Below are 60,948 nucleotides of genomic sequence, written 5' to 3' on the forward strand. Positions count from 1 at the left end.
ACCTAAAAGATCAGCCCAAAGTGAAAGCATGGGTTGCTCTGTCTTTTATGAGCATGCATCCTGTCCTGGACATGAGCTCACAGTCTTAGGAATTCCCCAGTTTACCCCTGTAATCAATATCAAGAAGGGTTCAATATTGTAAAGATATCAATTATCCTAAATTGTTCTATTGAATCCTTGCAATTCCATAAACATCCTTGAAAGGGTTGTTTAAGGATCCTGACAAACTGAGTCCAAGTCTGGAGAAGAAGAATAAGATGGAGAATTATTTCTGCTACATTTCAAGACTTGTTAAAAAGTGATTGTAATTAATACAGAATGGTATTATTGCAAAGAAAGATTAGTGGATCAATAAGAGAATTGACTCCTGTAGAGACACTTGCTTTATGATAAAGAGGACCCTTCAGAATAGTGGGGGGAAATATATTTTTAATAATTGATTCTGGGATAATTTGGGATAATAATGAAATCAGTTGCCTATGTCACATCACAGAAGAGATGATAACAGATAACAGAAGAGGATTTTTATGGCTTCAGGGTGAGAATGTTTTCTTAAACAAGGTGCAAATGTACAAATCATGAAGGGAAAGTGATACATTCGATTACATTAATATTAATAAGTTCTGTTCATTGAAAGACATGAACAAGAGATTGAAGAGAAAAAGCACAAACTGGAAGAATAATAACAATAGCTCACCTTATGATAATGCTTAGTATATGCCAAGCACTATTTTCAGTATTAAAATATATTAACTCATTATTGATAAAATATATTAACTCATGTAATCTTCATAACAACTTTATGAGTAGGTTCTATTATTATCTCCATTTCATAGTTTAGGAAACTAAGAACAAAAAATTTTAAAATGGAGATTAAAAATCTGTGACATTCTGAGTGGCTAAGTGGAATTCAAACACAAATAATCTATGAACATTATGCTATACTGACTATTATAGAGGATATTTTAACACATATAATTCACAAAGGATTAATGTCCAGATGTAAGGAATGTAAAAAAATCAATTAGAGAAAAATACAGAAGGAAAAAAAATGGCAAAAAGCTCAAATTGTTATTTCACAGAAGAGGGAACACAAATAGCCCTAAAACACATGAAAATATGCTCAACCCCTTTAGCTATCAGGAAAAATGCAAAATAAAACCAAAGGTGATTATGTTTTTTTATACACTAAATGTTGGCCAAAAATAAATGTGTTTGAGGATGTGCTGCAGCAGGACTTTCATACCCTGCTGGTTTAAATTCAATTACTCACTCACTCATCAACAAAAATTATTGGGTACCTAGTATTCTAGACACTGAGGATATAACACTGGAGCAAGACAGAATCCCTGTTCTTAGAGAACTCACACCCTAGTTGGGGGAGGTAGACATTAAAAGAAAGAAATAAAATATGTTAAAGGTGATAAATGTTAGATAGAAAATTAAAGCAGGATAGGATGTAGGAGTGACTGCAGCAGGGTGTGGTGTTTTAAATAGTGCAGTCAGGAAGGCTTCACCCAGAAGTTACCATCTGAACAAAGACCTGAGGAAGTGCAAAGCAAGCTCTGGAAAAGTGTGGGTAAAGGTAGGTAATAGAGGGGTGATGAAGGGGAGGGATGGTCTTCCTAGTCAGAGGCCTCAAGAAGGAGCATGTTCACTGGTTGCCAGAAATGACTAGTCACTGTAGTACAAGTGGAGTGATCAGGGGGACTTTGGTAGGAGAAGCCAGCCCAAAAGATAACTTGGGAGCAAGAATATGCTGAGCCTGGCAAGTCACTGCAAAGACTGAGCAAACTGAGGAGCAGGCTGAAGGGTTTATAGTAAAGAAGTCATGTGATTGGACTTAATCACAGTCATTAAATCTGTTGGGTTGAGAATAGACTGAGGGGTTGATGGTGGAAGAGGAGACCAGGGGGCTGTTGTAGTAGCCCACGTAGGAGATGATGATGGCTAAGGTGATGAGAAGGGGTCAAATTTTTGATATATTTGGAAGACAAAGTCAACAGGATTTGATGACAGATTGGATGTGGAGCATAAAAGAAAACAGGAACCAAAGAACAACTAAGGTTTTACACCGGAACCCCTGAAAGGATGGAGTTGCCATTTAGTGTGATGGGGAAGATTGCAGGAGAAGCAGGTTTCTTTTTTTTTTTCCAAGGTTGATGTCCTCAGGTTTATTGAAAATATTACAGCATAGCAGAAAGACTCAAACGGCTCCACATGGTGCTTTGAAATTCATTCCAACTGTGGACTGAGTGACCTGCAGGCTGAAGAGTCTCCAAAGTCCAAGAGCTTCAGCATTTCCTTAGTGTCCTTAGGATCTACTTCAATGATCTCTTGATCCAGGGCTGAAACCTCAGGAACATGATTATCCCTCCCCTCTCTCTCCTCCTCCTGCAGCTTGGTGGAGACACCTCTCACAGGGCCTCTTGGAATCCGCTTCATCAGACTTGTGACATAGCCTGCTCTCTTGTTATGGAGCTTTCTGCTGGGAATGATGTCAGTCTCCTCACACACGTGCTTGCTCGTGTGGCAGTCATTGCCCAGGTGTGTACTTCTCAATGATGACCCGGGCTGCCTTTCTCGCAGTTTTGGTGTGAACGCGGCCCATGTTGGCAGGTCATGGGTGAAGAGAGAAGCAGGTTTTGATGGATGATGAAATGTCCAGCTTGGGACATGTTAAGTTTGGAATTTATATTGGACATCCAAGTAGAGAGGGCAAGAAACAATGGGACAGACAAATTCAGGACAGATGTCCAGGCTAGAGATGTAAATTTTTGTCTGTGCCATATAGATCATATTTAAACCCATAAGATTGGAAAAGATTAACATGGGAGTGAACGCATACAGACAAAAGTAGAGATCTATAGACAGTTTTCAAGGAAAGCTGGAGTTTTAATATAACTTGCCCTATTTTAAAAATATTGGCAACTGTGGCAGTTTGAAGCTATTTAAGAATAACATGCTCTTAAATTGTTCTTAAATTTAATCCACTCCTGTAGGTATGAACCTCTTGTAAGTAGGACCTTTTGATGAGGTCACTTCAGTTAAGGTGTAGCCCAGAATGGGTCTTTATCCTATTACTTCATAAGTGAAGTAAAATTCAGACAGAGAGAGAAAGTCACAGAAAGAGGAAGCTGAACATCAGAAGGACCAGAAAGAGAAGAAAAGAGACCAGGAGACGCTGTCATGTGCAATGCCATGCAACAAACAAGCTAAGTACTGAAACTCTCCAGCAGCCAGCTGTACAACGCCACAGTCTTTGGGAAGAAAGCATCATCTTGATGATGCCTTTCCTTTTAGCTTCAAAAATGTAAGCAAATAAATTCCCATTGTTTAACCCAATCCATTTCATGGTATTTGCTTATGGAGCTTAGGACACTAAAATAGCAACTAAACATTTTGTCAGTATTGTGTAAACAAAATAAAATATGTCCGCAGACTGAATTTGGCCCACATTCTGCCAGTTTGCAACCTCTGATCTAAGTCTTACAAAGGAAGGCCAATGGAAATCATGGTGCAATTAAATAGAACAATTTAGGGCCTAATGTTAAAGAAAAATTGCTGATGAAATTATGCAACACTGACATACATTTCCAGAGGAGGTTATGGAAATACTCTGCTGAGACTAAAAACCATAGCTGACTATAGTATTTCTTATGTGACTGATGTGCAGCCCTGTTTGGGGGCAGAAGGATGGACTAGATGACCTTTCTGGGTTGTTTCACGAACTCTTTCAGCCTTTCTAATAAATACAGTTTTCTTAATGCTTCCCTTCTCTGTTACTGTCTGATCAAATGATACCCACAGGGATTTGATGCTTTCTCTAGAAGCTCTGGCTTCAGAAAAAAATATAAAAGGCACTACTATATTTAGGTCCAATTAGGGGTAGAGAATCTTCCACAACATCCAATTGTGTGCCCTTCTTTTATTAGGAGAGGTAATATAATGTAGTGATTAATAGCATGAACTTAGAAGCCAGACCATTTTAGTTCAAATCGCTAAGGTATGTGGCCTCTTTATACTTAGTTTTCCTTACCTGTAAAATGGGAATAAGATAAAATCCCTATTCTTAAGGAGTTCACACTGTAGGTGTGGGAGACAATAAAATATAAAATAAATTGCACATAGAATATGTCAGATAGTGGATTCTATCCCCCCCCCACCCCTTTGAATCTGGGCTTGTCCATAGGATTTGGTTTGGCCAATACAAGGAGGCAGAAGTTATTGTGTTTGGGTTCTGAGCCTGGGCCTCAAGAGCTCTTGTGGGTTTCCCTTAACTTTCTTGTACTTCTGCAATGCCATGAGAAGGATGTCCTCAGGAGACGATGAAAGATAAGTGGAGTAGAGCTGAGTTTAATCTTGATTACTCAATCCCTAGCTGGCTAATGATGCACAAGTGAGCCCAGCTGAGACCAGCAGCGCTGCCCTGCCCAGCTAGTTAGGCACTGGGTAGATGTGTGATGGGTAGATGAGTGAGAATTAGCAAATGGCTATTGTTTAAGCCACCGAGTCTTGGGTGTTTCATTATACAGTGATAGGTGACTGGCACAAACAACTAATATTTATCAAGGTTTAATATAGGTCTTTTTACACAAGCTCATTTACTATAACAGTCTGGGGCATACTTGTTAGTGAGAATTTGATTAATGGAAATTTGACATAGTATAATAAAACACTAATAGAGCCTCATTTTATGTCATAATTTGAAATAAAGTAAATTTCAATATTCCTCTCCCTGTAGGAATCTTATCAAGAATCATGAAATTTCAAAGTTGACTGGTTGCGTGCATTGTAAATTCTGCAACTTTGGCTTGAAAATAGAAATACTTTATTTTCTTTGGATTAACCTTAAATTATTGCTCTTTAAAGTGAGGTCTCTAGTAAATCCATTTTGTAAAATGCTAATTTGGATTATTATTACTATCTCCACTTGACAGTTGAGGAAATTAAGATGTAGAGGCTTAGGTGACACAGCTAGTAAGTGGCTCTTGCCTTCTAGCACAAATGGGCAATGCCAGACGTTAGAGGAATCAGATGGGTTTTCCACCCCACTGCATCCAGTTCAAGAGTTAGAGTCACTACAGGTGACTCAAATAAGTTCTTTGCTCAGGTTCAGGCTGAAAGAGTCAGCAAGGTTTACCAGGTCACATGTCTACTGTTTTTTGTATTGAGACTTTTGGATTTCTAGTGATTTGTGACCTTGGCTTGCAATTCTCTAAGGTCCTTGATTTTTCCAACCCTGGATTTACACTCTAGAAATGCAGTTGCTCTCTGATCCATGCACCCATGCCTTTTAAGTATTTCCTACTTTTCCTTTGTGGTCTTGGATTAAATTTGTTTATTCCCCAGCTCAGTCTTCATCAGTGCTCTGGAGCAATGTTCTCACTTTTGCCTTTGGGCTCACACAAACTGGGCCTGATGGAAATTAGGCCATTCCCACCCCCTCAATCGATTTTCAAGGCTCTGCAGTAAATTTCTGGTCCTTTATTGCCCTCTCGTGGTGTCTTGATTTACTGCTTCATCTGGATGGCATGCTTAACCCTCTGCATGGTGGAAGCAGCTGTCTCCACCAACAGTCTTGATGTGGTTAAATGGTCTGCATTTCCTGATTGGTTCAACTTCCTTCATGATACTACATTACGTGTTCTAAGTATGCTCAGACATTTAAATTAAAGGTCTAAGGCAAATAAGTGAAAATTAATTTAGAGAGCGTAAAGAAAGATCTACTCTAATATTTTGACCTCCAGCTGAACCTTATTCTGACAGATATTTTTCCCCTTAAAGAGAGGTCAAGCAATCAATCAACAAACATTTACTGAGCACCTAGCAAGTGCCAGATGCTGTTTAAGATGCTGGAGAACCAGCTGAAAGAAAAATGTCAAGCTCCTGCTTCATATTTCAAAAATTACTCTGTTATTAACACTATTTTAAAAACATTTTTTTTTACATGACTTATGTTAAGAGAAAAACTTCATGTTGCTTTTTCTAAAACCCCAAATGAATAGACATCACTTTTTTAAAGTGCTGGCTAGCTGAACTGTAATAAGATCAGTGAAATAATAGATAATGGTTTAAATAATAGAAGATTCAAGATATACCAGATTTTCTGTAACAAAAGTACATTTAGTACATACAATTTTAGACACAAAAAGCAAATCAACTATCACAAAAGGGCTATTAATGATAAATTATTGCAGCTAAAATGGGATTTTGCAAGAAAACTTTCGCAAAGAACCTTTTTATGATCTGGCTTAAAAAGATACTTCACTTCAAATAGGCTAATATTTATTTTTTTGGTGTATACAAGACTAGCTTTGGGCTTGGTATTCTCAAAGCACTTGTGATAATAGTATTTTCAATTTCTTAAAGTTTCTCAATGGCCATTTTTGGAGTGGGTAGCCTCTAATTTCAACTATAAAATTAACCAAGGCTGAATCAGAGTTCTGGCGTTTATCATCTTATCTTTTTACACAGGCGCAAATCCTTTGGGCAAAGTCACTAACTTTCAGTAGCTTACATTCACAGGGGACCTAGTTAATAAGAATACAAACTCATAAATTAAAAAAGGCGGGGAAGCATGATGCCCAGGTGAAACCTAGTCAGACCCGGTCAAGCCCTTCTCTCTGTCTCACCCTTGGGCTTCTAAGGATACTATTCAAAAGACTGCTTTACGTAACACCTGCTGTGGTCTGGGCGCCGCTGTTACGCCGCCGTACAGTCACCTACTGATCCCGGGCCCTGGAAATCTGCTTGTGGCCAGTGACAGTGGGGAGCCACTGCTGTCCTTCCCAGCGCAGGGCAGCATGGACACTGTTTCCTCACCGCGGATGAAGGCTCCATCCCGAGGGCAAGCGACCTCCCTGCAGGAGCCAACTGATTGAGACGTTAAGTCTTCTAAAAGTCAGGACCTCTCAAGGAGCTTTTCTTTACTTATTTGGAAATGGGAGGAGGCCAGGACAAGCTTTGAATCTACTGGCGACCTATTCTTCTATCCCCTATCAAGCCCCTCCCAGGAAGACTAAGACAATGGAGGAGGGCGGATCCAGGTTTTATGGGGACTGAAGCGTGTCTAATTGGGCGTGGGGTGGGGAGATGATCTTTAAGGGAAGAACCCAAAATTCGGGGTACAAATTATATATGAAAGTGAATATTTATTGTATTTTTTCTCTGTTCATTTTTAAACAGTTTTATTCACACATCATAGAATCCAACCTAATTGTATAGGCATGCCTTTGCTACCATACTGTATCTGAAGACATTTCCTTTTCTTCCACACAGAATCCATACCCCTTTCCCAATCCCCCCCACCTGCTGACATTCATTTTTGGCATAATGCCTTTGTTACATGAAGCAGTTACTGATGACACTAGACCCTACCTTACATTGGTTGTACTTTTTCCTATATACTATTTTCAACAGCCTGCAATACTGACATTCATTTGTTCTCCCTCATGTAAAAACATTTCTTAATTTGCATATTTAATCACCCTCATTGTACACTCTAGGCTTTCCTACATTATACCATGTCAGTCTTTATCCTCTATCTTTCCTTCTGGTTTCATATGTGCCCCCAGCCCTTCTCCCTCTATCATACATTCAGCTTCATTCAGTGTCCTTATATTTTTGTGCTATAATCAGGTAGTATTGTCTATCCATTTCTGAATTTTTACAAATCAGTCCTGTTGCACGATCTGTTGAATATTTCTTTTGATTGAGAATAAATTACAAATTTTAAAAAGCTGACAAATATCATAAATGTCACAAAAATCCAACAGAACAACACAATATATTACAATACACTTATTAACTGCCTAACATACTTCTTCAATACTTTTTGCTGTATTTATGGCTATATACTCTTTGAGCACATTGGCACTTGTAAGAGATTTTATAATATCATATAATATAAGGATAATTTCATCTTTTCTTTAGCCTGGTTTGACAGACATTTTCTTTTCCTTTTTTTATAATTTAGAAATTACTTTCAGCGTCATCATTCATTATTGGTAATATTGTTGAGAAGCTTAGAACTGTAAAATCTGGGAAATCCTCTGAGTCTCTTTCATGTATGCACTAGGAAAGTTGGAAGGAATTTTCACAGTCTAGCTTCTGGTTCTGTACTTTTCGGTTTGTCTTTCACTACCCACATACTTCCAGAGCTGGGCACCATAAGGCGTGTTCATATTGTGGAGCGACGTCTGGCTGCATCTCCTGGTAAGTAGTCTTGGTGGATGGCAGGAGTATTCCTTGAAGTCGCTCTTATGCTGAGACAGCTAACATTAGCTTAACTTTACATGAAAGTAAACTGTAATCCACATAAATATATCCCATTAACACCAAATACATCTCCAATTCTTCCTTAATTGGGTCTCATTTAGCCTGCAACCACTTCAACATACCTGACAGCAGGAAGAACAGGAAGGAGGGGAAGTCAGAGTGAAAAAAAATAGCAGTCTTAGCTGATGGCAGCTCAAAAATCTTACTTTTGCAAATTTTGGAAAAATGTGCCACACATCACTAGGGTTCCTTCTAAGGCCTGGAAGTAGTTCCTGCAAGTGAGGGACTTGAGGCTGAGCTTCATTTGATTTGTAGTGAATAACTCTCTGCCCTTTCCTATTGATGAGGAAAAATTCCTTTGCCCAGGTTATTAAAAGAATTCTTGTCTTCTCATCTCCGCTGACTCTTTTACATTTATTTGCTCCTCGACCCTTTTATCAAGACTCTTTTCCATCTTTCTACCAATGATCTGTTTGCTAAGACCATCAGCAAACTCTAAACCTGACTCTCTTCAGGACTCACCTCACTGGGCCTCCCACTGCATTTTACCCAGTTGGGCATTTCCTCCTGCTGGAAACAATTCCTTTGGCTTTTGTAAAATAACCCTGTACCCCTAACCATGTCCCCTAGTCCCCCTCCCACCTCTCTTTTGCCCTCTCTTCTGCACACTCCCCCTCCTTGATCTGCTCCTAAATGTTGACATTCCTCAAGGTTCCATCCTTCCACAAACTTCTCACATCCCCAAAGTGAGGGCATCCATGCCGGTGATGTCTGTTAATTCCTGTGTGCAGCTGGTTCCCACGTCTAGATGCTCAGCCTGGAACTTTGTAATAATCTATTTGTAGTCTTTTCCACTGGACTCCTTAAGGGGAAACCATTTATTATTCTGGTTTGTATCCCTGGTACCTAGCAGATGCTTAATGAATGTTTGAATGAAGGCATATATTAATGACTGTTGCTGATGAGAGTCAGGTTGCAAATATTCTATTGAATGCTCCAACCATGTATGAAGTACTTTATATTGAGTGGAAAATACAGCAGCTCCTACTCGAAAGTGACTTTTGCCATCTGCATTTATCTACTCATCACAGAAGGAAAGTCCTAAGCATGAGAAGAAATGTAAACAAAACCAAAAGACCAGCAGATCAACTTCATTTCAAATGGAGGTCAGAGTAAATACTGCCAAATATTCACTAAAAACACAAATAAACCACCCTCTATAGTCTAATATTCTGGGTGGTTCTGAAAAATTTGCTTTAGTGGTTTGGTGTATAAAGAAAAAGAAATGTAGAACTTCTTTAAATATTTTTTTCTGTTCATTTACAAATGTCCATTTAATTACAGATGATGATAGCTTCAAATTTTTTAGACTAAAATACCTAAAATTGGATGGCATTTCTTTGTTGTGCAACTAATAAAATAGAGCATTTCACCTGTTTTTTTAGAAGAACAACAAAATTTTATTGTAACCACGTTTATAAAAATAGTAATTCATACATCAAAAACTGGGTTTTCCTTGGTTTTAATACATTAAAATGACATAATCTCATTTATCTCATGCATCACTTTTGGAGATAGTGCAACTGGAAGTATTTTTGCCATTACAGTGGGCATTTCTAAAAAGCAACTTTTACATATGAACGCTCCTGCACTTTCGAAGTAAAAAGAAAAGGGACAGGCACCATAGTTCTCTAAGAATGGCTGTATTTCACACATGTAGAAAAAACAATAAAAATAGCCTTCAAGAGTTTCAATAAAGGTAACAGATTTCACTTTCTTCAATTTGCTTGCTGATGTCTTAGATCACTTGATTAGAAGTTTGTTTTCATTGCTGCTTTGCTAACTGCTGTTGATATGTTGTAGGCTATATGCTTTAAACTTCTGTAATGAGCATTACAAGCTATTTCGTGTAATTTAATTTTGTTCTGAATATTCTTCAAAGGATTTTATAAATAATATGATATTTTAAATCAGTCTTCAGTTCACATGTTGTACCATATTGTTGCATTCTCCAACTTTATCTACAAATGATCTAATTCCAGGTAAATTTCAAGAGAGATCCAAGGACTGGCACTTTTTAAATAAAGCCAACAACTGCAGGAAAGAAGCCCCTGAACAAGAGAAAGAATCCATAAATTTCAAAGATGATGCCTATCAAAGACCAACCAATTAGAACTACAGATACACCACCCAGGAAAAATCTTTTAGCTTTTATTTTATGTTTTTGGAAGAAGAACCTGAATGCTCTTTCTAAATCAATTACAATGGCCAAGCCAGCCACAAATAAAACATTTCCAGTAGCCACTAGTGCTTTGTCAAAAAAGGGAATCATTCCAAAGAACAGGAAAAACACTCCAAGTCCTGTTAACCCTATTCCAATTTTCTGGGTGACCATTAAGGAGATTGTGGCTGCAGCAATGAAGACAACTGTGGTAGCAGAAATGGTGACAGCAACTCAAGACACCATTTCATCTGTTTTGGACCTATTTTTCCCTTGAAGTCTGATTCCATACACAAGTTTTGTCTAAACACAAATGTTTGAATGAAGAGGAAAATGATTTACTCTAAGAAATCATTGTCCCTGAATGATACTTGTGCTGGTTTGAAACTGTCATGTATCCCAGCAAAGCCATGCTCTTTTAATCCAATCCTGTGGGTACAGACTTAGTGTGAATGGGATCTTTTGATGAGGTTCTTTGTGTGGAAATGGGACCCACCCAGTTGTGGGTGGGACCTTTTGAATAAGATTATTTCCATGGAGACGTGCTACACCCATTCAATGTCGGGCTTAATTAGTTCACTGGAGTCCTTAAAAGAGCTGACACAGATCGCAGATGCCTAGATGCAGACATTTGGAGATGCTGGGAGAGCCGACATAGAAAGTCACTGAAGTCAGAAGCTGAAAGAAATACAATCCGAGAGCAAGGGACCAGAAGATGCCAGCCACGTGCCTTCCCAGCTGACAGAAATCCCGGACGTGATCAGCCACTCTTAAATGAGGATATCCTCTTGTTGATGCCTTAATTTGGACATTTCTATGGCCTTAGAACAATCAACTTGTAACTTAATAAACCTCTTTTGCAAAAACCAATCCATTTCTGGTACATTGCATTCTGGCAGCTTTAACAAACTGAAACAATGAGGAAGGGTCTGAGAGTAGCTGTGGGAGTGATGAGTTAATTTAGCCTTTTGGGCTGGCTCTCTAAGTGTGGTCCCTAACCGACAGCATCAGTGTCACTCCGGGACTTGTTAGAAGTACAGATTTCCAGTCCCCATCCCAGACCCACTGAATCAGAAGCACTAGGGGTAGGGCCCAGCTACCTGTGTTTTAACAAGTCCCCCTAGGTTTTCAGATGTGCTCTCAAGCCTAACAACCAGAGATTTAGAGGATGGTGGAAATGTTCTGCTAAAAACATAATTTCTAAATTATGGGAGAATTAGATATCAATAGCTGAAAGAATGAAAGAGGACCCTTACCTTATACTCTGTACAAACATTAACTCCAAGTGGATCAAAGACCTAAAAATAAGAGATAGTACCATAAAACTTCTAGAAGAAAATATAGGGAAACATCTTTAAGACCTAATAATAGGAGTAGCTTCCTAAACTTTACACCTAAAGCACAAGCAACAAAAGAAAAAAATTGATAAATGGGAGTTCTTCAAAATCAAATGCTTTTGTGCCCCAAAAGACTGTTTCGCGGATGCAAGGGTACTTCACTGGTAAAATTTCGCCTGCCATGCGGGAGACCCAGTTTTGATTCCTGGTCCATGCACTTCCCAAACAAACAAACAAACAGAAAAACCAACCAAACAAAATTTCAACAAATAGTGCTGCAATAAGGGGATAATCATATGGAAAAAGAATGAAATGTGACCCCCACCATATAGCATACAAAAAAAAAAAAAAGCCTTGTCAAAAAGGTGAAGAGGCAGCCAACTCAAGGGGAGAAAATATTTGAAAATCATGTATCGAGATAAAGGTTTGATTTCCTGTATACATAAATCATACAACTTAACAACAAAAGAACAAACAACCCAATTATAAAATGGGCTAAAGACATTAATAGACATTGTTCCGAAGAGCAAATACAGATGGCTAAAAAGCACATGAAGAGATGCTCATTTACATTAGCTATAAGGGAAATACAAATCAGGACTACAATGAGACATCACCTCATACCTATAAAGGTGCCTGCTATTAAACAGACAGGAAACTACAAATGTTGGAGAGGATATGGAGAAACTGGAATACTTATGCATTGCTAGTGGGAATGTATAATGGTGCAGTCGCTATGGAAGACAGTTTGGTGGTTCCTTAGGAAACTAAGTATAGAGTTGCCCTATAACCCGACAATAGCACTACTCAGCATATACCTGGAAGTGCTGAAAACAGTGATACAAACAGACATTTGCACACCTATGTTCACAGCAGCTTTATTCACAATTACCAAAAGATAGAAACAATCCAATTGCCCATCAACAGGCGAGTGGATTAACAAAACGTGGTATATGCATAGAATGGAACATTATGCATCAGTTAAGATGAAATGAAGTCTGGAAGCATATGACAACATGGATGAACCTTGAGAACATACGCTGAGTGAAATAAGGCAGACACAAAAGGATAGATGCTGCATGATTTTGCTCTTACGACCTCAGTAAAGGTAAACTCAGAGGCTTATAATGAAGAATATAGGTACCTAGAGATACACAGAAGCAGGAGAAGGGTGAACACTTAACTAATGAGGTCAAACTTAAATGTAATGGCTTTGTACATAATATTTCCCTATTAAAGGTGAACATGATTGATAGGGGTTGTATAGAGCCATGTATCCCACTGATTAACACTACAAATATAAAAAAGTTCTTGTGTGAACTACTTCAAAGGTATGAATTAAGAGTCAATAATAGAGGGGTATGGGGAAAACTACTATTGCATGTTATGGTCTGTGTGTTAGATTCAGTTGTCAACTTGGCCAGGTGGGCATACCTAGTCTTGTTGCTGCAGACATAAGCCAACGGTATGTGAACCTCATCTGTTGCCAGTTACATCTGCAGTCAGCTAGGAGGCGTGTCTGCTGCAATGAGTGACGTTTGACTTAATTGGCTGGTGCTTAAATGAGAGAGCGCAAAGTAGCACAGCCTAAGCAGCTGGGCATTCCTCATCTCGGCACTTGCAGCTCAGCCCAGGCCTTTGGAGATGCAGAAAGAAGTCACCCCAGGGAAAGTTGTTGGAACTCAGGGGCCTGGAGAGAAGGCCAGCAGAGACAAACCTGTGCCTTGCAGGTAAGAAAGAACCTCAGTGGAAAGTTAGTTGCCTTTCCTCTGAAGAACTAACAAAATAAATCCCCTTTTATTAAAAGCCAATCCATCTCTGGTGTGTTGCATTCTGGCAGCTAGCAAACTAGAACAGTCTGTATTTAACAGAAGACATCAACAATACCACAGCAATACCAGGGGTAAATAATTGTGTGTGTGTGTGTGTGGGGGGAAGGACAAGAGTTAAGGGGAGGTTTGGATTTTCTGTTTGGTGAGGTTGTGTTTGTCAGTTATTTTTCTTTTTAGAGCAATGAAAATTGTCTACAACTGAGAGTGCTGATGATTGTACAACTAAGTGAGGACAATGTGAGACATGGATTTTTGACTTTGGACATTATCCATGCTGCACAACGGATGGAGGTGGCTCAAGGATACATTGACTGAGAAGTAGATGGCAAACTGTGGTGTATGTATGCAATCGAATATTGTATGGCTATAGAAAGGAATGAAGTGAGCATGCAATGAGGTGAATGAACCTTGGGGATATTATATAGTGCAAAATAAGTCAGGAACAAAAGAACAACTGTTTTGTATGGTCTCTTTTAGAAAATACCTATAAGAAAGTTGGGGCCCAGATTGTAAACTCTTATAGCAGTCACATTTAATCTGGAGCTGTAAATGTTATTTCTAGATTTTAAGATGGTATCTCCCTGGAACTGTGGCTGCCTGTGTAATGCTTAAGATTCAGAGTTCTGAATCTCTGAACTCCAATTAAGATTGGAGTTGTGCAGCGCTGAAAGTCAGCATTGCTACGTACAGCAGCTATTGAAGAAACTGAAAAAGAGATGAGTCTTCAATTAGAGATAAAAACAAAGCCCGTCTGCTCAGGACTAAGGTGAATCAGAACACAGGGTGAGGATGACATTGTATTTTAGATCTTCACCTACTGTATGAGACCAAAGGAAGAGAGGTTTATTTTGTCCAAAACCTAAATTTTCTGTAGTACATAATCTAACTCAAACTTTCTGGATAGCTCATTTAAACAACCCAAACACATGGAGTCCAGAATGGGAACAAGGGTTTGTAATTCAATATAGTCTAATGTAATACCTGGATACATTTCAAAGCATGTTGGGCAGATAATTAAAAAGTATTGGCAAAATCCCTTGAGGGACTGGAGAAAAAAATATGGAACTATTAAACTTTATCATCAAATGTTTCAAACATTAGGGACTTCCGAGTCAATAGGCCAAGTTCTTGATCATGAGGCTTACTCTTGTGAAGCTTATTTATGTAGTGGAGAAATTAAGCCTACCTATCATTATGCCTAAGAGTTATTTCCAGAAAACCTCTTTTGTTGCTCAGATATGGTCTCTCTCTCATTCTAAGTCCAACTCTGCCAGGAAAACCATTACCCTTCCCCTTACATGGGACACGATACCCAGAGGTAAAATTCTCCCTGGCGACGTGGAACATGACTCCCACAGATGAGCCTGGCCCTGGCACCATAGGATCAACGATGCCTTCCTGACCAAAGGGGGAAAAGAAATGTAACAAAATAAGGTATTAGTGGCTGTGCTGGTTTGAAAGGAAGTATGCCCCCTAAGAAAAGCCATGTTTTAATATAAATCCCATTTCATAAAGGTAGAATAATCTCTATTCAATACTGTATATTTGAAACTGTAATGAGATCATCTCCCTGGATGATGTGATTTAGTCAAGAGTGGTTGTTAAACTGGATTAATGGATGACATGTCTCCACCCATTTGGGTGGGTCTTGATTGGTTTATTGGAGTCCTATAAAAAGAGGAAATATTTTGGAGAATGAGAGATTCAGAGAGAGCAGAGAATGCTGCAGCACCACGAAGCAGAGAGTCTACCAACCAGCGACCTTTGGAGATGAAGAAGGAAAACACCTCCCAGGGAGCTTCACGAAACCGGAAGCCAGGAGAGAAAGCTAGCAGATGATGCTGTGTTCACCATGTGCCCTTCCAGCTGAGAGAGAAGCTCCAACTACGTTCGCCATGTGCCTTCTCACTTGAGAGAGAAACCCTGAACTTCATCGGCCTTCTTGAACCAAGGTATCTTTCCCTGGATGCCTTTGATTGGAACCCAAGCAAAACCATTCCTGTTAACACTAAAGAACATCCAGGGCTCTATCTGAGATTCTACAAAATTTTTATTCACTAACGTTTACTTTTCAGAAACCTAAAACCTTCAGATTGTTCCCAGGCCGGATCAATCCTGAAACCCAGAGAGGCCAGCCTCTCCAAGAACATCAAGCAGTTCCATCTCCCTATCCCATATAACTGACGTCCTTTCCAACATAAAAAAGTTAGAATGGGCACAACCCAAATATCCCTAAAGACTGGGAGAAGGATCAAAGAGAAGGAGGAGTTATAACAAAGAAGTTAGGATTTAACAAATGAGTATGACTGCTAAATCATTATATTGATATTTCTTTTAGTCTCCAGTGTCTTGGAGCAGCTAGAAGAAAAAACCTGAAATTGTGGAACTGTAACCCATATGAAACTTTCAAATCTGTTCTATAACGACTTGTTAAAATGTATTTGCAACTTATTGCTTTATTGTATATATGCTATATTTCACAATAAAAAATGTTTAAAAAACAAAAACATAATTATTGAAATTTCTCTTTAAAGTGTTATATTTTAGCCAGTAAATGCATAGGTTATATACTTTATGAACTAAATCAATTCATCTAGCTTTTTTCCTCTTGGTCAAATGTTTAGAGGACTCAAACAGTCTACCCTACTTGAGTGCTAAATAGAATGCATTTAAAGATGGATGTAGAATGGACCGTTATATAAGGAGGGAGATCTTGTTGTTTGTACAGGTTTGTGTGATGCCCTGATATACCCCAGAGTAATTTGGGCAGAGAATAAAAAAGCTATTTGCAAAATCCCCTTGGAGGGCTGGGGAGAAAGGAAGACATATTAAACTTCCCCATTTGGGGAATTCCTGATATTCTTGCAAGCAGTGGGGACAACCAATTCAATAGGCTGAGCCTTTGATCTTGGGGTTGCCCCTATGAAACTTATTCATGCAAAGGAGAAGCTAAGCCTACTGATAATTATGCCTAAGAGTCACCCCCAGAGAACCTCTTTTGTTGCTCAGATACGGCCTCTCTCTCTAAGCCAACTCAGCAGGTGAACTCACTGCCCTCCACTTACATGGGACATGACACCTAGGAGTATAAATTTTCCTGGCAACATGGGACAGTACTACTGGGATGAGCCAGGATCCAGCATGTGGGATTGAGAAAGCCTCCTTGACCAAAAGGGGAAAGAGAAATGAGACAAAATAAAGTTTCAGTTGTTGAGAGATTTCAAACAGAGTTGAGAGGTTATCCTGGAGGTTATTCTTACATATGATATAGATATTCCTTTTTAGTTTATGATGCATTGGAGTGGCTGGAGGGAAGTACCTGAAACTGTTGAACTGTGTTCCAGTAGCCTGATTCTTGAAGAGGATTGTGTAACTATATAGTTTTTGCAATGTGACCTTGTGATGGTAAAACCTTGTGTCTGATGCTCTCTTTATCCAGAGCATGGACAGATGAGTGAAAAGTAAGGACAATAAATAAGTAAATAGTGGTGGGGGGGAAGAGGAAAAAAATTGGGTAGATTGAAATACTAGTGATCAATGACAGGGAGGGATAAGGGGTATGGGATGTATGAGTTTTTTCTTTTCTAGTTTGCTAGCTGCCAGAATGCAATATACCAGGAACAGAATGGCTTTTTAAAAGAGAGATTTAATAAGTTGCTAGTTTACAGTTCTAAGGCTACAAAAATGTCCCAATTAAAACAAGTCTGTTAAAATGTCCAATCAAAGGCATCCAGGGAAAGACTTTGGTTCAAGAAGGCCCATGAAGCTTGGGTTTCTCTCTCAAATGAGAAGGCACATGGCGAACACAGTCAGGGTTTCTCTCGGCTAGAAGGGCACATGGCAAACATGGCATCATCTGCTAGCTTTGTCTCCTGGCTTCCTGTTTCATGAAGCTCCCCAGAAGGCATTTTCCTTCTTCATCTCCAAAGGTTGCTGGCTGGTGGACTCTTTGCTTCTCGTGGCTATGTCGTTCTTCTCTGCTCTCTCTGAAATCTCCTTCCTTCTCCAAAATGTTGCCTCTTTTATAGGATTCCAGTATACTAATCAAGACCCACCTAGAATGGGTGGAGACACGTCTCCACCTAATCCAGTTTAACAACCACTCTTGATTGAGTCACATCTCTAGGGAGATAATCTAATTAAAGTTTCAAACATACAGTATTGAATAAGGATTAGAAGAAATAGCCGCCTTTACAAAATGGGATTAGGATTAAACATGGCTTTTCTAGGGTACATACATCCTTTCAAACTGGCACACTTTTAATTTCTTTTTCTGAAGTGATGTAAATACTCTAAAAATGATCATGGTGATGAATACACAACTATATGATGATATTGTGAGCCACTGATTGTGTACTTTGGATGGGCTGTATGTGTGTGAAGATATCTCAGTAAAATATTTAAAAAATGAGATGGGTGTAGAAGGGAAAATTCTCAAACCTCCTTACCATTCAAATTATAGTTTATTAGCCAGAGAAACATAGTAGGTTGTCTTTCTGCTAAAATTAAACAAGCGATTGCCAAATCTTTGCATCATTTGTACATAGATATTATTGTCATTTAACTGGTATTCCAAACAAAACAAAAGTTTTGGTAGCAATTTTATTTTATTGTTTGCCTTTAACTGAGGAAAGTTATTTTAACTTTCCATTTTTTCCCAACTGTTCCTTCTATGCTCATACTTGGAGTGTTAATAGCATATCAAACTAATTACACTCCTGATGGTCTAATTCTATTCACTGTCATTTTTGGCAGTAAGATTCTGAGTTTGGCAGACTCTCACACTGACACAGGCATGTTAAATTAGGCGAGAAGAATCTCAGAATGTTGGGTTTTTATAACCAGGCAGAATAAATCCAAAAATATCACCAAGAATAATATAGGACATTTAAGAATTCTGCTTGGCTTAATGTTCACTCCAGGTCACTCCTGGCCAATGAAAGCTTGTTTTGATGAAGTTACCCTCATCACTCAGGTTTTATTGATGATGGTATTTGCCTTCAGTGTGTATATTAATGTTACACATGTCCTGACAGAACCTCAACTTGAACTGATTTCAGCAGAGAGAGAATTCATTGCCTCTGATAAGTGAAAACACTGGCTTCCAGTAACCTTCCACAGCTGGCTCCCAGTATGCAAATAAAGTTGTGGTAGACCACCTCTAGTGGCTCCCAACAAATCCCTCCTCCAGGTGTTCATGCGTGGTATAATCCCCTTCCCTTGAGTATGGATCAGAAAAATAGGGCAAAAATGATGAAAGGTCACATCTGAGGTTAGGTCGTAAAAAGACTTTCTATCTGGCTTGCCATTTGTTTTTCCCCCATAGAGCCCTTGCTCTTGGGGAACCAAGCTGCCATGTTCTAAGTAGCCTGATGGAGAGGCCAGGTGGCAAAGATCTGATGTCTCTGGCCAACAGCCATGTGGAAGTGGGTCCTCTGAGACCAGCCAACAGCTACAAGACTGCAGTTCTTCTCCCACTGGAGCCTTGAACTGACTTTACTCCTGGTCGATATCTTAACTGCAGCAAGCTGAGAGACTCTGAGTCAGGGCAACCCAGCTAAATGGCCCCTGAGTTCCTGATGCATAGAGATTATGAGATAATAAATGTGCATTGCTTTAAGCTGCTAAATTTTGGGGGTAATTTTTTTACTTAACAGTAGACTACAAATGCAGATGTCATCCACCCTTGAATTCTCTCTCCAGTTCCCAGCAATGCTTTCCTTTGGGCGGCCTCCAAGGCTAGGCAGAGTCTCCTCATAAGGGAGGAAAATGGTGGCTGGTCACTGAAGGCTCAGAGCCTCATTCCTCCAGGGAAAGAGTGACCTTCTCCTTTGCAATAGATAAAGAAAAATTCCAGGGATGGAGTCTTGTGAAATGGATTTGGGTCACTTCCTTCAGGAACATTTAGCAATAATTTTTCCTTGTGCTACTTCTTCTGATGGTTTGGAAATGCATGAGTAATTATAGCTGGAGAGTTCAAGGTCAGTCTATCTAGCTTCCCCATTTTTGAGTCCCTCCCTGAGTTCTGGCTTAGACTCTCTTAGTTCCACCTGCTTATTCCTCACCATTGATGAAACATGACTAAAATCTATGTGGTGGTCTACAGACTACTTAAATGAGGGAGTGGTAGGTGACTCCATGAGATGCTCTGATAAAGAATCTTTGTTTATTATAACATTGAAGTGTTCATGGTTTTTATTTTTATTTATACCATACAAGCATGCACCATGTATCAAGAGTATGTACTGCAGGAGTTCTGTTCCAAATTGGTGTCACTGTTGGAACATTCCTCCTTAGTGGAGCCCTTCACTGACCACCCTCCAATCAGGAGTGCTAGAATGTCACAGACAAGGGCCAGGGCTTTGTATTTAGAGACCTGGGGTTGAGTCCTGGCTTGACCATTTACAAGGTGGGTTGCCTTGGTTTCTCTGAGCCTCATTTTCATTTTGTATAATGGGCTTTTATAATATAATTTTATAATATTAAATGACATAAAACTGTAAAAATTATTTACATAAATCATTAATATATATACTAGCATAGTATATGCTTCATAAATTGTCAATAGAAATTATGCTTTAATGTCCCTCTCAATGTAGAAACCAATCTGAACATCTTAGATAGTGATCTAATTAGTTCACCTTCTTCTGAAATCCACAGTTCAGAAAAGGCCAAATTTTCATTAGGCCTTTTTTTGGTAGTCACATCATACTGTTGACTCGAATTGATCTTATACTCAACAAACCATGACAGTTCTTTTTTACATAAATTGCTGACAAACCAGTTCTCTTCCATTTTGTACTTGAACCATTTGATTTTTGTACTTAAAGCGCTGGGCTTCACACTGATGCCTATTGTATTCTGTTTTGTTGCTTGTGGACACATTCATTTTATCTGTCTGGTATTTTTTAATCTTTTCCTGTGTCCAATGTATTAATTGGATATGCACTATGTTAGATCAAGAATTTGACCATTTGATGAGGGGGCTGTCATTTTGTCACTCAAGACATTGAAAGAACCCAGTCTAGAGACCTGGGACATACCAGTAGAGTCCTCTTTTGACCACTTAAACAATCTGTTTTTTTTTTTATTTCCAACTATGCTTAGATGACCCTGGTTTTTCTAATCTTCAGCCTACACAGCTTCATATTTTTCATCTTGATGCCATAAGCTTTTTTCAACCATTTTGTTAAAATTTATAGCTTATATCTGACCTACATTATTATAACTTTATCAACAAAGAATATGAAAGGTCTTTTCAAGTTTGTATCTTCAGCTGTTTCTTGGTTTGTGAGAAGTCTAGAGGGCCTGGTTTCTTTACTACTTGTGAATGATGTTATTCCTGGTATACAAAAGTTTCTCCTGCTCCCCATTTCTGCCAACATTTGGTATTATTAAAAGTAGTTTTTATCAATTTTCTGAGGGCAAAATGGCATCTTATTGTGTTAAATTGAAATCCCTATTACTAGTGAAGTTGAGCATGTTTTCATATTTATTGATAATTTTGGTTTTCTTTTCTAAGTCTTCCCTGTTTGTATTCTTTGTTCATTTTTCTGAATCTTGATTTTTTAAAAAATGTAATAACATATCTTGCAGATATTTCTATGTATGTGCATATATAGAGTGTTTGTGTCCTTTTTTGAACAGTTGCAGAAATGTTCCATTTTATGGGTATACCATAATTTATTTAACCATGTTCTTCTGATATTTACTTCATTTCACGTTTTTATGTCCTGTTACAAACACTACTACAATGAACATCAATCTTCTTGATATAATTTACTTAGTATATCCATGGACTAATACCTTTCTAGGGGAGAAACTTTGTAGATTGCAAAGTCTGTACATTTTCTATTTAGATAGTGTTAAATAATCTTCCAGAAATGTTGCACCAATTTGCACTTTTTCTCCCAACAACGTGAGTCTCTCTTCCATTTCTACCGTGTATCAGGAAAGCACTATTTGTACTCACCAACTGATTAGGCCATTTGGATAAAACACCCATAAATTGTCATCACTTCTATCTTCCCCTTATCACCCAAGGGTTCTTCATAGTGAGATTACCTTCAAGAACCTAGTTTTCCACAGAGTTCTGGAAATTTTATTTTTGTTTAACGAGTGTTCATATTTCCTCCATTTTCCTTCTCCCCACTACCTGCAAAGGAAAAGAATATTTTCTTACCCCATTGATGTTGGGTTGGCCATATGATTTGTTTTGGACAATAGAATGTGAGTGAGATCTGAGTAGATATTTTAATGTGATGGTTTAGCTTGACCTCTTGTGCCTCTACCACTCACCATGAGAAAAGCATGCTTCCAGGTAGCTCTTGTTTCAAATATGAGACACATGAAGCTGACCTGGACCTAACCAGCAGCCTGTCTACAGAACTATAAGTGAGAAATAAATGCTTTTCTGGTATATCACTGAGGACCTAGGTTTAGTTTATCACATAGCATTATTACAATAATAGCCAACTAATACAGGCTCTATAAGTACTGTAGTTTAAAAATTCTTTCTTATTCATATAAACATATCTAATTTTACATAATGCATATTTATGATTATTATTTTTTTAGTGCTGTCTTGGGTTTCCCTTATTAGTTGGCTACTCCCTCCCATTTTTTCTTGCCCTCTACTCACAGAAGACTTCTTTCCTTTCCAAAGAACGTAATCCATATTAACAACCTAGTATGTACCCATTTATATTTTCTCACATACTTATATACTCATATGCAATAATGTGAACACATACATGCAGGAGTGACATTCAAAGTATTTAGCAACCAGTATGGCACAGTACCAAGTATCAGAACTAACGCTGACTGAAACAGAAAATGTGGCATTACTGGTGAATTCTGGCTAAATGTTAACTGTATACACATGCACACATATATACATATGTGCAAACACACTACACAGAGGTTTCTGGCATTATTCTTTTTAAAATGGAATAATATTTTGAACATTTTTGCATTATTATTACAATGATCAAATTTTATACATTATCTCATCCCTTAAATTTCAATTGGGTATGGCAGTTATACATTTTTCCTTACTGCTGTATAAAGTTATATTCAATAGGCCAGATGTATAATTTGTTCAACAAGTACCCTATTAATGGACTTTTTGTTACCTCTGTTTCTGTTGTCTTGAACAATGCTACAATTCACTTCTTTGTACATGTATCACTACAACCTGTGCTTTTATTTCTAGGGCACTGAGTTCCAAGACTGGAACAGGTAGACTGAATGGTTAAGTGGTAAATTTTGCTAGGTAGTGTCAGGTAGCTTTTCCCAAATTTGTGACAATTTACATTTATACCCTCAAGGTATAAGAAATCTCCCCCCACCCATCCAGCAATAAGTGGCCTTCTAATTTTTTGCCAACTGAACAGGTATAAAATAATAATAATCCATATTTCCCGGACTACTAGTGAACTTGACACTTTACATTGTGTTGGTCACTTGGATTTCTCTTCATATAGTTGACTGATTTCTTTATTATGTTGTCTCCTTGTCAATATGTAAGACATTTTCGCATGTGGCAGATATTAACCCTATGACTACATGCAAATTATTTTTTCTTAATCTAATATTTGTCCATTAATTTGGTTTAGGTTATCTCTTGCCATACCAAATGTCATCATAGCCATAAGAACCTGCCTCCCTTCCTACCTCTTTCTCCCCTTTCTTCATCTCTCTCTGTCACTCTTGATTCTTGATCTCTACCTCCTCTTACCTGCTCCTCACCCCTTACCTCTCCAGCTCCCCTGAGGACAATAATTTTCAGTGCGGAAAACATTGCCTTTTTCCTGCTTGTGTTGCTTATAAAACTAAGAGAGAGTCTAGAGATGGTGGTGGTGGTGGTGGGGGGCAGCCCACGGAGGGTTTAAAACCCTGATTTGGGGATGTTTTTCTTTTTATATGGTTTCTCCAGCCCCACCCTCAGAGACTCGGTAGGTTCTTTAGGTCTGGAGAGGAGTGCAGTGTGCAAGTGGAGACGTATCTAAAAATCTCCCCAGGTTATTCCAGTACACAATCAAGGCTGGCAATCTGTGAACTAGTGCTAGACCAAGGGAGCGGGATAAATGCCCACCAGCTGGGGTAGTTTGCTGTATTAATTTGGCTTTGGGCGACTGGATAAGCCTGGTTGTTGCAATCCCAGATTGCCTTCAAAAACCACCTGGCTCAACACAAGACAGCATGAGAATTCATACAGAGCAGAAGCAATGGCCAAGTAGGTCCACAAGCCTGACTTTCCATTTCAAATGGCAGGACAGAAACGTGTGTGCAGTGTGGCTGCACTGTGGCAAATGAACACAGGAGGGCAATGTGGCACCATGTGGCTTAGAAGCTCTGACTGATGAGCCCTTGACCCAAACTCCTGCCCAGGCTCCCGGGGCTGCTGAGCAGGGAAGGACCCACCTTCCCCCCTTCTACCACCTGCCTAGCTTCTGTTCCACAGAAATTGGCTCTCAGCTTATTGAAGTTCATCCAACATTTATTGACCACGAATTAGCTTATGTTAAGCAGTGTCCTAAGTTATTTCATTTAATTTTTGTAGCCATCCAAGGTAGACACATTACTTCCATTCTACCAAAGAGAAAATTGCAGCTTAGGGAAGTTAATTAATTTCCTAGTGGGTTGGTAGAATCAGGAGTTAGACCCAAACCTGTTTGAGTCCAAGTCAAGAGTGTTCCTTCCATTCGACACCTGTTCCTTTATACAGGTGACATAGAATTGTTGCTAATTATTTAAAATGTTATGTTATCAGGTGTTTATGCATATTAGTTATTTATTTTCCAAATTTTTAAAGCCAAAAACGCCAATAAGAATAACTGAATTAAAGATTCAAGTCCATGGTCTGTTTGCATTTTAACAAGAGATTGAAGAAGCAAAGAATGAACGGCTGATGGTGAAACAGCCACCATGGCATTGCCACACTGAAAGCCTACGGACCAAATCCAGGATTTTATTTGGTTTACACGGTGGTGTTTAAAAATCTAAATTTCAGTGGTTTTAGATGGGATTTTTGCTCTATAGTTTATCATAGTCCCCACCACATTCTGTTTTCTTTACAACTTTATGTTTCCCTCATCTCTGCTACCTGCCTGGTATCTACCAATGGCAGCACCAGGCTGATGGGTCATAACTACTGCAAGATGAGAATGGCCTTTGGACCTTAAACTCCACCTCACCCAACCCACCCCATCCTATCTCTTTCCTCATTACTTCTCTCCCTGGTGTATCAACACACCGGCTGTTGTAGCTGGAGGCTCAGGCACCTGTGATGGGTGCGTTAGTGAGTCTAATTTGCTGCTTCTAGTACCCAGAGCAGCTCCAGGGTTGCCAGGGCTAAATTTAACTTGCAGCTGCTTTATCAGATGCTCAAGGTATTTTCAGCCCTAGAAGTCCTGATGGCTGTGCTGGAAATTGCTGAGGGCTGCTGTCCAGGGCTCACACCCAATGTTTTGGATTGAAATTAGCATCCAGGTTGTTTCAAGGTCTTGGGTTTTAAAATTCTGTACCCTTCCCTTTTTATTCCTTAGTTTGGGGAGAAGGCAAGGAGTGGCAGGGTGTAAGGCAACACAAAGTAGATGTTGGGGACCCCCTGAATATGATCAGTTATTTCTCTATTCTCTACAATCAGTCATCACTAAGGAATGTGGATGTCTTGAGCTGGAGACTATCCTCTCCAGCTGAGGCCAAGAGGGGTGAGCCATGTGGCCAGGACCACCCTCTGATCGGTGGCTGAGAGGAGGGGACTGTCTGCATTGCATGGAGACGGACTGCCAGCTGGTTCGTTCCCTCCTAACTTGATGACCCCTGAGTCACTGTCCGGGGAGCTGCTGGGTCTTGTTCTGAGCTCTACCCTTCTTCATGTGTCACCAGTGTCCTTTCCTGACCTGAGCATCCATTGTGGACAGGCCTATGTTCCTGGAGGCATTGACCCATGGCTATCTGAGAGTTCCCAGCCTGTGTGTGCTGTGGGGTTGATTTCCTCAGGCTAAGGGAGCAGAAAAATTTGTATGCCTAATCACAGTCTCTTATCAGTGGCAAGTTGAAGAGGAAAGTGGGCCCAGAAATGAGGGAGGTGTGGCAGTGAAGGGGTTGGAAGGAAAGGGAGGATGCAGCAGTTAGGTCCTGAGGGCTTCAGTGTGGAGGAGGGTCTGCTCATGCATTCCCTGGCTATTCTGAGCTGATCCTAGTGAAGCAGGGTCCTCCGTCTCTTCCTAAATCCTAGGCAGAAGTTCTTGTCTGGCACTCAGTGAATGCTTAGTAGGTGCCCACTGGATGGCACCTCCAGCTCACAGTTGGCACACTTTAAGAGCTTAGGGGTCCTCTATTTGGATCTACTTATATTATCCAGGCAAGCCGCAGCTCTCAGAGGTCATTAATTTTATGTTGGGGGTCCCTGAACCCTCCCCTGGTCTCCTCTTATGAGTATTTCAGCACCCTTGCCTCTATCACCCTTACACTGATGATAGCTAACAATTAGGACTCTGTACCAGGCATGATTTTAAACACTTTTCAGGTCTTAACTTCTTTAAACCTTATACTAACTCTATGAGAGAGGCCCTACTATCATTCCCATATTACAAACGAGGCCACTGAGGCCCAGAGAGGTTAAGTGACTTGCCCAAGGTCACGCAGGACTCAGAATTGTGTCTGGCTCCAGGGCCCAGGCTGTTAACCACCGTCCTATTTAACCACCGTCCTATACCACCCTTTCTGTGCTTCCTTGGAATTGCTTGTTTCTTGTCTATCTCCCATGACTTTAAGCTTGACTGATGCCTTTGAGGGGCTAGTGAGTACAGAGTGGGCACTCCGGCCTCTGGGGAAAATTTGCACAGAGATCCCAGCACCCGTGACCCGGGTGGGAGCCCTCAGGGTTCTGCCCTGTTCCTTCCCCAGGCCCTGGCCCCTCCTCTGGCCTCCTGCACCACTGGTGTGGTTGAGTGAACAGGAACATCGCGGGGTTTTATACTTCAGAGTAGACACAATTATTGAGTCTCTCGGCGACTGCTCCAAGACTGGTCACCAACTCACCCGGACATCCAGCTCACTCCCGTGACTGGGGTGGCAGAATCACCTCCTGCAGCGCCAGAGCGCAGGTAGGCACCAAATGCTCCCTTTTTCTGAGGCTCAGCCGCTGACTCAGAGGACCAGCTGTGTGAATTCGCTGTTGCCCCCCATATGGGGTCTCTGAGCCTCCCAGTTTCTGGCGAAGGAGTCTAGGTAGGCTTAGGGTTGAAGTCGGGGTGGGGCAGGGCTTCAGGGGAGGTTTAGCTTAAATCCCTGAAAACAGCTGGAGATAAGCAAGCAGGAGGTCTATGGGGGGGAGGGGGAGAGGAGGGGAGTGCACTGAGGGAAAACACCTACTAGTGTAGGGAGAGGGGAAGTCTCTTCAAAATTGTCCTGAATTGAGCAATGGGGCTGGGTCTTGACATCCTCAAAAGCCACATGGATATATAGGGGCTGTCCCAGAGATGAGGGCATGACCTTGGGCGAGGTAAGTGCTGACAATTGTGAGCCAGTAAGCAATACTGCCCGAGGCTGGAGAACGAGTGGCTACTTTCTGAAGAGGGATTTGGGAAGCCACGGCTTCCACTGTCACAGGTATGCACCGAAAGAGCAACAGCCAAAGGCAGAATCTGTGTCTGAGAGGTGGAAACAGGTGAACCAGAAAAAAAATGGTTCTCAAAGTGTGACCCCAGCCACCACCAGCAGCAGCACCTGGTAACTTGTAGAAAGTATGGTCTCAGCTCCACCTCAGACCTACTCAATTTGCAGCTCTGGGGAAGCCGCTCAGGAATGTGTTTCAAGGAGCACTCCAGGTGATTCTGATGCAAGCTAAAGTTTGAGTACCACTATTCTTTATCCCTTAGCAGGACTGATTAGGGAATTCAGTGAGCATTTATTGAATTCTGATCCTCTGTAGAAGGCCATTTAAAGCAAATCATAGATCTGGACCAAGAAAGCATTAAGAACAACAAAATACACAGAATCAATCACTACAGGGACCAAAATTCATTAATTCTACAAGACAGAGGAATTAAAGGATACATTTCTTATCTAAGATGTGTCACTTCAGTTGCCCATCAATCATCAGCAAAATAATAATACATTATACTAGTAGTCTCCATTCTTTTCCCAAATTATTATATGTTCATGTATCTGATGTGTTAAATTACAAATTTATGATTTGCCCCAAGACCTTCACCACAATGGTTACTTAGAAGCAACAATTAGCTTAAGGGATAAAGGATTAAAGACTAGCACACTGTAACATTTAACCAGACCCTCAACCCAAGTCTTAGTATTATAAGATGCTTCAAGAACAACAGGCTTCTGAAAAAATTGTTAGTTTAGATTGCTAGATTGTTAATTTAAAAATTAAAACAGGACCATCCCTTGGATCATGTTACTAAGTATCCCAGGCTTTGATGCTTATCTATTCAAAGCAAATGATTCAGTTACTAAAACTTATTTTTCAGGATCAGGGAAGTTTGTATCTAGTAGTTTATCTTTTTTTTAAAAATTCCTTCTACATTCCCTTTATTTATATTTGCCTGGTATCCCTTGCTCCCTCATTTTCAACTTTTATCACTTTGTTTTGCTTCTGTTTCTTGAATAAACATAGTTGGGTTGCTGTTAAGCCCATCTGATACTCTGTCTTTTGATAGAATAATTACATTTACATATAATGACAATCGGTAATATTCACTTTAGTTCCACCAAATTACATTACGCTTATGTATTTTATTTTGCTGGTTCCTCTTTATCTCTTTCCTTACTTTTACTGGTTTGATCAAGGTACTTTTATTCTTTTTTCCTTGTTAATTTTTAGCAGCTTTATTGAGGTATAATTGACATACAATAAACTGTATGTTTTAAGGTACGCTATTTAATAAGTTTTGACATATGTGTATGTCCATGATACTACCATCAAAATCAAGATAATGAAAACATCTATCACCCCTAAAAGTTTCCTAGTCCCCTTTTATACTTTTTTCCTCATATCCTCTCCCACCCTCATCCCCAGGCAAACAGTGATCTACTCTCTGTCACCATAAGACTTCTTTGTACTTTAAAGAATTTTATACAAATATAATATATAGTTTGATGCATTTTCATTTGACTTCTTTCAGTCAGCACAATTATTTTGAGATTCACCTATGTTGTGTGTATAAACAATTCATTCATTTTTATTGCCAGGTAGTATTCACTGTATGGGTATACTAGTTGGTTTATCCATTCACCTGTTGATGGACAGTTAGGTTGTTCCTAGTATTTGGCTGTTACATATAAAGCTGCAGTGAATGTTCAAATGCAATTTTCTGTGTGAACACATGCTTTCATTTCTCTTGGAATGGAATAGCTAGTCACATGGTAGAAGTATGCTTAACATTTTAAGAAGTGTTCAAACTTTCCTAAGGAAGTTGTTCCATTTCATTATCAGTTTATGAAAGTTCTAGTTTTTTTCACACCTCTCCAAACGTTATTATGCTTAGTCTTTTTAATTTTAGCTATTCTAATAGGTATATAGTAGCATTTCATTGTGGTTTGAATTTGCATTTCCCTAATGACTGCTGATATTGAGAATCTTTTTATATGTTATTTGCCGTCCACATATCTTTTTTTTTTTTTTTAATAAAGGGTCTGTTAAAATCTTTTGCCTACTTTTTTATGATTGGCTGTTTTCTTATTGAGTTTGACAGCTTATTATATATTTTGGGCATGTCCTTTATCAGACATGTGATTTGCAATTATATTTTCTCAACCTGTGGCTTGTCTTTCTATTCTCTTAAGAGGATCTTTCAAAGAGCAGAGTTCTAAAATTTGATAATGCATAATTTATTAATTTTTTCAATTATGGATCATGCATTTAGTATTATATCTATTAAATCTTTGCTTAACACAAGGTCACAAATATTTTGTCCTAGGTTTCTGTCTAGAAGTTTTGTGGTTTTAGGTTTTACATTTAGACCTGATTAGTTTTGAGTTTATTTTTGACTATGGCATTAAGTATATATTTTTTTGCATACTAGTTGTTCAGCATCACTTACTGAGAAGAACTTCCTTTCACCTCTGACTTGATTTTACACCTTTCCCAAAAATCAGTTGTCCATATATGTGTGGATCTATTTCTGGACTATCTATTCTGTTCCATTGATCTGCTTAGTTTTACATTAATACCAAAATAAGTATTATAAGAACCAAAATCAGGTGGTGGTAATCCTTTAATTTTATTATTATTTTTCAAGGTTGTTTATTCTATTCCAGGTACTTTGCAATTCCATATGTATTTTATAATCAGATTGTCAATAAAAATATCCTGCTGGGATTTTTTTTACGGTAATTGTGTTGAAACTATAAATTACTTTGAGGAGAAGTAACATTATTGAATTTTCTGACTCATAACATGGTATGTCTCACTTTTTATTTAGGTTTCCTTTCATTTCTCTTGGCAACTTTTTGTAGTTTCTGTGTACAGGTCTTGCTCAGCTTTTGTCAGATTTATCCCCATATATTCGTATTTTTTATGCTATTTTAATGACATTAATATTTCAATTTCAATTTGTGATTGTTCCTGATATTTCAAAATTGACTTTTGTTTAGTGATCTTGTATGCTTCAGCCTTGCTAAACTACCTTATGAGCTATAGTAGCTTCTTTTTGCAGATTCCCTATATATATGACTCATCATATACCAGGGTTTTCTTTTTTCCTGTCCAAAATGGAGGACTTTTATTTCTTCCCATTGCGTTACTGCATTGGCTAGAACTTCTGTTACAAAATAGAAGTGGTGAGAGAACATCTTGCCTTGTGCCTGGTTTTAGGAGGACAGAATTCAGTATTTCATCATTACAATGTGATGCTAGCTATAGGTTTCTGTAGATTTCCTTCATCTGATTGCAAAAGTTCTCAACTATTCCTAGTTGGCTAAGAGTTTTTCTTTTAAATCAGGAATGGATGCTAAATTTTGTTAAATGCTTTTTTTTTTTTGCATTTATTGGGATTACTATGTGGCTTTTCACTTTAGTTTGTATATGATGAATTGCATTTATAAAGCTTTGTTTATTGAAAGCTAAACAAACTTTGCATTCTTGGGATACCATCCCCCCCACCCCCACCTTGGTCATGATGTATATCCTTTATGTATATTGCTGGATTAAATGTTAAAAATTTTTAAATGTTGCAACTTTTTCTATCTATGTTCATGGGGGCTAATCGTCTATATAATTGTGTTTTCTTGTAACATTTTTTTCTGATTTTGTACCATGGTAATGCTGGCCTCAGAATGAGTTTGGAAGTATACTATCCTTTTCAGTTTTTTGGAAGAGTTTTTGTAGAGTTGGTATTATTTCTTCTTCAGTAGAAGCCATCTGGGCCTGGAGTATTCTTTGAGGGAATGCTTAATAGATAAAGGGTTATTCAGGCTATCACTTTCTTCTTGAGTAGTTTTGTGTTTTTCAAATAATTTGTTCATTTTATATTAGTTGAGTTTGTTGGTATAAAGTTCTTCATAATACTCCCTTATTTCCCTTTAACATTTATAAAATCTGCAGAGATTCCACTTCTCTCATTCCTGATGTTAGTAATGTTGTCTTCTCCCTTTTCTTCTTTATCAATCTGACCGGAAGTTTATCAATTGAATTTATCTTCCTTAAAAGCTTTTGGTTTTATTGATTTTTTTTCTATTTTATTGATTTCCACTCTGATCTTTATTATATCTTTCATTTACTTATTTTGGGTTTAATTTGATTTTTCTTTTTCTAGTTTCTTAAGGCAGAAGCTAAGATCATTCGAGATCTTTCTTCTTTTCTAATATAGGCATGTAGTGCATTAAATTTCCTTTTAAGTACTGCTTTAGTGGCATCCACACATTTTGAAATATTTTTTCATTTTCATTCACTTCAAAGTGCTTTCTGAGTGGTAGAATTCTTGCCTGCCATGCCAGAGACCCGGGTTTGATTCCTGGTGCCTGCCCATGTTAAAAAAAAAAAAAAGCTTTCTGATTTCCTCTTTTGGTTCATGAGTTATTAAAAGTGTGTTTTAATTTCCAAATATTTAGGAATGATATCTTTCAGTTTGATTTTTAATTTAATTTAAAAATAGAGAACATACTTTGTATGATTTGAATCCTTATGCATTTATCAAGGCCAAGAATATGGTCTATCTTGGTAAATTTTCTGTAAAAACTTAAAAAGAATGTGCATTTTATTATTGTTGGATGTTTTTAAAAAATGTCAATTGGGTCAAATGGTTGACAGTTTTGTTCAAATTTTCTGTATCCTTACTGATTTTCTGTCTACCTAGTCTATCAGTTATTGAGTGGAGTATTGAAATATATGATTACCAGAGTGGTTTTATCTATTTTCCTTGGAATTTCATCAGTTTTTCTTCATGTACGTAGAAGCAATATTTTAGGTATATAAACATTTAGGGTTGTTATTTTCTCATAATGAATTGAACCCTTTATCATGAGTTTATCTTCTTCCTAATATATTTTGCTCTGAAATCTACTCTGTCTGATATTAATATGGCCAGTTGTGCTTTCTTTGATTTATGTTAAGATGATATATATCTTTTTTCTCTCCTTTTACTTTTAACATTTGTGTCTTTATATTTAAAGCATTTCTTGAATCATATGGTTGCATTTTTTTTTTGGATGCGCATGCCATTTATTTGCTTGCTACGTGGCAAGCTGCCCCAAACAGCCAGCACTGTCCAGGACACACAACCCACTTAAAGATGGAGGATTCCAGAGTCTCCAAAATCCATCTGCACCAGGGTCCACCCACGGCAGGCAGTGCCTTTAATGAGAGGTCACAGGAGCTGGGCTGACCCGGGTCAGTGGAGGGTCCGAAACCACGGGCAGTGAGAGCCGGGGCTCACAGGGACCTGGGTTTTTATGCTTCTGGGGTCTGCTCTCAATGTCCTTATCAGGGGAGTGTCCCCTGAGCAGGCATCAAGCCAGTCCACAGCACATCCTCGCACGAATGGCAGGTGATCCCTTGTCATAAAAAAACATGCTTCTCTCCATTTGTTTACCTTCTCGCTGTGGACACCACCTCCAGCTGGGGTAGAGTGAGGCAGAGATCTTAAGTCAAGCCCTGGATGGGGCTGCCAGGCGTGTACCCACAAAACCCCAGCACCCCCCACCAGCTCACCCCCAGCCAAAGACACGGTGTCGTGTTCCCTTTCTGTGTTTGTGTGAGCCATAGTCCTTGTTACTGCATTTTTGCTCTTTACCACTGTATTTCCGCAATACATTAATTTTTTTCCTAAATAAAATGTGCATATAATTAAAAAAAAAACAACAAAAAACGGAGGCAAGTATCACTTAAATCCTCTTGCTCAAACTCAGGCTGCCCCCAGCCCCACCCCAAGCCTTGACCCGCTTTCTGATTTTTTCCTCTGCACTTCTCAAGATGTTTTGCTTTTTGGAGCTCCTTCTTTCTGGAGCTCCCTCCTGGGGTTTCCCTTCCCCTCGCCTTCCCACAATGGTACCGGTTTTTAATTTTATTCCCCTTCATTTACTTACTCCTTTGTTTTGCTGGAGCACATCCTCCAGTTTGCAGAGCTAATTACTGAAAACCTGGTGGGCCCAAAACGTCTGATTATCTCCTCCCACTTGATGCAGACTTCAAGTTGCATGCTACTTTCCCCCAGAAATGTGGAAGGTTTGCCCACTGCTTTTGGTTTCTATCAGGCTGTGCAGCAGCCGAGGTGTTCTCAGTTGTGATCCTTCAAACGTGACCCAGAAGCATTTAAGATGCCAGAACCTCTAAAGCACATTCCCGGGACAGGCTGTCTGGGTCCTTGCTGTATGGAGATGAGACTCTGCTCCCACGGACCTGGGATGTTTCCTTCCATTCTTTCTTTCTTTCTTTTTTAATGCTGTATGATGGGGGTCCCATTTCATTCTTTTTCCATGTGAGTATCCCGTTATTGTTGCATCAGTTTGATTTTTTGGGGGGGGGGGGAGGGGGGCGGGAGAAGTGCACGGCAATCAAACTCGGGTCTTCTGCATGGCAGGGGAGAATTAATTCTACCACTGAACTACCCTTGCACGCCCTCTTCCATTATTTCTTTGACAACCTTCTTCCTTCTATATTTCTCTGTTCTCTTTGGAACTCCTGAATTGCTCCTTTATTTTCTCTCTCCACTCCCCAGTTTCCAGCGCTGTCCTTTCTGCTCTACTTCCTGGGAGGTTTCCCCAACTTGAATCTTCTAATCCCCTACTGAATTTTTATGTTTAGCTACTGTGTTTCTAACTTCCCAGCCCTCCCTTGTCCCCTCTCATCTTTTCCCAGCCTCCCATGGGCTGGAAGTCTCTGTAAGGAACGGGTATGTGCTTGTCAGTTGGGCTTTGGGGCGCTGGGTGCCCCAGTATTGCCAGGTGGCAGTGGGGGGTTGGAATGGGGGCAGTCCCCTTGGTCTGTGGGACCAAGAAGGGCATTCCACAGATAAGAACTGCCCAGCTCTCACACCCAGTATTCCATCACACAGGGAGAGGAGATTCGAAAGACCTCTCCCTGTCAGGTACCAACACAGTCAGGAGGCACTTTTAAGAACACATGTGTACATGCCTGACCCCCCACACCAAAAGGTGGGCCACTCTGAGCCTCAGTTTCCCCACTCATCACAACGAAAGGCCCTGATATGACTCTCTATCCCCACCCCAGCTCAAATTCCATGTTCTCTGGGTGAATCCTAAGCTCCTCCCACCCTCACACTGGTCAGGGGGCCTGGGGCAGTTCACACGAGGCCTCAAAGGCCTGCTCTGGTCAGTGAAGTTTCTATGGGGAGATAGGGACAAGACCCAGGGCCAGACCCAGGATGCTGAGCGAGGGGTGGGAGGGGGTGCTTGTCAGTCCAGAACATGTTGGCTTCCCAGGTGTACGACTCAGGTGACCACGGAAGATGGGTGCTTGCCCTCCAGAGCTGGTTCCAAGTGAAAAGTTATAACAGAGGAATTAACAATTCCAGGCGTTCGAGTACACAAAATTCCAGGATGTGGCCAGGGAGTTGGGGACAGGGGCTCATGGAGGTGATGCTCAAGTGGAGAACGGTGCCGGGCTAAGGCTCCAGGCAGGTGAGGGAAGATGCCAGGCAGGAGTCTGATCTAGGTTCTGGTGAGTGTCCGCCAAGGAAGAAGGGATGGGCAGAAAGCAGGGGCTGGAGGTGGCCCTGTCCATCATGAACAGCTGTACTGCGGACGGCGGCCAAGACCGCACCGGCCGGCGTTCCCGGGTCACCGCCCTACTATATGGTTGCATTTTATGTGACAATTTCTGCCTTTTAATTGGTTTGCTTCGACTTTTTACAACTAATGTGATTATTGATATATTAGCTTGGGTCTGTTATCTTGCTATTTAGTATTTTGTCTCATCCGTTATTTGTTCCTTTGTTTTACTTTCAAATGATATTATATTGCTTCATGTACCATATAAGCCCTTAGAACAATATCCTTTAATTTCTCCCTTAGACTTTGTGCTATTATCATATATTTTACTTTGATATATGTTTAAGCCCCACAGCATATTGTTACTTTGTTTAAACAATCAGTTTTTTTTTTGGTGTGCTGTATGGTAGGGTCACGTCGTTGTATTTCCATGTGAGCATCCCATTATTGCAGCACCATTTGTTGAATTTCTGTTTGTTTTTTGTTTGTTTTGCTTGTTTGTTTGTTTTTGGGGAAGTGCATGGACTGGGAATCAAACCCGGGTCTCCCTCATGGCAGGCAAGAAGTCTACCATTGAACTACCCTTGCACTCCCCAATCAGTTTTTTAAAGAAATTTAATAAGAAAAAAATCTTATGTATTTACCAACATAGTTAACGATTTCCAGTGCTCTTCTTTTTTTTTGTATAGATACACATAGTCATTTGGTATCATTTTCCTTCATCCTGAAGGAATTCCTTTATCATTTTTGTAACATAAATCTACTTATGAATTCTTTCAGCTTGTGTGTGTCTGAAAATATCTTTATGCCACTTTTATGTTTTTTTTGTCTGTCTGTTTGTTTGTCTTTTTTTTTTTTTGCCACTTTTGTTTTTGAAAGATATTTTGAAAGGGTATAAGATTCTTGGTTGACAGTTTTTTTTCTTTCAGCGTTTTAACTCTGTTGCTCCATTGTTGGCTCAATTGCATTGTTTCCAAAAAAACCGTCATGCTTATTATCTTTGTTCTTCTCTATGTGAAGGATCTTTTTTCCTCCAATTTTAAGATTTTCTCTTTAATATTGGTTTTCAGAAATTTAGTTATCAGGTACCTTGGTATAATGTTTTTCATGTTTCTTTTGCTCGAGTTTGAACTTCTTGGATATGTGAGTTTATAATTTGCATCAGATTTTTAATGTCTTCAGCTATGATCTTCACTGTTTTTCTGTTCCCCTTTCTCCTTTGGGACTTCAATTACAATATTGATGCTTTCTCACAGTTCAGTGATGTTCTGTCCATTTATTTTTGAGTCTTGTTTCTCCCTGTTTTGTTTTGAAAAGCTTCTGCTATGTCATTAAATTCACTAATCTTTTCTTCTATACCGAATCCTATCTAGTGTATTTTTCATCTCAAATATTGTACTTTTCATCTTTGGAATTTCAGTTTGGATCGTTTTTGTATCTTCTATGTCTCTACTTATCATGTTCAATATTCTAGCTTTTTCAACAGATGGTACAGTTATAATAATTGTTTTTCTGACTTTTTTAATGCTAATTCTAACATCTGTGTTCGTTCTGGGTTGGCTTGATTGATTATTTTTTCTCCTTAATATGGGTTGTAGTTTTCTGCTTCTTTTCATTTATGCTAGTGTTTTATTGGATGCCAGACATTGTGAATTTTACCTTGTTGGCTGCCGGCTATTTTTATACTTTTAACGTTCTTGAGCTTTGTTCTGGGATACAGTTAATTTACGTGGAATGATTCGGTCCTTTCAGGTCTCACCTTTAAGATTTGTTAGGTGGGGCCAGAACTGTCTTTAGTCTAGGGAAAATTATTCCTCTGTGCTTATGCAAGAGCCTTTCGAGTACTCGAAGCCCCATGAATTATGATGTTTTCCTGTTTGGCTCGTAGGAACAGCCACTCTTCCTGGGCTTCTCAGTATTCCAGGTACTGTTCCCTTTATTCTTTTCAAATAGCTCCTTACACACATGCATTGATCAGTTCTCTGCTGCATACTCAAGAGTAACCCTCTGTGGATGTTCCTAGAGTCTACCATTAGTCAAGTCCTTTAAGAAAGAAATACTGAGGAATGTTATTCCTTACAGCCAACCTCAGCTGGAGGGTCCTACTCTATGCCACCTTCCCTTTTGGCTGAGTGGAGATCTAGGAATCTAGTTTAGGCTGGGGTTTTGGAATATGGGCCTGTAGTGAGGAGTTAGCCCAACCCTCCCTGTGGGGGTGAAGAAAGAAAAGTGCTATTCATATCCTAGGTAAGGGAGGGTTAGGAAATAAAGATTTTTCAGTAAAACATTATTTTCCTTATTCTTTTTTTAAATATAAGATATCTTTAAGTACTGGCTTTTAAAATTCAGGTCTGGCAAGTAAAATCCTGTTTTCTGAAGTATAAGGTCCAATGCAGAAGATAAATATATAAAAGGATTAGTGATATAGGTAAGAAGGGATGACAGTCTAAACAATAAAGCTAATTAGAAGAAACTTTTTAGATAAATTTGGAAACAGAAAACAGTTACCAGAATTAAGTCCTGGTCTATATTTAGAAATTATAAAACATCTTTTTAAGATTGTTTAAAAAAAAAAAGCCTTGGTGCTAACTGGATTTCAAATATGTATCGCCTTAAAGAGCATCTAAAGGTGTTTTGTGTTCATTGGTATTCATGGTTAGAGGCATTCAAATTGAGAACTGTTAACTTTAGAAGTTATATAAATGGTTATTTTTCATTGTCAGACAGAAAATCCTTAGGTTACACTTTTGTCTCTTCTCCCTTTATGCCTCAAGGCAAATAAATCAATAAATGTGACAGATTCCTTACCTTCTAGAATATTACTAGAGATTTATTACTGATGGAGCAAAAAAGGATCAGAGGCATCAAATTCAAGGGTGTAAGTCTACACACAGAGCAGACAAAATAAAGCAAGTGATTTTGGGCAATGGGTCCCAGAGAGATTTGTTAAACATTTTCTGGAAGTGGAGGGTTGTATACTATTGAGAGTGCACATCAGTGTGCCATAGAGGCTAGAAGCCGCAGGATGTATATAACATATCTTGGAACGTCATTTTACCTATTGGTGAATAATTGTAATTAGGAGGTAAAGACAAAAATAATGGATAAGAAAGAGAGTGTGTTCTGAAAGAATTCAATATCTAGTTCTTCTTGTTCAGTATCTCAATGTTCTTCCTTCCCCAATATATAAAATGAAAAAACATTTGCTAAATTTATTAGTTGTTATGCAGACCTTGTTCTAAGTAACTTATATGTAGTAACTCAAAGTCCGCAATAACCCTGTATTTATCACTTCCATTGGATGACTGAGGAAGAAGGTGGTCTGTGTTCCCCAGACTGGGAATCATTGTATAGTGGAATAGATATGTTTATAAATATGATAATTGTAACTGAAATGCAGGAGTGTTAAGACATTATTTCTAAGAAAGTGGAGATCTCTGATTTTAGATAGAGGACTGACTGAGTTTAGAAACTTCAACATGGGAATCGCTTCTCTTTCCAGCTAATTATTGGTCAGCTGGATTGGGGGGAGAGATTATATATTGTATCAAAATCCACCTTCAGTTAATTCCTGAAAACCAGTTCTGTTTTTAGGGCAGCTTTTCTTAATGTTTTGTGTATTAGATGCTAATAGATATTATATGGGAAAATGAAAGAGGGGGTTTGTGGTCAAGTTGGTTTGGTAAACATCTGGTTAAACAAATTTTAAAGGTTTCTTTACTGGAAGATTTTCTGTCTTTTGTATGCTAACGTGCTTCGTGAATCTCAGGAAGATTCCCTTTGTGACATTTTTTCAGATGTATTTGCCTACACAACTCTTTGCTTGATAACTCCAAACTAACACTCCATGGGAAATGGCTGGGAAAACAAGGCTAAGGTGTCCGAAAGTTACAATTAGTCTAATCGTCCTTTTCCTCACTAGCTTTCCAAATGCATATACATGTGTTCCAAGTATAGTCTTCTCTAAACTAAATATCCCTGCATCTTTCATTCTTTTTCACATAAGATTTTTAGTCCCTTCTCCCTTTGGTCACTGTGCCAATTTGAAAAGATTTATGTACCCTAGAAAAGCCATGTTTTAATCCTAATCAACCTTGTGGGAGCAATGGTTTCTTCTAATCCTATTCAGTACTGTATGTTGGAAACTTTAATTATATTATCTTCATGGAGATGTGGCTCAATCAAGTGTGGGTATTAAACCTGATTAGGTGGAGATGTGTCTCCACCCATTCCAGGTGTGTCTTGATTAGTTTACTGGAATCCTATAAAAGAAAAAGTATTTTGGAGAAAGCCTCAGAAGGCTGCAGAACCATAAAGTAGAGAGTTCCTTTTGAGAACGTCAGGAGAACAAGGATATTCTGGGAGAACAAGGATATTCTGAGAGAGCAGAGAACACTGCAGAATCACAAAGCAGAGAGTGCACCAGCCAGCGACCTTTTGAGAACAAGGAGAAAGCCACAGAACCACAACAGAAGGATGAGAGAGCCACAGAGTCCACCAACCAGCGACCTTTGGAGATGAAGGAAAACGCCTCCCAGGGAGCTTCATGAAACGAGAGGCTGGAGAGAGAGCTAGCAGATGCTGCCATGTTTGCCATGTGCCCTTCCAATTGAGAGAGACATGCTGAATATCATTGGCCTTCTTGAACCAAGGTATCTTTCCTTGGATGCCTTAGATTGGACATTTCTGTAGACTTGTTTTAATTTGGACAATTTCACAGCCTTAGAACTGTAAACTAGAAACTTATTAAAATTCCCCTTTTTAAAAGCCGTTCCGTTTCTGGTATATTGCATTCTAGCAGCTCTCAACTAGAACAGTCATCATCTCTGGGAAGCTCCAGCCAGTCAATTTCTTTCCCAAAGTGTGGGATTTAGAACCTTAAGGTGGTTTTGGGTTGGAAATTGTGAACTTGCTAGGGACATTCTCCTTCTGCCCTTTATTTTCAATCTGACAGAGTGGGTTAATGGATTTTTTACACAGAAATGATGGATGCTAGAGGCAAGAGAAGCTTGTCAAATCTGAAGTGATTCAGAGAACAAGCAGAATGATTTTTATTTTTGAAGTGTTGACATATCTTAAATAAGCAAACATTTGAGAGCTTACTGTGTGCATTGCTCTGTGGAGGATACAGGAGGTGTAGGCCATTAATCTTTCCCTCAAAGAGCTGATCATTGAGCTAGGGAGAGGCTTAAGAGAAAAGGCAAAAAACAAACAAACAAGGAAGCATTGCTAAACACCAGATTATATAGATTAACTAGGATTGTAGGCATTGAAGGAAAATTCTCTGCCAGCCAATTTCATATTTATTTCCTCAACAGTATCTGACATACACATTGAGAACTAATAAATGTTGTTGTTGGGCTGAAAGAGGCATGCCTGACTTTAAAGAGTCCATGTGCTCCCAGATTGCTTGGCTGTAAAGTCAATTTTTGATCATTGAATACTTGTTCCCATTGATATTTTATAAAATTAGAAATGTGTTTTCTGGAATAAAGTGATATCTACTCCGAGTAAGAAATCATGTGCTGAATTGGAATCAATTCTAAAAAGTCATATGTTTAAATGCCAAAAATAGAGAGTTGTTTTTAAGGGTACGAAGTATTATTCTAAATAATTAAAAAAATATACTTTCCTCTCAAGGCAATTCTCACAACTAAGGAAATAGTGTAGTGGCTAAGAATGCAAATGTTGGCGCCAGAGTGCTTTGTTTCCATCCCTGCTCTTCTACTTATGAGTAACTTTGGGTAAGTACTTAACTTCTCAATGTCTTGTTTTCCTTTTTAATATGGGATATTAAATAATGCTTACCTCACAGGATTGGTGTGAGTGTTAAATGAATTTCTCTATGTAAAGCAATTAGAATATTTATAGTACCCCTTTCTATTAATTAATTTGTTGTTGTATAACAATAACCCCCAAACTAAGTAGCTTAAAACAAGAATTATCATTTATTATCTTTTATAGTTTCTGAGGATCAGGAATTTAGGAGAGGCTTAGCTGGGTGATTCTGGTTTGAGATTTCTCACGAAGTTGTTATCCTCTATCTCCTGGGGATGAGGTTATCTGAAGTTTTAATTGGAACTGGAGGATCCACATCCACGGTGGCTCACTCACCACCATGAATGACCAGTTGGTGCTGGCTGTTGCTGGGAAACTTCAGTTCTATTCCACATGGGCCTCTTCACAGGACTGCTTGAGTGTCCTCCCAGTTTTCCCTTAGAGTGAGAGATCTGAGACCAGTATGGAAACTGCAATGCCTTTTATGACTCATAAAAACTTTCCATGCACTTTAGGATCTCACAGCTTTATTGAGCAATTGATGAATTGGGCAGTATCCCATTTAGAAAGTAGAAGGAAACTCCCAGTTTTAGTTTGTTAATGCTGCCAGTAATGCAATATACCAGAAAATGAATTGGCATTTTTTTTTGTGGGGGGGGAAGGGGTGCATGGTCCGGAATCAAACCGGGGTTGGATTGGCTTTTATAAAGGGAATTTATTTTTTATTTTTTATTTTTTACATGGGCAGGCACTGGGAATCGAACCCGGCTCCTCTGGCATGGCAGGCAAGCGTCCTTGCCTGCTCAGCCACCGTGGCCTGCCCAAGGGAATTTATTTTTATAAATAAATAAATTTTTTATAAATAAATATTTACAGTTCTAAGGCCATAAAAATATCCACACTAAGTCATCCAGAGAAAGATACCTTGACTCATGAAAGGGCTGATGACGTTCGGGGTTTCTTTATCAGCTGGATAGGCACATAACATCGCCTACTAACTTTCTATCTCAGCTTCTCATTTCAAATGGCTTCCCTGGGGACATTTTTCTTTCTGAATCTCCAGGTGTATCTGTCTGTGTTTAGTTCTGAAACTTTTTCAAATCGGTTCCCTCTTAAGACTCCAGTAAGCAGATTAAGACCCACCTTGATTGGGCAGAGACACATCTCCATTGAAACCACCCAGTCAGAAGTTCCCACCTGACACCCAAATCAACAGGCCATGCCCTTGATCTTGAGGCTTACTCTTGTGAAACTTCTGTAGGTAGCAGAGTAGCTTAGCCTGCCTATAAGTATGCCTAAGAGTTACCTCTTTTTTGCTCAGATGTGGCCTCTCTCTATCTAGCCCAACTCTACAAGTGAAATCATTGCCCTCCCCTCTATGTGGGAAATGACATCCAGGGATGAAAGTCTCCCTGGCAGCTTGGGAGATGACTCTCAGGGATGAGTCTGGCCCTGGCACCATAGGAGCAACAATTCCTTCCTGACCAAAAGGGGGAAAATAAGTATAAGTAATAAAGTATCAGTGGCAGATAGAGTTCAAATAGAGTCGAGAGGCTACTCTGGAGGTTTCTCTTACATAAGCTTCAGTTAGACCTTGCTACCTATCATAATCTGCCAACCCCCAACCAGGACTATTCCAGCCAATCCTAAAGAACACCTAGGGCAATATATAAGATTCCACAAGGGCTCCATGCACTAGTGTAACTTTCCAGAAAACAACCTCCAGATGGGTCCCGGGACCAGATAAGTCCTGAAACCTAGAGGGCCCAGCCTCTCCAGAACATCAGATAGTTCCATCTCCCTACCCCATATTAGTGACAGACCCTTCCAACGTTCGAATGGCCACAGCCCAAACACCCCTAAAGAGTGATATACATTCGAAAAGTTTGAATGGCCATAGCCCAAACACACCAAAGAGTGATATAGAAATATCAAAGATGTTGGTGGAGTTATACAGAGAAGATAGGATTTAACAAATGAATATGATTGCTGAGTCATTAAATTGTTGTCTCTGTTAGTCTTTAGTATCTTAGAGCAGCTAGAAGTAAAAACCTAAAATAGTGGAATTGTAACCCATGTCAAACTCTGAAATATGTTCTACAACTAATTGTGGTGCTGTGCTTTGAATTTATTGCTTTTTTGTATTTATGTTATTTTTCACAAAAAAAGTTGATTGTGTTGATAAAAAAAAATTTATGCCTTCTAGCCTCCTATACTCTGGAGCAGCTAGAAGGACAAATCTGAGAGAATTGTATGGTAGCCCATGACTGACTCTGGGATCTGTCCTGTAACTACTTGTTGAAGAGTGCTTTGAAAACTATTCCTTCTTTATTTCTTTGCTTTGTTTCTATGTTATATTGTACAATAAAAATTTTTTTTTAAAAAAAGATCCCACCTGCAAATGGATGGGTCACATCTCCATGGAAACAACTTGATAAAAAAGATCCCACCCTACAATATTAAGTCAGGATTAAAGAACATGGTTTTTCAGGGAGTACACAACAGTTTCAAACTGGCACACTCCCTTATGGGGTTGGAAAGGAGAAGCTCATATAGAGTGAATGCATAAGAAAGTGAAGAAATACTCTGATTGGCTGGCCATAAGTTTCCATTTTGTTGGGGGTAGGTCTTACAAAATGGGGAGCAGGTGGTTGTTTGGGAATGAGGAAATTAGCTGGTGTAAGAAGAGGAAGTTAATTGCTATTCATTGATCAGCTGTATTTAAGTTTGGTTTTATGGACATAGTGTGCATTTAAAGGAAATGGAAAGTAGCTTAGGTTTTTGGTTTTGCTGACATGGTCTTAGCATGGGCACCTCCATTTTGGGCCTACTGGATTTTATTTTTTATGACCTAGCTTTGGAAGTCATACACTGACATCTCTCCCTCTTTTTTTTAGGTTAAGTAACTTATTTATTATCACATAGTTAGTGAAAGTGGTAGAAAATCCCTTATTGGGTGAGGACCAGTTAGTAAAGTTTCTTTACTCTAGTAAAGTTAGTAAAGTCAGTCCCATTTTCAAATGTTGGTCAGCCCCCAAAATCATGAAGAGATGGTCTTCTTAATCCTGGAATTGTGTGGGTGGGATCTTTGTCAGTTCTTTAACATGCCAAAGGCTCTATTTTCCCTTGATAACTAGCAAGAAAAGAAAACTCAAGAGTAATTTAAAAATTATATCAAATGAGAAACCATCTCAACTCTCAGTCAGTTCTTTAGAATTACAACTTGTGGCACATAGCATTGACAGAGCTTCCAGCATTTGTAGGCATAAGGCTGTCACCCTTCCCCTGGATTGTTGTAATATTCTCCTAATTGGCCACCCTGTGACATTTCTCTTTTATTTCTCTCTAATTCAGTGTGTGTGAGGTGACTACTCAAGGATGTGATTACGAGGAGGTGAGACTCTCTGGGGGGCCAACTTTCATTTGGCAGAAATGGACTATGTTCTAATGTGTGAATGATGGTAAGCATAGGACATTTAAATACAGAGTGCTTTAAAATCATGCAGTCCATGCAGACACTCCGCACTGCTTTCTTGGAGAGTTTTGTTAACATGACTGCATTGCTATAAATCACATAGAAGTATTTTAGTTTGAGTTCCCCTGAAAGCAGAGCCTGAGAAAAGGACCTGTGTAGAGAGAGTTTATTTGGAAAGTGATCCAGAAGGCAGAAAAGAGTGAATGGGAAATAAGGCAGGGAAGAAAAAAAGTCAGTGTAATGAGAGAATTACACTGAATGGGAGGTTGAGGTTGAGGCATTTATCCAATAGCTTCCCTCTCCCATTGATTGAGGGTTTTTTCCTTGAGGTTATCTCCTCTGCACTTCAGGTCTGTACTTGCCTTCAGGCTAAGGGGCCCTCATGGTGTTGAGAAAGGCTCTGAGCTCTCATATAACTGCACTGCAGCTGTGGCTGAAATCAGAGATGGACTGAGGGATGTGAGGCATTTGCTATATCAGGTCTGCAGGAGCTGGGGATTTGGTTGATGTGTGAGTTCAGATCCTCCAAGATGCAGATCCTAAGACAGGAATGCATGTATGAATAACTGATTGGGGAATAGTCTTGAGGAAAAAATGAACAGGAAGCTGCAGGAGGCTGGGAGAATAGTCACACTATGATGCAAGTCTGACCCCTGAGAAGGAGAGAGGGAAAGAAGAAATGCAGGGTGCAAAGTATCTTAGATTGCAGTGCAGTTCTAACAAAAGTTCCCTTCTGCCAGGCTGAAGGGAAGATATTTTAGTTTTCTAGGCTGCTCCAGCAAATACCATAATGTGGTTCAGCTTAAACAAAGGGAATTTATTTACTCACAGAGTCTGGGAAAATGTCTTAATCAAAGCATCACACCAAGGCAATGCTTTCTTTCCAAAGACTGGCTGCCTGGATTCTTGGCTCCTCTGTCTCATGGTGGCATCTGCTGGTCTCTCCATTCTCTTCTGGGTTTTGTTGATTTCAGCTTCTTATTCCCATGGCTTTTTCTTCTTTCTTTGAATTTCATTCTCTTATAAAGGACTCCAGTAATGAGATTAAGACCCATCCTGAATGAGGTGAGTCACACCTTAAATAGCCTCATATTACAGTGGGTTTACATCCATAGGAATGGATTAGATTTAAGAACATGTTTTTTTAGGGTACACATAGCTTCAAACTATCAAAAAAGGACTTGAACCAAAATCTCCCATCCAGGGAGTCCCATGTTTCACAGTAATGGACTGCCTTAGGACTATATTGCACTCAGTCCTTGGCTGGAAGCTGCCGTGGGAAAAACAGGGCCTCAGTGCAAATGCAGTGGTAAATTTAGAGCACTTACCTGGGCCATCAGTCACTTATGTCCCCTTGCAACTGCAGATCTGAGAAGCTCGTTTTCATGGCTGCAAGTTAGTGTATAGACAGTCTAGATGGCTGCAGCAAGGTTTGATTTGGGGGAGAACCAGATGATCACTGTGCCAGTTTGAAAGGATTATGTGCCTTAGAAAAGCCATGTTTTAATCCTAATCAATTTTGTGAGAGCAAGTTTCTTCTCATTACTATTCAATACTATAGGTTGGAAATTTGATTAGGTTATCGCCACAGAGATGTGACTCAATCAATTGCGGGTATTAAACTTGATTAGATGGAGACATGTCTCTACCCACTCTACCTGGGTCTTGATTAGTTTACTGGAATGCTGTAAAAGGAGACATTTTGGAGAGAGTTTCTTTTGAGGAGAGAGCCGCAGAACCAGGACAGAAGGATGACAGGACCACAGAGGCCACTAGCCAGTGACCCTTGGAGATGAAGAAGGAAAATGCCTCTCAGGGAGCTTCATGAAGCAAGAGGCTTGGAGAGGAAACTAGAATACTTCGCCATGTTCACCATGTGCCCTTCCAGCTGAGAGAGAAACCCTGAAAACTTCACCGGCCTTCTTGAACCAAGGTATCTTTCCCTGGATGCTTTAGATTGGGCATTTCTAGAGATTTGCCTTAATTTGAACAATTTAACAGCCTTAGAACTGTAAATAGTAATAGAATTGAACAGTAACTTATTCAATTCCCATCTTTAAAAGCCATTCAGTTTCTGCTACATTGCATTCCGACAGCTAGCAAACTAGAATAATCACTCACCCTGAGATATATCCTTCCTCCTGTCCACCACATTTTCTGAAGTTCCACCATAACAGTTTCATCCCTCCGTTTGATTGTTGGCCTCTTCCAGGTCAACTCTGGGAAAAGTAACACACTGAGTCACTAATACTTTAGTACTTGCAAATTATCCAAATTCTTTTATTGCCTGATAGGAAGGTCTGGGATATCATGAGAGTGTGTGAAATTTGGGTGAGTAGCATTTAAGGAAAGGGTATAGATATGATGGACTAGGGACTACATTTGGCCCACTTTCCAATTGTGCTTATTGCTTGCTTCTGCTAGAAATGAAACAAAAATCAACATTCAGACTCTCTGTAGTGAAATAGTCAGGAAAGTGTGTTTAAAAGTGTCACTAGTTTTTATCCAATGCCATTTCCCCCCATCTTCTGAATATTTTGAACAGAGGTTTATTTTTCAGGGTGGTTTGAGAAATTAAGTAAATTTGTCCAGGTGGCTGGAATATTGAGTTGGAAAGGGGAAAGGGATTCCAAGATTTTTCAGAGGACAATCCATGAACCAACTGAATCAGAATTCCCAGAGCTTAAAAATGTAAATTTCTGTTTTCCCCTCTCTTTTCACAGTTCTTCCTTATAGACAATTAATTGGAACCTCTGAGGATGGGGCCCAGGGATTAAAATATTATAAGCATTTCTAGTGATTTTTGTGAACACTAAAATTTGAGAATCATAGGTTTAAGGTTAATTATGGTAGGGCAAAGGACGTAAACACTATAGCTAGAGGAGTTCAGCTTCTCCCACCATGCAGTATCTTTCTACATCTCTCCCGAAGAGAACACATAATGTCTCAACACATAATATATTCCTATAATTTTTCTCCTGAATTCTGGACAATGGCTGCCTCCAACTTCTAACTGTATCCTTGATATACTTTCTTGGATGTGTAAGAGCAGCTCTAACTCAAATGCTTAATCATTCACCTGACCCTCAGAGAACAACTTCTCCACTAATATTCCCTCCCAAAGTTAGTGGTGATTCCATCCTTTCAGTTTGCTTAGACCACAGGCATTCTGACTTTTCTCTTTCTCTCACTCTTCATACCACCCTGTTAGCTCAGCTTTAAAATGCAGGCAGAATCATCTTACCATTTCTTTCTACCTCCACAGATAACATCCTGTTCTAGTTGCCATAATTACTCATCTGACTTTTCTACAGTACTCACCCAACAGATTTTTCCTATTTCTGCCTCCCCCCCCCCCCACCCCGCATGAGCAGGCACCAGGAACTGAACCCCGGTCCCCAGCACTGCAGGCAAGAACTCTGCCACTGAGCCACCATGACCTGCCCTACTTCTACCTTTTTTTAAAATGCTTTTTTTTTAATTGTGAAATACAGCATATTTACAAAAAAAAAAAGCAATGAATTTCCAAGCATATTTAACAACTAAATATAGAATAGATTTTAAAGTTTGGTATGGGTTACAGTTCCATGATTTTTTGTTTTTCCTTCTAGCTGCTCCAAGACCCTACTCTGCCTTTGTGAGCTATCTCCTCTCCTTAGACTACTCTAGCATTCAAAGTGACCCTCTGCTCAAAACTATCCAATGTTTCCCATCTCTTTTGAAATAGAAACCAAGCCCTTCAGTGGCCTATGAGGACCTATGTGGTAACACTCCAACTAGCCCCTGACCTTATTTTCTGCCACCCTCTCCTTCATTTCCTTTGCTCCAGCCACACTGGCTTTCCTGCTGTCCCTGGAATACATTAGCACAATCCTGCTCCAGGACCTTTGCACTGACCTTCTTGACTGGACTGCTGTTCTCTCAGATTTCTGGATAACCTGTTCCCTTACCTCTTTCAAAGTCTTTGCTTAAATGTCACCTTCTCTGTAAAGCCTGCTTTGACTACCCTGTTTAAAATTGCAATCCCTCACATTCTGGATCCCCTATACCTGGTTTGATTTTTTTTTTTTAATATACCACTTAGCACATTTCAATAGATTACATAATTTAATTATTCATTGTGTTCATTACTTTTCTTTCCCCAATAAAGGTAAGGAAGGATTTTTATGTTTGATTCACTGCTGTATTTCCAGCATCTGGCACATGGGAGACACTCAGAGAAAATTTGTTAGAATGACCAGAGTGCATGGAGTGAGATCAGAAAAAGCACCTGTCTTTACAACATGATTTTGGCATATCCAGATTGAAAGACGCCTACTAGTTTAGGCTATCTACAGAAACATGCAAGTAGTTTCAAAATTGCTAATAAATTGTGTGCTATGTGCTAGGAATAGCATTAAGCATTTTTACAAGCATTATCTTTATATGATGCTGGTATTACTGTTATCTTTATTTTACAAAAGGGAAGGCTGAGGTTGAGGTTGAGGCTCAGAATTTCAACTAAAGCTATGTGAGCCTCAATCCTTTGTGCTTAGGCAGTACATGGCTGCTTCAGAGCATGGCCCCTTTTAATAATTCTTAACTTCTGCTGTTTGCCCCTTTAAAAATAAAAGTTTATCAGCTTAAAACTGTGGCTCATTGCTATTTGTTTTTAAACAGTTCTATTTTGAGTATACTCATATTACTTCATTGTTGATTTAGCTGAGGATTTCTGTTGGGACTTGTAGGAACATGTACTCTTGTCCCTGCCCATTTCTGAGATTTTTAATCTGTTGATCTGTTTGTTGGCTTTGCAAGTTCTTAAGGCGGGTTGAAGAAATCCAGTAACTTCAAAGACTCCCTCTGTCCTTCCATTGGACTTTTAGAACCCTTTCCAGATGTGTCTGAAAGTATTCTGCACAAGTTGCCTTATAATATCCTCTAATTCAAGTCAACAGACATTTCCCGAGCATCTCCTGTACTCCAGGCACTGCACTGGCTCTGAGGTCACAGATGGTTCATGTGTGGTCCTTGCCTCCAAGAACTCTCATGGAACCAGGGAGAATGAAGGAAAACTCGACGTAACTATAAGGAAGGGAGACAGCACCTCCCCACCACAGGAACAAAGCCTTGAGGGACTTCATCAGGAGGTGGGATGCGTTTGCCCCATGTGAGGGGAAAAGGGATAGATTTCCCAGAGGAAGTGAAGTCTGAGGTAGGGCTGATGAAGTGTTGGCTTGAAGGGTAGAGAAGCCTAAGGCCATTTGAGCAGGGAAGAGAGCAATGGACAAGGATGGGAAGGAGCACATGGTGTGTTTGGAAGCCACTACGAGAAGTTGGTGTGGGGTGGGGAGTGCTGGGAGAAAAGGGTGGAAATGAAGTGATTGGATTCAAATTATGAAGGGCCAGGGATGAAGTGGTGAGGAATCTATAATTTACCGTGTGCGGAACTGGAGGGTTTTAAGAGAAGGGAATACATGATCTGTTTTAGACTGTTCTTCAGTGGCATGGAGGGTGGCTGGGACTCTGGCCCACTGTACAGTCTAATCTTTCCGTCTAAAGGCACACTTTTGGATGGTGTGGCCCTTTCTTACCTTGCCTTGTGGTGCTTTGCTTAGAGCAGATGCTCAGCAAATACATATATTGAATTGATGTATATTCTCTCCTACCTTATTATTTGGCAAATGACCTTTGCTCTGACAAAAGCGTTCCAGCAGGGATTCAAGTTCCAGTGCAGAGTTAGTCACAGGCTTGGTGAGAGAACACAGTATTTATGACATCCTCGCCAAATTCCAAGGAGAAAAACAAACAGAAGGTCATTTTCCAGGAAAACTGAGGCCATATTTCCAGTTCCATGAAAATCCTGAGTCACCATTCCTCTGCCAGTTAAAAATGCTGTTCACTCCCTCCACCCTGGAGCTTTGCCCTGGGAAGGTCTATTGGGTTGAGGCCAGCAGTGCTGCCTCTGATGGGGACCCTTGGAGAACCTGCCTCTTGCCCAGAACTGGTTATAAATCCTCCCCTCATTCATGTAGAGATGTTTACAAGGAGGGATTGAGTTGCCTTAGAGGGAAATCTCTTCCCAAACAGCATCTCTGGCCAAGACTCTCATACTTGTTTCTTCCTTCTTCATCACAATTTTTTCTTTCTGTTCCTATGGGAAACATATTTGTTTAAACTTCCCTATCCATGATCAAAGTGGATTTAAATTCTGAAACCAAAGTGGGGCTGGGCATTTTGTGTTTCTAGTGGTTGAGATTATTGTAAAGACCATTTCTCTATTAAGGGAATTTTGGGTTATTTTCCTTTTCTGTTTATTTGTCTCTATTTTGGCAGCATATTACAGTGGTTAAGACTGTGAACTCTGCAATCATATTGATCAGTTTCAAGTTCCAAATTCAACATTTATTAGCAAATTCTTTAAAACCTTGGGCAACATATTCAACTTTGCTAAATTTTAATATTTACCTATGAAATAATAACCACCTTATATATTTATAAGGACCAATTCAGACATCCTTTGTAAAGCATTTAGCACAGCACTTGGCACATAAGAAGCACTCAGTAAATGTTAGTTACTAATATTACTGTGAAACAAATGTCTTTGTGTGCTTATGCTTTTATTTATGCCTTCTGAGTACCCTGAAATAGAATTTCTGGGTCCAACAGTATGTGCATTATCAATTTTAATACATGGCATCAGATTATTATCTAAAAAGTTTATAGCAATTTACAGTCCTGCTATTAGTGAATGAGAGTAGCCATCTGCCCTAAACTTTATGTACATAGGAAATACGAAATCATTTTAATTTCAGCAAGTATTATAGGTAGGAAGTGGTTTTTCATCATTTAAATTTGTCTTTCCCTGAACTCCAATTAGACTGAGTATTTATACATAGATTTATTGGCCATTTACAGGTTCTCTTTTTGTACTGCCTTTTCATAGACTTTGTTTATTGGTTTTTATAAATATTGTCATCAGTACATATTGTAAATTTATAAAAGCTCTCTCAATTAAGAATATTAGCTATATTTAAAATATCTTCTCTCATTCTGTTGTTTGTCTTCTGGTTCTTTTGTGATTTTTGCTACTTACATTGACATTTTTTATATAGACCAATGTAACCATTTATCCTTTGTGCCTTTTGGGTTTCCTGTTATTTATCAAACACTTTTGAGTATCTAGTATGTGCAAGAAACTGTGCTGGAGACAAAGGTGAACTGGTTATGCCCTTGTGCTCATTCTGTCACAGCAGTGGCTCTCAGTTTTTGGCTGGCATCAGAATCATTTGTGGGGCGCTTTTTTTTCCCAAAGAGAGAAAGAGTTTATTACTACACATGTAGCAGGAGAGCAGACAGCCTAACTGCCCAAAATCTGTCTCTCTGAGTTTAGGGGGTTTTAGGTTTTTAAGGATTTTAGCAAGGGAGAATGAGTCCATTTCAAATAGTTAAGTTCAAAGCAGAAAAGGAGACAAGTGTTGTCATTATCGTTTCAATAGGAGAATATAAGAATATAAGTTGAAAGGAGGGGAGGCAGAGCTATCAGTTCAATACTAAAAGTATAAACCAAAAGGAAGTAGTAGTTAATGGCCAACTTCATTAGCATTAGGGCCTTTGCTCTTCAAGAGAATGACCAGCTCTTACAGTTACAAAGGCATAGGCTAAGGGCTTTTTACACTCATTTCAGATATCAAGGCAGCTGGACTACAATTCAGAGATCTCAGGTATTTCCCTACTCCAACATTCCAGAAAGCAAAAAGGAATTTTTATATAATGATTCACTAATCAAAATCATCCCTCAAATCCTGATATATTGGTTATAATTCCTCCCTGTCTTTTGACTATTCCCCAATCTTGGGGGATAGCTGGACGATGACCACCCTGGCTACTTCCTGCTGACAAAGGGGCATTGACCCTAAGGTTTGGGGAGTGGAACTTCTTAGAATGTAGTTGGATATATTCTTTAACTTCAGGTTTTTTCCAGAGCATTAAGGCTTCTCCTATATTTTGGTTATGGCAGGGCTGGGCTGTTTTACTGAAGATAAATGTTAAATCTTTTAGGGGTTCGCAATGATATCTGCCTCTGGAAATTGGTTAGTTTCCTCTCCTTCTTCAGGATTCTCAGCTCTCTGTTTTCCAATATCAATCCTGTGGAAGAGTTTAGGAGAGAAAAACTGATTAGAGGGTGCTATTTTTATTCAACTATGGTGTGCCCATGGTTTTACAACTGTTAATTTGACATAGGAGTTAGCTGTTAATAAGATGTAAGGGACAAAGGGATGAACTGATGAAACCAGTTGTTATTCTTGGAGAGTCCAGTTTCAGAGCTTCTCAGGCATTGGAATGATTTGGAGGTTAAATTTCTGAAAAACAGACTTAATAAGTGCGGTAGTTAGGTTCAGGTGTCAACTTGGCCAGGTGAACGTGCCTAATTCTGTTGCCGTGGACATGAGCCAATGGTACATGAACCTCATCTGTTGCTCCTTACATCTGCAGTTGGCTAAGAGGCATGCCTGCTGTAATGAATGATTTTTTATTTAATTGGTTGGTACTCAAATGAGAGAGCTCAATGAGGCATAGCTATAGAAGCTCAGCATACCTCATCTCAGCACTTGCAGCTTAGCCCAGGACTTTGGAGATGCATTAAGGAATCACCCTGGGGAAAATTGTTAGAACCCAGAGGCCTGGAGAGAAGGCCAGCAGAGATTGTCCTGTGCCTTCCCATGTAAGAAAGAACCTCAGTTGAAAGTTAGCTGTCTTTCCTCTGAAGAATTATACATTAACTAAATAAATCCCCTTTTATTGAAAGCCAGTCCATTTCTAGTGTGTTGCATTCTGGCAGCTAGCAAACTAGAACAAGAGCAAAGGATATTTTTCAGGGTTTCCAGGAACACAGGAACACTGTTGATTGGGATTTGCCATGTTGTGGCAGTTTGTAATATCTGGCTGAAACTTGCATAAGAGTAACCTACAGAATGACCTCTCGACTCATTTTGAAATTTTTTTAGTCATTGAGACTCTATTTATTTTTCCCTCTTTTGGTCAGTTCGTTCATGATGTCAGGGCCAGGCTCATCCTTGGAACTTATGTCTCACAGTACCAGGGCTAGTTATGTCCCACAATGCAGGGCCAGTTATTTTTCACGCTGCCAGTGCCAGGTTTACACCCCTGGAAATTATGTTCCACATTGGGAGGAAGCTCAGAGTCTAGCTTAGAGAGAGATGACATTTGAGCAATAGCAGAGATTTTCTGGAGATGGTTCTTAGGCACTAATCCTAAGTAGGTTCAGTTTACTATTACAGAAATAAGTTTCATAAGGGCAGGCCTTAAAATTGAGGCCTTAGCTTATTAAATTGGGAGCCCCTCTTGCTTATGGAAAGTGTCAGGAATTTCCCCAGGTGGGAAAGGCTTAATTTTTTTATCTTTCCCAGTCCTGCAAGGGTCTTTGCAAATACTTTTTCATTTTTTGCCTCAAATACTTTGAAATGCATCATTGCATAGTATTAACTTATATACAACATGAAGATTTTGTTCCTTATTTCAAGTTCCATATCAAATATAGCTGAATTACATTGTTTAACTGACTACACAGTCATTTAATAAATAATTTCTATTAGTGCAAATTTTGGACAAAGTATTTTTCTTTTATCTCATACAAAGTTAAAGCTTTAAAATACAGACCATATTATTCTTTATCTTGTCTATTGATTTACCTTAGTTTTAACCAGATCAGTTTTATCACATTTTTAATTGGAGTTTGATCTTTTTTAGTTTTTAACTATTGCTGTGTGGATCCATGCTAATTTTCAGAGCTGGAGAACCAAATTTGAGTTCTAGGTGTCACACAGATATTTAAAACTGCAGGGAACTACTGGTCTATACAAAGAGTAAAGCACCTTGGAATTTAATGTTAATAGTTTTGTTTGGTTTCACTTTATACATTTACCAGAGTTATGTTATTTAACAGATAAAATATAATATACATATTTGTTCAACCTTTCCTTTAAAATTGAACATAGCCTAGCCTAAATCCTACCAATTTGAACCTCAACACATCTTCCTTGACAGGGCAGATGTATGTGTGGCTGATTGAGCAGAGGACTTTCCTAATTCCAGCAGTGTGGAGCCTTTTAAAACTATATTTTCTTAAGTCCTACCACAGAATATCCAGAGATGAAACTTAGACATATTTACCTGAAAAAGAAGAGTATCATTCTGAAAAATGAGTCCCTCTTAAAAGTAAGTTCTTTAATTGGCAAAATGTTGATAGTTGTTGAAGCTGGGTGATGGGCATATGGGGATTCATTATACTGTTCTCCATACTTCTGAGGGTGTTTGAAAATTTACACAAATAGCTAAAACAAGGAAAAGTTCTGAGAGCATAAAAAGCTAATCAAGTTTGCTTTCCTAATTAGAGTTGGCTAAGAAGCAGAGAGTGTTGCTGGGAGATCAGCTAGGAAGGGATACAGCCTCATCCTTGTGTTGCGCAATAAGGCAGGCTATCCAAAGGTGGCTGGCCAGGACTAGGCAAGACCCATGGACCCTGAACAACAGGAACTGCTCTCTTTCCAGTTGGTCTTGGATTCTCTCTCAGTTTTGCAGGATCCCATAGGGAGGCAAGAACAGAGGTTTATGTTCCTTGGAGGAAGCAATCTTTAAGCCTCTCTCTGGGAAGCAGCAGCAGGTGGCAGTTGTGGTGGGATCTTTGCTAGAAATATACCTAAAAGAATCAAAAGCAGGGGCTCAAACAGACATTTGCACTCCGATATTCATAGCAGCATTATTCACAATTACCAAAAGATGAGAACAACCCAAGTGTCTATCAACCAATGAATGGATGAATAAAATGTGATATATACACACAATGGAAAAGGAATGAAGTCCTGTAAAAGGATTCTAATGAGAACTTAAAAGTTCTCCTCTTGTATACCTGTTTCTCCTGGTAGTGGTTGTTCTATTTGTTCACCATTAGACTCTTCTTTGGGGATGGTTTTCCTTAAGTGCCTGGAAATTTTATAATCTTTTCATGTTGATAAATAAAAAGAGGGCCAGTTCTAAGTTAACTAAGAACTTTCCATTTCCTACCATATGGGTGCATCTGCCCCTCTGGTAAAAGTCCTTGTCAATCATTTTCTTACATTTACCCTAAATCTCCCAATTTTATCTCTCTTCTTTTTGATATCCCCAGTGTTGTACATTTTTCTTAGCATTCTAACTTTTTTGCCTTGCATGTGATTTGCTTCTCATAAAACCCTATGGTCAACGTGGGATACTTAATCCAAGATTTCCCAATCCCTTTCAAAATACTGTTCATAACACAGCTCAGAACAAGCCCAGGGCAAATTGGCCCTCTTTTTATTTATCAACATGAAAAGATTATAAAAGATTTCCAGGCACTTAAGGAAAACCATCCCCAAAGAAGAGTCTAATGGTGAACAAATAGAACAACTACTACCAGGAGAAACAGGTATACAAGAGGAGAACTTTTGAGTTCTCATTAGAATCCTTTTACAGGACTTCATTCCTTTTCCATTGTGTGTATATACCACATTTTATTCATCCATTCATTGGTTGATAGACACTTGGGTTGTTCTCATCTTTCGGTAATTGTGAATAATGCTGCTATGAACATCGGAGTGCAAATGTCTATTTGATCCATGAGCACTTGAGAAAAAGGTGTATCCTGCTGATGTGGGATGTAATGTCCTATAAATGTCTGTTAAGTCTATCTCATTTATAGTAATATTCAGATTCTCTATTTCTTTATTGATCCTCTGTCTAGATGTTCTGTCCATTGATGAGAGTGGTGAACCGAAGTCTCCAACTATTATGGTATATGTGTCTATTTCCCTTTTCAGTGTTTGCAGTGTATTCCTCATGTATTTTGGGGCATTCTGGTTTGGTGCATAAATATTTATGATTGTTATGTTTTCTTGTTTAATTGTTCCTTTTATTAGTATATAGTGTCCTTCTTTGTCTCTTTTAACTGTTTTACATTTGAAGTCTAATTTGTTGGATATTAGTATAGCCACTCCTGCTCTTTTCATGTTATTTGCATGAAATATCTTTTCCCAACCTTTCACTTTCAACCTATGTTTATCTTTGGGTCTAAGATGTGTTTCCTGTAGACAGCATATGGAAGGATCCTGTTTTTAATCCATTCTGCCAGTCTATGTCTTTTGATTGGGGAATTCAGTCCATTAACATTTAGTGTTATTACTGTTCGGATAATATTTTCCTCTAACATTTTGCCTTTTGTATTATATGTATCATATCTGACTTTCCTTCTTTCTACACTCTTCTCCATACCTCTCTCTTCTGTCTTTTCGTATCTGACTCTAGTGCTCCCTTTAGTATTTCTTGCAGAGCTGGTCTCTTGGTCACAAATTCTCTTAGTGACTTTTTGTCTGAGAATGTTTTAATTTCTCCCTCATTTTTGAAGGACAATTTTGCTGGATATAGGAGTCTTGGTTGGCAGTTTTTCTCTTTTAGTAATTTAAATATATCATCCCACTGTCTTCTAGCTTCCATGGTTTCTGCTGAGAAATCTACACATAGTCTTATTGGGTTTCCCTTGTATGTGATGGATTGTTTTTCTCTTGCTGCTTTCAAGATCCTCTCTTTCTCTTTGACCTCTGACATTCTAACTAGTAAGTGTCTTGGAGAACGCCTATTTGGGTCTGTTCTCTTTGGGGTGCACTGCACTTCTTGGATCTGTAATTTTAGGTCTTTCATAAGAGTTGGGAAATTTTCAGTGATAATTTCTTCCATTAGTTTTTCTCCTCCTTTTCCCTTCTCTCCTCCTTCTGGGACACCCACAACACGTATATTTGTGCGGTTCATATTGTCCTTGAGTTCCCTGATACCCTGTTCAAATTTTTCCATTCTTTTCCCGATAGTTTCTGTTTCCTTTTGGAATTCAGATGTTCCATCCTCCAAATCACTAATTCTATCTTCTGTCTCTTTAAATCTATCATTGTAGGTATCCATTGTTTTTTCCATCTTTTCTACTTTATCCTTCACTTCCATAAGTTCTGTGATTTGTTTTTTAAGTTTTTCTATTTCTTCTTTTTGTTCAGCCCATGTCTTCTTCATGTCCTCCCTCAATTTATCGATTTCGTTTTTGAAGAGGTTTTCCATTTCTGTTCGTATATTCAGCATTAGTTGTCTCAGCTCCTGTATCTCATTTGAACTATTGGTTTGTTCCTTTGACTGGGCCATATTTTCAATTTTTTGAGCGTGATCCGTTATATTCTGCTGGTGTCTGGGCATTTAGTCAGATTTCCCTGGGTGTTGGACCCAACAGGTTGAAAGATTTTTCTGTGAAATCTCTAGGTTCTGTTTTTCTTATCCTGCCCAGTAGGTGGCGCTCGTGGCACACGTTTATCTGCGGGTCCCACCAGTAAAAGGTGCTGTGGGTCCTTTAACTTTGGAAAACTCTCGCCGTGGGGGGGTTCGCCAGCCGAAGTGGCTTGGAAGAGTGCCAGCCAGCCCGGGGGTCCGAACGTGGGGAGGGTCGCCGGCCGCCGCAGCCTGTGAGAGCGCCCGACCGAATTTCCTAGTCGGCCCGGGGTGCCAAGTGTGGCAGGAGGGTGCCAGCCGCTGCGGCCCCGTGAGAGTGCACCGTTCCCAGCCGAACCGGGGAGTCACGTGTTTGGAAGGGACCCCCCCAGTCACCGTTCTCCGCAGCCTGGGGATTTCCGATCCAATTCTCTCAGTTGGTCTGGGGGGCCGCGCGTGGTGGGGGTGCCAGCCACCACGGCTTGAGGGGACCGCCTGCCCAATTCTCCCAGCCAGCCCGGGAAGGAGGAAGGGATGGACTCCGGCCGCTTTTGCCGCCCCGCCCGGGGAACCCCGCGCCCCTCGGCGATCTCACCGGAGCGGGCTCTCTCAGCCAGTCAGCCGTTCCAGGATGGGGTACGCTGTCTTTTTGATCTCTGTCGTGGCTCCGGGAGCTGTTCTGTATCATTTCTACTCCCCTAGTAGCTGTTCTGGAGGAGGAACTAAGATCCGTGTGTCTTACTAAGCCGCCATCTTCCCTGTCTCCCCCAAATGTCTGTTTGTGCCCCTGCTTTTGATTCTTTTAGGTATATCCTAGTAATGGGCTTGCTGGGTCATATGGTAGTTCTATACTTAGCTTTCTGAGAAACTGCCTAATTGCCTTCCACAGTGGCTGTACCATTTTACATTGCTACCAGCAATGAATTACTCCAAATACTCTCCAATACTTGTTATTTTCCCTTTTTTAAATAGCAACTATTCTAGTGGATGTGAAATGGTATTTCATTGTGCTCTTTAAAAAATATTTTTACTGAGAAATCTTCATGCACATACAATCTATCCAGAGTATACAATCAGTGGCTCACAATATCATCACACAGTTGTATATTCATCACCATGATCACTTTTAGAACATTTGCATCACTCCAGAAGAAGAAATAAAAGGAAAAAACTCATATATTCCATACCCCTCATCCCTCCCTCTCACTGACCACTATTATTTCAATCTACCCAATTTTGTTTACTCCTTATCCTCCCTATTATTTACTTGTTTTTTTTTATCCTTATTTTTTTTACTCACCTGTCCATACCCTGGATAAAAGGCGCATCAGACACAAGGTTTTCACGGTCACATGGTCACATTGAAAAAGCTACATAGTTATACAATCGTCTTCAAGAATCAAGGCCACTGGAACACAGTTCAACAGTTTCAGGTACTTCCCTCTAGTCACTCCAGGGCACCATAAACTAAAAAGGGGATATCCATATAATGCATAAGAATAACCTCCAGGATAACCTTTTGACTGTTTAAATCTCTCAGCCACTGACACTTTATTTTGTCACATTTCTCTCTCCCCTTTTTGGTCAAGAAGGCTTTCTCAATACCATGATTCTGAGCGCCTGCTCATCTAGGGAGTCCTGTCCCACATTGCCAGTGAGATTTACACCCCTGGGAGTCATGCCATGTGTAGGGGGAAGTGTGCTGGTTTGAAAGGATGTATGTCCCCTAGAAAAACCATGTTTTAATCCTAATCCCACTTCGTAAAGGCAGCCATTTCTTCTAATCCCTATTCAGCATTGTATGTTTGAAACTGTAATTAGATCATCTCCCTGGAGATGTGATATAATTAGAGAGTGGTTGTTAAACTGGATTAGGTGATGACATGTCTCCACCCATTTGGGTGGGTCTTGATTAGTTTCTGAAGTCCTATAAAAGAGGAAACATTTTGGAGAAAAGCGATTCAGAGAGAGCAGAGCATAGTCACGATAAACAGAGTCCATGAGCCAGCGACCTTTGGAGATGAAGAAGGAAAACGCCTCCCGGGGAGCTTCATGAAACAGGAAGCCAGGAGAGAAAGCTAGCAGATGACGCTGTGCTTGCCATGTGCCTTATCAGATGAGACAGAGCCCTGACTGTGTTTGCCATGTGCCCTTCCACTTGAGAGAGAAACCCTGAACTTCATCGGCCTTCTTGAACTAAGGTATCTTTCTGGGGATGCCTTAGATTGGACATTTCTATAGACTTGTTTTAATTGGGACATTTTCTCAGCCTTAGAAATGTAAATTAGAAACTTATTAAATTCCCCTTTTAAAAAGTCATTCTGTTTCTGGTATATTGCATTCCAGCAGCTAGCAAACTAGAACAGAAGGGTAGTAAATTCACCTGCCAAGTTGGCTTAGAGAGAGAGGCTACATCTGGGCAACAAAATAGGCTCTCCAGGGGTGACTCTTAGGCATAATTATAAGTTGCCTTAGCTTCTCCTTTGCAGGAATAAGTTTTATAGGATCAAACCCAAGATCAAGGGCTCAGCCTATTGAATTGGTTGTCCCCACTGTTTGCGAGAATATCAGGAATTTCCTGAATGGGGAAGTTTAATATTTCCTCCTTTCTTCCCCATCTCCCAAGGGGACTTTGCAAATATTTTTTTATTTTCTGCCTAAATTACTCTGGAATGTATTGGGGCATCACACTAATCTGTACAAACCAGCAAGATCTCATGCCCTATTCAAGATGCCGTGTAATTATGGTGTTCAAATAAGCTGACCATACATGTTAAATTAGATAATGCACTACCTATAACATAAATTTTGCACCAAATAAACATCTTTCCCTTTGGTCTCATACAGATGTTGAGCCTTAAAATATGGGCCATATCATCCTTTACCCTGTTTTTTGATTTACCTTAGTCCTATCCAGACTGGTTTCATTCATGTATCTAATCAAAGTTTTCATTGTGGTTTTGATTTGCATTTCCCTGATGGCAGTGCAAATCAAATGATGTTGAGTATCTTTTCGTGTGTTTCTGGCCATTTGTATATCTTCTTTGGAGAGATGTCTAATAAAGTTTTTGCCCATCTTTTAATTAGGTTGTCCTTCTGTTATTAAGTTGAAGGGTTTCTTTATATATATTGGATATTAATCACTTATCAGAGATGTGGTTTCCAAATATTTCTCCAATTGTGTAGGTTGTTTTCTTACTTTCATGAGAAAGTCTTTAGAGGAACAAAAGTTTGAGGTCCCATCATTTATCTATTTTTTCTTTGTTGCTTTTGCTTTGGGTGTAAAGTCTAAAAGACCATTGCCTAAGACAAGTTCCGGGAGATGCTTCCCTACTTTTTCTTCCAGGAGTTTGATAGTTCTAGCTCTCATATTTTAGAGTTTGATCCATTTGAGTTGAATTTCTATATAATGCGAGGTCCTCCTCCTTTTTTTTTTTTTTTTTTTGTAAATGAAGATTCAGTATCCCAGTACCATTTGTTGAAGAGACTGCTCTTTCCTAACTGAGTGGTCTTCACCCCTTGTCAAAAATCAATTGACCATAAACATGAGGTTGATTTTTGAGCTCATGA

At 39.4% G+C, this 60,948-nt stretch overlaps 2 pseudogenes; both read right to left on the reverse strand.

Moving 5' to 3' along the window:
* Positions 1–2,038: 2,038 nt before the first annotated feature.
* Positions 2,039–2,611, reverse strand: LOC143686660 (small ribosomal subunit protein eS17 pseudogene; annotated as a pseudogene).
* A 7,399-nt stretch (positions 2,612–10,010) lies between these two features.
* Positions 10,011–41,631, reverse strand: LOC143681444 (vesicle transport protein GOT1B pseudogene; annotated as a pseudogene).
* Positions 41,632–60,948: the final 19,317 nt, after the last annotated feature.

Source organism: Tamandua tetradactyla, chromosome 1, assembly GCF_023851605.1.
Source record: "Tamandua tetradactyla isolate mTamTet1 chromosome 1, mTamTet1.pri, whole genome shotgun sequence".
Classification (NCBI taxonomy): Eukaryota; Metazoa; Chordata; class Mammalia; order Pilosa; family Myrmecophagidae; genus Tamandua; species Tamandua tetradactyla.